This window comes from Mus musculus, chromosome 12 (assembly GCF_000001635.26).
Source record: "Mus musculus strain C57BL/6J chromosome 12, GRCm38.p6 C57BL/6J".
NCBI classification, from domain to species: domain Eukaryota; kingdom Metazoa; phylum Chordata; class Mammalia; order Rodentia; family Muridae; genus Mus; species Mus musculus.
In genome coordinates this window covers 16,190,654-16,262,742 of record NC_000078.6, presented here as the reverse complement: position 1 = coordinate 16,262,742, position 72,089 = coordinate 16,190,654, and the positions used below count along the sequence as shown (strand labels likewise).

Genomic DNA, 72,089 nt, shown 5'->3' with positions numbered 1-72,089 from the left:
TTTACCATATGCCAAAGAGAGGATGGTGCCCACTGCCTTACCTGGATGGTAGTCTGAGTTCAGGGAGATCAGAGGAGGGCACAGAGAGTGTTCACGTTTTTAGAGCTCTGGATGCTAGTGACTGTCTGTCTGTCTATCTATCTATCCATCCATGATCAATCATCTGCCTATAATCTATCTGTCTGTCATCTATCGTTTACCTACATGATCTCCCCCACCACGGTTCCTTCATTGCTGTTATTTCTTGTTTTTTGTTGTTCTTGCTCCTCCTCCTTTCCTCTCAATTACTTTTATCTTTATTTTTTCCCAATTCAACAGACTGAAGGCACAGATAGCACGGGTCACTTAGTACCTTGTAACTACTGGGACAAGGACTGTGGCAAGAAAGATCCCCCTCTCTCTTACAAACACACACACACACAAATAATATTTTCCTACTATCTATTCTGATCATGATTTCAGCTCTCTTGTTTCCTCTTAGATCTTTTCAACCTCCTTGCCCACCTAACTCCACAACTTCCTTCTCTCTCTCTTTTTAGAGAACAAATAGACCAATAAAAAACAAGGATAAAACCAAGAAAACAGTAAATAAGAGTGCGTGGTGCTACTTCTGCACAGGACCCAAGTTCTTCTATAAGCACCCTCATTGGGCAGGCCAGAATACATTGTTACACTAGGGATCTGCCTCTTTTGGTACTCATAACATATACCCTGCCCCTCCCCACAATTAATGAAATTTTTCAAACATAAAAGCAGAAGGTTAGGTACTCATTGTGAGACCCTATATCAAATTGTGCTTTGGGCAGGCTCTTGGCCCTGTGGCATCTGAGCTTGGAAAAGGATGGGTCTGGATGGATGGGAAAGATGAAGGGTAGAAAGGAGACTCATCAGTAGAGAAATGGGGACTGATAACATATAAGGCAAAAGAAGTACATGGAATCTAGGCAGTAACCAGGTAGATAAAGCATAGTTGGGAAGAAAAACTTGGAATCAAGACAGGAGGGAAAAATGAGACACCAGGTCGTTGAAGGAGGATGGTCCCCAAATGTTAGTGTCTATCACATGGTGAGCGTGAACTGCCCTAGACAGCTGGCTCTACTCGGGCAAGAGTGCCACTCATTTCTACCAGCAAAAGGCCAGTTTTGTCTTTTATCATCAGTACGGTTCTCTGGCTGGTGTATCTGACACCATGATAATTGTACATAAACACAGCCAGGACACTGATGTTACTAAGGTGACCACTGACTGCTCAGCTGGACTTTGTGCTGAAGCCCTGGATCCTTATGAATTCATAGGAACTGTAGATACTTGTTGGACAGCAGCCAGCACTTCAGAACTAACTCAAAGGCAAATGAATTGAAAGAATTCCACCTGCGTTTTGTCGGAGAGTCTTAAAATTATCCCTAATTAGCAGCAATCATTCTTCTTTTTTGAGGATGTGCATTCCTGGTTTAGCGAAGCCAGCTTCTCCTCCGTGAGAGAGAGTCATTGAAATGCAAGCAGTGTGCTGGATATCTGTGCCTCCTGCTCTGAAAGGAACCTCTCAGTTCCCGGGTGACCCTGTGCTAATGAGTCTCTGGCTGGTGAGTCATCTTCTAGCCAAGCCAGAGATATTATCAGTTTCATTAGAGTCCCTCCAGTCACCTCAGCTTGGCCTGAAGCTTCACAAGAAGGCCATTAGATCGACATTGACAGGACACACTCACCAGCCCACCCCACCCGAATCATTTAGTATTTGCAAACACGCCAGGCATTTGCTATGAAAATGCACTGTTCTGCATGCAAACACCCGTTGATCAGTTTCACTGGAAACGAGAGCATTGCATACTTGCTTGAGTGGAGATGCCACCAGAACAGATGTCTCTGCAAAGGCTATTTTAGAATGACCCCGACTGAGTCTCTTTTTTCTGCAGAGAAATAGTAGCCACCGTTTTAATGATTCCTTCCAGCTTGGAACTCTGCTAGGAGCAATCTCATTCATTCCCAGTCAGGTTGTTGGCTGCACAGCCCCAGGCAGGCTCTATGATGCTTGTTTGGATATGTTCTTACTGTTGGGGCTGCTCCCAGCTGAAAGCCTGAATGGTGTGAACACATGTGGGGAACAACATATGTCTCCCTTGCCAATCACCTAGATGAGACTCAGCCTCTCTCTTTCTTTAGTCAGCCAAGGAAGATTTCTGTTGGACCAAACAGATCCCTGGAACACAGCATCTAAGGCCCAAGACACAATTCTTCAGCTATTGGAAGGATTAGGTGTCTCCGTCTCTGGCTTTCTGGAACTCTTGGTTATAGAGATTTGGAGCAATGGCATACTCTGCATTGACTAGGTCATTCTTTTCTGGTCTCCACAGGGGACAAAGCAGAGGGAGGACCACAAACTGGTTCTGCAGACAGGCATGCAAGAGGCATTGTAAGGCTGGAGATGTGAGTTGTTTTAGGAGTAACACTTACTTGATTTAAAGATGGGTTCTATGTTTTCCAGAACATTCTCTCTTGCCTTCATGTTTATCATTGACTTGTCTCAGGCTGAATGGCAGGATGGGAACAATGGATCAAGTGATTTCCTTTGTGGTTTGCATGACAACATTGGCTTGTTTGTGTAGAGTGTACTTTCCTGTCATACTTCTTTCTCTTTAGAAAGACAAGAGTCCAGTTTAGGCTCTTCAGTCTTTTGGTTATAAGTCCTTGCAGGTGGGGTGGCATTCTGTAGAGCACAAATGGCATTCTGATGCATTTTGGGATTACATTTAGGGATGGATGCAGAGGCCCACTATGCTCTCTGCTCACATTCAGTGGATACAAAGCCACTCATTGTGTGCCCCTACTGTGCGTTCTTCTTACACTTAGTGATGGGTGCAGAGGCCCCACCCTCACTCTGGACTCTGCTCATACTTAATGATGGATGCAGTGGCCCCCACTGTGGGCTATGCTCACACTCAGCAATGTATATAGAGACACACACTGTGGGCTATGCTCACACTCAGCAATGAATGTAGAAACACACACTGTGGGCTTAGGCCCCCACCGTGGGCTATGCTCACACTCAGCGATGTATATAGAAACACACACTGTGGGCTGAGGCCCCCACCGTGGACTCTCCTTAGAGCTTATTTCAATGTTCCTGGCAATCCTATGAAGCAACTCCTGTTATCTGAACTTAAGTGCAAAGAATCAGTGTCAGAACTAAGTAACCAGCTTAAGGCTCCACAACCAGCATCAAAAGCACGTAGTTGCCACCAGAAACCTGATTCAGAATGAATGCACTGAGTTGTGCTCTTTCTCCAAATTTTCGCCCAACATCATCAAATACATCCAAGGGTGAGACCCAGCTTCTTTCAGTCAGGTCTTGACTGCTCAGCCAGCTGCAGTGTCCTGGGTACACCCTGACTCTGGCCTGTGTTTTGCCATGCAGTCTGGGAATGCATACCTTGCTTCTGAACACATAGCTGTCCTTGTACTCCCTTAGGACAGGTCCTGGAGTGCGGGGTAGGAAACAAGTGGTGGCTAAATTGGATTGACAAATGGTTCTGCTCCCCCCACCTCCTGCAGTGCTATGCAAAGGTTTTACCTCCACTTATTGCACAGAGTGGTAATTATAAGATCAGTTGTGAGATAAAGAATAAGGGAAGCCCCGCCTGCAGATGTCAAATCTCAAACGTAAAGAAGCACTTTGAAGCTACTTAGCCTTCTGCCTGGTGTCCCCTCTACTGTGCACAGGTTTACGATGGATGGTTGAATGCCTTCTGGGATGAAATTCTTGTCAAGTTTAGGACTTAAAAGGCAAATAGTAAATTTTACCCAAATTGACTTTTTCTGCTATCATCTTTCACCAGTTTCTCGATTGTGTGTGTGTATGTGTGTGTGAGTGTGTGTGTGTATGTGTGTGTGAATGTGTGTATGTGTGTTTGTGAATGTGTGTGTGTGTGAGTGTGAATGTGTGTGTGAAAGTGTGTGTGTGAGTGTGTGTGTGTGAATGTGTGTATGTGTGTTTGTGAATGTGTGTGTGTGTGAGTGTGTGTGTGCTCATGCACACATGTGCACATGGACTACTGTGTAGTTTAAAGAGGAGCCAGACATCACTGCAGACCTCTCCTACATGCAGTGCAGCTTTGACTTTGGATCCTACCTGACCCCAGCTGGAGTCTTGTTTTCTTGCACCCTAGATTCTGCTCCGCATTTGGTATCCGAAGGCTTCCCCCGCTTCAGCAGAAATGTGCAGGAGGGAAGGGGCGTGTTCAAAAGAAAGCAAGGGTGCATGTCTTATCTTTCATCAGGAGGAAAGGGGTGTGTGTTATCTTTCTGCAGAGAGAATAATGCTCTCCCAGACCAAAGAGTTCCCAGGCTCTTCATGCACAGTTCTAAACTTCAGAACATCTTTGAAAATGGAAAGTAACCCATACCTGACCTGAACATACTTAGCAGCAGACCCTGAGATGAACTTCAGCTGTTTGTAGTTTTTAATGCTTCTGTTTACTGCATAACGGTTAGGGTACACTTTTAGGCTTCAGCTTCAGACCCGTATGGACCTGTTATATAGTGTATGTCATATGTACTGTTACTTTTAAAAAAAAATCTGAAACTACTATGGGTTTTTGCTGTATGCCTGGGTGAAAACACTTTGAATAAGGGATAAAGGGCCCAAGACTGTATTTAACTCTAGCCAACTTTTTTGTAAAACCACCATATGCCAATGTGAGGATGGGAAAACAAATCAGAAACCACTGAATGCATGTTGTAGAAATTACTTAAAACCCTGACTTGGAGTTTCTATCCTGCCTTAGACTACTTATATTTCCAAATGAGATACACTCACAACCTTTATATTTGCAACAAACCTTAAGCAGCACAATGGCTGGGCAGCTGCCTACCCTCCATGCTGTTAGAATCTACTTTCTTATCGATAACCCTGAGTTATTGCTTACTATTTACTAGGTTCACCTGGGCTGCTCTTAGCTCCAATTAGACAGCCCTCAGGGCCAGGCTCTCTTGACTGTTACCTCATGGCCGCTTCTCTCTCCTCCTCCTGAACCTCCTTCCTTGTGCTCCTCCTCTCTCCCAAGCCCCTGAAACCTAAACCTCACCTCTGCCTCTTCTGCTCAGCTATTGGTTGTCGGCATCTTTATTTACCAATTAGAATTAACTTGGAGGTAAGGCCACTCAGAATCTTAGGTAGGTTCTCTCATCACTGGGGACCCCGGATTCACATTAGAATACAAGCAGCATTAGGCCAACCCACTACACATATAGGTTAACTTGTCAAGAATCACAAAAGCATTGTCAGGGAGATCTGAGAATAAATATGGACTTTTCATATTTCCAAGTATATCTCTTGTATGCCATTTGACAGGAACTTCCTAGTCATTTTAGGTAAGCCTCCATCTGAATATAGGTACTCCACAACATCTTCATAAACCACACAATAAGTTAAAGATCCATTTAATTGACTTAAATTAAATTGAATTAATTAATCTACAGAATGCCTGTAGCAGCTTGTTTTCTCACGCTAATTATGTTACCCAAAAACCTGATTTTGGTGTCCAGCATACAGGACTAAAGGAAGCCTGTCTCCCATTGGTTTTTGACTGGTCAATAAAGTTGCTGGAAGCCAATGGCTGGGCAGGGAGACAGAAGCAGGACTTTTAGGGAAGGAATCCAGGAAGGAGGAAGAGGGGACTCTACCATGAGGAGAGCATAGGAGACAGACCACACCAGAAAGGTGCAGGAGGGAGAGACAGCTGACATGTAAGTTCTGGGTGAAAGTGGTTCCAGAAGGGATGTCCAGCAGGGTCCAGGGCAGCAAAGATAAAATATAGATTTAATAAGTATTAACTTAGGGGATATCGGAGGGGAGTATAGTTAGCCACGTGGAGCTAGGAAGTGGCCCAGCCTTTGAGCTGTTTAAGGTACTTAAAATATAAGGCTATGTATGTGTGTCTTTCAGGAATCCAGAGCATTAGGTGGTAGCAAGAAGCTTGTGGGATGTTCAGAGCAACTAAACAAATTACCACTTCAAATGCCCAAGCTTAGCCTAGTTCATGTTAGCCATTCTCAGAATCCGATGGTAGCCCAACGTTAACAAAGCCTATTCCAGGATAAAGTCTGGTCGTTTTATGTTGCTGAGCAGTAGCTGTAAGTTATTGCTGCTATCCAGCCTTGTGAGAACGCAGCACTCCATGTATCACTAGCCCAGGAGAAGATCCTCATTCAATGTCAAGGTTCAGCCCTCTTTTGGCGTTATTTTAAAGTCAAAGTAAGTTCAGGATAAGTCAAGCATGATACAATGGAGAAAAGACTGGCCAATATCTTAGCTATTTCCTATTGCTGTAAAAAGGTTATGACCAAGGCAGTGTAGAAGAGTTTATTAGAGGTTTAGGGTTTCAGAGGGTGAGTCCATGGCCATCAGGGCAAGAGGAGCATGGTAACAGGCAGGTGTAGTTCTGGAGCAGTAGCTGAGAGAGTCTGTCTTTATTTGTAAGCATGAGGCAGAGAGAGAAGTAACTGGGAATGGCATTGGCTTTTGAAACCTCAAAGCCCACTTTGAGTGGCATACCTCTTTGAACAAAGCCATGCATCCTAATCCTTCCCAGACAGCTTCATCATTGGAGGACCAAACATTCTAATGATGTATTAGCCCACGAAGGTCATTCTCATTCACACCAACTCAATCAGCTTCCTTAAAGACAGGAGGGTGTGCTAGAATTTTTGTTACTTGAAGCGTAGTAGTGGGCCCAACACCTTGGCGTTATGGAGAGCTTTTTAAAGATGCTTGGGACACACCTTAAACCTGTAGAAGCAGACTGTGCCCTTTGCCAAAGCCACTCTCTTTTCAGTGACAACAGCACATCATGTTTGAAGATCTAGATGTTAGAATGAGAGAGACCATGTACCCACCTTAAATATTCCCAGGAAACTAGAACTGTTATTTTTTCACCAGGATCACACTGGAGGGTGAAGTCTCTTTGGGGGAGGGAGAACACAAGGATGAGGAGTGTAAGGGTGCGTGGGGGGAGGAAGAGGGTAAGAAAGAGGAGGAGGAATACAGTGGGTCCCAGTCCAAACTGATTACCAATCACCCATTGTCTCTAAGAAGAGACTGCATTGACCCAGCTACTGAATTTTCAGCTTAATGCTAGTTTATCAAAGTAAATCCTATAATTGTATTTTTACTTCTGCCACAAATTCAGATGACTGGCTTAGGAAATAAATACACCCAATAAATCTATGTTATTGTCTATGAATGATGTGGCTAGAGAGCTCAGGTACTCAAATTTGTACTGCTGGTACTGTGGACTAGATAAACCTTCCCATTGGGGGGGTGTTCTGTGCAATTTGGGCTGTTTAGCAGCCTGTGTCATGCCAAATGTCAGTAGCACCACCCAGGAAGATAAAAAAATGTTCTCCGCCATTTTGTAATACCTGGAGATTTCGGAAGAGCAGGAGGAATGGCACTCCCGTTATGAAACACTGCCACATAAGTGTGTTGAATCCATCCTGTGTTACCTTGTCAGCAGGTTCAAGCTGTGAATTCCTAGTGAGCTGACAAGTGACCCACATGCCTGGAGGTAGGGCTCTTCAGGGAGGATTACAGATGAGTGGACAGTAGAGACAATATCCAGATGTGGGAGCTTCTGTACTGAGAACAGTGCCTTTGAGAAGAGCAATATCAATACTCCTTACAAACTTCATTCAGGAAATCTTTGTGTGTATGTGTGTGTGTATTCATTTTTTAATTCTTTTAAAATTTTTTAAATTTAATATTGAGGAAAGTTTTATTGCTGTAAAACTATGTTTCCACTGACTTTAGAAGTCTTTGCTCTCTGGGTAGGTTATGCAGCATTACTTTAAAACTTATTTTTATTCTATTTTATTGTATGGATGTTGGATCCACTTATAATATATATGTACCATATACGTGTCTGATGCTCTCAGAGGTGAGAAAAGGGTATCATATCCCTTACAACTGAAGTTAAAGACAATTGTGAGCTATCATGTGGCTGCCAAGACTCAAAACAGGGTCTTCTAGATGAGCGCCTAGAGCTCTTGTCAGCTGAGCAGTCTCAACAGCTCCAGAGTTCTTTTTTTTTTTTTTTCCAATAAGAGACTCTTTGTTAGATGGCCTAGTCGGCTATCACTGGAAAGAGAGGCCCATTGGAATTGCAAACTTTATATGCCCCAGTACAGGGGAACGCCAGGGCCAAAAAGTGGGAGTGGGTGGGTAGAGGAGTGTGGGGGGGGGGTATGGGGGACTTTTGGGATAGCATTGGAAATGTAAATGAGGAAAATACCTAATTTAAAAAAAGAGACTCTTTGTTGAAACATATGATAGAGACTATCTAAGACTAAAATATAAACTTGGGATAAAACTTCCTATGAAGGGCAGGAGACATGGGTGCTTGTACCTTATGAGGTGGTAGCTGGGTTTTGCCTCCTTTATCAGTGTGGCTAATGAAGATTATGTATTTTTGACCATTCTCAAATGTCATATGGTGGGATACCTGGGAATAGAAATCTTTATCATCCTTCAAGGTGAACTGTAGCATGCAAGATATCATTACTTGGAGAAAGCATGTTTCTGGCACTTTAAGTGTTCTTGTAAAACCTCAGGGCCTGGACATATGTGGGTGAAGAGTGCTGTGCTTTGAACATGAAATTTCTCTTACAAGATAGTGGCACTGCTTTTGGAAGGTTGTGGAACTTTTACAGCAACTTGTAGGTCACAACCCTTTGGAGGTAGAATGGCCATTTCACAGGAGTCACATGTCAAATATCCTGCATATCAGATATTTGCATTATGATATGTAACAACAACAAATTTACAGTTATGAGGTAGCAACAAAATAATTTTATGGTTGGGAGTCACCACAGCATAAGCAACTGTATTAAAATGTCACAGCATTAGGAAGGTTGAGACCCACTACCCTAGGAGGTGGAGCTTCCCAGGAAAAATGGATTAATTAAGAGTTGGGTCTTAAGCTTTGGTAACCTGGCCCACATCCTGTCTCTTTCCTTCTTGTTTCATCAAGATTTGAAGCAGTAAGTCCCAAATGCATAGTCCTGACATCATAGTTGCCATGCCTTTTCTGCATGTGTCCTCTCAAACTATAAGTCAAAGCAAAAAATCACAAAACAATAACAACCACTCACCATCACAACAGCAACAACAACAGCAGCATCAGCAACAACAGCAGCATCAGCAACAACAGCAGCAACAGCAGCAGCAGTAGCAACAGCAGCAGCAGCAGCAGTAGCAGCAGCAAGAGCAACAGTAACAGCAACAGCAGCAGCAGCAACAATAGCCACAGCAACAACAAACCTGAAACAAAACAAGCCAACTAACTAAACAACCAAAACCCCAAACCCTTTCTCTCAAGTTGCTTCTTTTCATATATTTGGATAAAGCAATGAGAGAAGTAACAAACACGGAGAAATTATAACAGAAACTAGACATGAGCAGTGGGGCATCAGAGATAAATGTACTATGAGCACCAACAACTAGAGGGTAAAGAGATTTCATGACAAAATCACCAGGAGCCACCATGCACGTAGACCTGAAGAAATCAAGTCAAATATAAGTCTGATCGATCATCCTCTCTGACATTGGTGCCCCTCTCTCCTAGGTTTCTCTGCAAACAAGACTGGACTAATCAGAGCTGTATGTTCAAGAGTATGCAACCGGGAGCCTAGGGGCGATTAGGAAGAAACTCATACTATGAGTTCCATTGGGACTGACAATGTAATGAGAATAAATACAACTTTGTTTTACCTGTATGAGAAGCACATGGCTCACATACCACCAATTACCTGATTGGAGCTAAAATAGTGGGCGGGTGTTTGAGGGATTCTGTGACCCTCTCACCAGTTCTAACCCTTCTGTTTCCTTGACACTGTTAGGTGTGTATTGCTCTACATGGCAGGAACTTGCTTCTTGCTTGCTGATGTCACTGGCCTCACTGTCTATTGTGTACTGTTTCTCCTGCATCTTCATGTTATTCTCTTTATGCCATCATCCTTTTCCCTATGGCTACTTAGGCCAGATCCCAAGCTGCCCACTCTTGTCAGTCTGTCCCTTCAATGTGTGGCCTGTAGATGACCTATGGTAGCATTGAGTAAGTGAAATATTTGGGGTAGTTTTGTTTGGATTCTCTGAATGCATAGAAGTTGGGAGGGGGCACCTATTTAGAAGAGGAAAGAAGCAAAGTTTTCCCCTTCCTTTTTAAAATTGTGATTCATCCTCAGCCAGCAGAAGAGTTGTCTAATTAATATTACCATGTGAGAGTGTAGGCCCCATGGATTGTGAGTCCTTTCAAGGCCTTGATTACTATGGGGTGCTGGAAGATGCTCTTGGCAAGTTGTTCCAGAGACCCATAGACCTTTCTGCGTGGAAACGGTAGAAAGAGGATATGTAGTCATGAGCACCAAGCATTAGATAACATTTCAAAGTGAGGATTCTGCACAACTGTCAAGGCCTTATGAAAATTAAACACACAGAAACGTTGATAATATAAAACACTAAAATGTTAACTGTTTTCTGGAGTTTTCAGTGCAAGATCCACCAAGATCCCAAGATTCTGTTGGAAGGAAGTCTTTAGGAGATCTCGGCAGGGAGATTGGAAGCTCTGGCAGGAGGAGGAACAGCTTGACACATTTTCCTATGTGAACTTGGGATAGTTGCCTGTGTCTGTTTCTTCATTTGGGAAGTTGAGGTTCTCTGTTTCATGACTGATGTGATCATCAAAGAAGTCAATGCAAATATCAAGGTCATGTTTCATGGCCTCATATTTACTGGGAATATGTGCACCAGACTCTGCCATCTTCAGTTTTCAGTGGATAAATACCAAAATGGATAGTTTTGGACTCCTTCTAATTTATCTTCCAAATTATAATTCTGTTGGCTACCATTCTCATTTTTATCCAAATAATTTGGAGTAGTCTACAGTGTACTCTGGATTTGACTGATACCTAAGAATTATATATGAGCTACTCTCCAGGTTGTCTGAGAGCATAACAAACTGCTATCATTTTCCAGATAAGTTAAAAATCAGTGGAACATTGTAGATAACCCATTCATTCTAACATTTATTAACAGATACTTCTGGCAATCAGTGTGTGTCAGGTACTGTTTTACGCAACTGGGATCTATTAGTGAAGAAAAGAAAAAAATTCTTCTTGGTAAATCAGAATAACATATGCAATTGACTTATATGTTGAATGTATCATCATATCAAGAAGAAGTTGTAGACCTAGATGAGGCAGAAAAGAGATGGGTTATGGATGGTAAGAGGAAGAGGCAGATGCTATGGGAGTTGAATATCATGCTTGGGGTAGTATGGGAGGTCCACTCACTGCTCAAGAAGGATCAATACATGAACACTCAAGAAAACATTGCCTATAGAACAGCAGAGCAAAGGTCTTGGAAGAGGAGCATGTCTATTGTGGTTGGGTGGCAACAACACTCATGTAGGTGTAGCAGGATAACTGAAGAGAAGTATCTCAAACCCTAGAGGATACTCTCTTCTCCTGTGGTTATCATGAGCCCTGCGACTCATGGAGTCCAGCAAATACCAAAGAGCAAAATTCAGTTGTGTGGCATATTTATGGAGATCTTTATATATTAACCCATTTTCTGTCGTAGTAATTAAATATTTTTACTTTATAAAGAAAATCAGTTGATTTGTCTTACATTTTTGGATGTTAAGAGTTGAAGAGCAGACAGCCAATCTGTTTGACTGCTGGAAAGGGTCTTCTGGTTACACGAGAGCATGGCACATGGCTATGACAGAAGTGACTGTGAAAGTGAAATCCCATGGTGAGACAGGAAGCCAAAACTCTGGGAGGGGGCCAGGCTTGCACTTTTTATAACAACCTGTTCTTGGTAGAACTATCCAGATTCCCATGAGAGCTGCATTAGTCACTTGTGAGGGCAGTGTGCCCAGTGACTTAACTGCCTTTCACCAGATCCCATCTCTTAAATTTTCCATCCCCTTTCAATATCCTTGCACTGGGTCAGAGCTCCAAACCCACAAGCCCTTGGCACACTAGCCACACCTTCAAAATAACACTTTCCTTTGTCTCACCTTGAAAAATGAGTGGTTTTGTAGTCCCATTTCTCAGAAAAGCTCTACTGCCTCACTGAACTAATTTATAGCCACTATGACTCGCCAAGGTCTTTTTTTCCCCTCTTTATTTAGAAAGAATATTATAGAAAACATATTGGTCAAAGGATATGGAATTTCAGTTAAGAATAGTAAGTTCCAGGAGTCTTTTGTAGAAAACAGTGTTTGTAGTTAAAAACAATGCATTGTTATTAAGTAACCTCAAAAATTACTGAGACAGTAGACTTCAAATGTTCTCACCATAAGAAAAGTATGCGCAGAAATTACAGCACAAGTGGCTTGATTTGGCCATTTGTCAATGTGGCCATGTTTCAAAATATTGTTGTACACAATAAATACATGTAATTTTTATTTGTCGGCTAAAAGCATCTTTAAGTAATTACAGTAAAGATGGATTTGTCTGTGTTTCAGTGGATGCTCATTCCTCCCTCTAGGCCAGGTCAACCTCCATGATTCATTCTTTGCATCTGTTCACGACCACTGGCAATTTCGTAATTGGAACTGTAAGAAGGTTGCCTTCCTTTACGATTAGGGATGCCTCATCTTGCCTGATAATATTCAAATTCATCTCTCCGACTAAATGAAACAAACAAAGTGGAATATATACAGAAGGTAGTTTCCCAACAAACAATGCCACACAAGCATTATGGGTCATGGGAGACCTGAAAAGAGCATCTCCTTCATCCATCTAGGGATAAGGACTCTGAGACAGCTGGCTTGCCCAGTCATTTCATAACTAAACTGAAATCAGAGTCCAAGTCTCTTGCCACCCAGTCCAGAACATAATCCAAGATGCTCTAACTGAAGACTCACATGAACCCCTAGGATTCCACTGTTCTTCCTATAAGTCTTTCTCTTCTAGTTTCCCTCTAAATCAGGGTAGCTACTTTCTTCTACTTTCAAAATCAAGACACAAATTAGCTACTGTGTGAGGGATTCTATACACAAGCTTGGGGAAATCTTGGGTAAATAAGAAAGAGTCTCTATCTTCAAGACATGGATCCTAGGAGGGGGAAAAAGTGTTCACCATAAATATTAACACTGTGTTGTGGTAAGGATGATGCTAGGAACTGTGACATTTTACAGAGTCAGGACAGGCATGTTTTGCTGAAGGGGAAGGCTAGGGACGAGTGAGGCTAGTCACAGTCTGAGCCAGGCTTCCATCTACCAGTTCCAGCAATCAAGAGAGAGAATTGTTTACAAACTCACCTTGTCATTGAGAATTATCAGTGCCCTGGGCTACCACGTTGGTGGGAAATGTTCTGCCTGTCAGTAGGATGGAGTGTGGGTATTTTAGTTGACAGCACAAAGAAGGCCTCTCTGTTTTCCATGCAATCAGCATTTTGAGGTCTGAACAAGAGCCACACATTACTGTAAGTTGATCTTTCTCCTTGAAGTCACTCTTCATAAATTTTCTCAGAGTCCATGGTCACCTCTTTTAAATATAAGAGTTGAATATATGAGGTGTCTGCCTGGCTGGCACGACACCACCACTTGAATATGTAAGGCAGAACAGAACAAATGAGAGAATTTATCCAATGGAGCATTTACACCTCATATAAAACATAATACTATAACATACATGCCCCTGGATTGGACGTTAAGTAACACATTCCTAGGCTAAATTAAATATTATTTCCTCTGAGTTCCCATAGTATATGTAACTGCATCTAGTATTCAGTAATAACTCCCTCAGATTTTATTTAGAACTTACTATGGTAGTAAGTAATGTGGCAGATCCCAAGGACACCCAGGTTTAATGAGAAATTGAGATGGTCTTTTCATTAACATTATATATTATTATAATCCTAGTTACAACTTACTATAGAAAGTATAACAATCCCCAAGAATGTAAACATTTAAGCACAATGGAAGTTTATTTCTTGCGTACATTATGCCTAAGTGTGTCTCTAATTAACAGGAGACTCTCCCCAATCAGCAGTTCAAAGATTCAGTGACAAGATTGCAACTCCATCATATTTATAATAACAACTTGCTTAATTCAGGATGTCTGTGAACAGTTAAAAGGTGAATGGGAGGAGGATGTGTCTATGTTGGAAGTTCCTTGGCCTGGAAGTACTCATTTCATCTCTGCTCATATACAGTAATTATTTTTGGCTGCCATGGAGTATGGGAAATCTGGTCCTTGGCTAGGCGGCAGAGTTCAGCAGCCACTCTGTCCTTGGAAAAGGTAGAGCAAGGCATTTCATGATGAGCCTCCATCTCTGGTGCTATCTTGAGTTGGGTCTGGGTGAAGGTTGTAATCCAAGCTTCTAGTGTGGCCGAGTTCAGCTATGTGACTAAGTTCTGGCCAAAGAGATGAAGGAGGATGGGTTGTTGTATGGCCAATGTCAAGAAACAGTTTCTGGTCAGCTGTGGCTCCCTTTCGCCTTTCTTCTTTATCCCTTTTCTGCTCTGCTGGGAGTGACTCAGCCACCATCTTGAGCCCTGAGGTTAAGGGTCATATTCAAGACATCAGAGTAAACGCTTCTGATCCCGAGAGCTCTATCCAGGACTAGTGCTATAGTGACTATCAGCCTCAGGTTTGGTATGGGGGGCAAGGTGATTTAGCTTTCTTCCAGCTTATGTTGATAGGGGATTTGTTCGTTGTAACAATTCTATCTGCAGCTGTTCAGTGGGTGTTGACTGAAAAAGACTTTGAGTAGCATGGAGCTAATAACTGGAATTTTTGAAAGTGTCTATTTTTCCTGCTGTCTTCATGAGCGTGCTACAGTGTCAGGAAGGGGATACAGGCTCTACTGACATCTGTATCTAGTGACCAGGTTTGTGCCCTGCCTTCTAGCTAGGCTTGACTATCTGAGCTTTGAGGATACTCCCTAAGTTAGATCTGCTTACAGATTCCAGGCCGGACCTTAGGCAGGAGTTCTCAGAGCCCTAAAGCGGAGGCTCAAGCAATGTTTGACATATTTAGCATTAGAGTGCTAAGCCTTTGGCATTTCTCCAGTAATAAACCTGCCTCTATCAGAGCATGCTCCCTCTCTCCCTCTCTACCTCTCTCCCTCCCTCCCTCTCTCCCTCTCTCCCTCTCTCCCTCTCTCCCTCTCTCCCTCTCTCCCTCTCTCCCTCTCTCCCTCCCTCCCTCCCTCTCTCCCTCCCTCCCTCCCTTCCTCCCTCCCTCCCTCCCTCCCTCCCTCCCTTCCTCCCTCCCTCCCTCCCTCCCTCTCTCCCTCTCTCCCTCCCTCCCTCATTCCCTCCCATAAAATGGTTACATTGAACAGTTTTTGACTTTATGAGGCATAAAGTAGAAACTGAGCTTTGAAGTTTGAATGCCCACCCCACCCTTCCTAGACTGATGTAAGTGGCACCATGCTTTCATGATACTGGGCCATATTGCCCTTTTAACAACATAATTAGGCGGGGAAGCAAGTGATGCTGTAAGTGCACTGAGTACCCAAGCCATTGTGCCATGCATGCATTGCCAATGTGTGATATTTTCAATTTACAATGGGTTTCTCAGGCTATAAATCCATCAGCAGTTAAGGAGCATGGCACATAGACTTATGATTTGGCGTTAATATAAAATTGTTAAGTGAATTAACACATGTATTTTGTTCAAACTAGTAAAAACCATTTACTTAACAAACGTGTTAAATTCTTGACTTGTGTCAGATGATACAATACTATTTGAGTTCATTCCAAATGTAGAGAATATAGTATAAATTTTTGTATTTCATGGAGCCTTTAATAAGCAGTGTAGAGCGATGTAAAGATATAATGCATGTATGATCTGGTAGGTCTTTAGCTCACAAGTTACTGCCATTGGGTCAATATAAGAAGACACAGGGCTTGAGGTATAGCTTAGTGGTAGAGTGCTTACCTAGTGTGTATGAAGCTCAGGGCTCAATTCTTAACACTACAAAAATAAAGTAAGGAAGCAAATGAAAAGGAAATAATACAGAAAGGAAGGAAGGAAGGAAGGAAGGAAGGAAGGGAGGGAGGGAGGGAGGGAGGGAGGGAGGGAGGGAGGGAGGAAGAACATTAGCTTTGTCAATGAGGCAAACCTAGAATCACTTGGGAAGAGTCCCAGTGGGGCTTTGTTTACTGGGTTGGCCTGTGGGCATACCTATGCAGAATTATTACCTTAACTTAAGTAAGAAGACTCAACCCATGGCGGGCAGCCCTCCCTAGGCAGGGAGTCTTGTGCTATGTAAGAATGGGGAAACCAAGCTGAGCACAAGCTTCTTGTTCGTGTGCCCAACTGTGGTTGGGATGTGAGTAGCTACCTAATTGATTCAGCCTCTGAGAATCTTTCACCATCATGGACTGTGACTTGGAATTGTGAGATGATATAAACCCTTGCTTGTCTAAGTTGCTTGTTGCCAGGGTATTTTAACACAGCAACAGAAATGAAACTAGAGCAGATAGAAAGAAATTCTAAAAGAAGGAAAAGACACGTTGACTATTTAAATAAAGGATAAAATGCCTTATGTATAAGAGAATTCAAATCACCGATCTGAAGTTGGAAACTACCTAGACACTAAACAATAATGTCAGGATTACAAAGGCTTAAGGTTGAATCTAAACACACACACACACACATACACACACACACACACACACACACACACACACTCACACACACACACACACACTCACTCACACATACACACACACTCACACACACTCACACTCACACACACACACACACACACACACACACACACACACACACACACACACACACACACACACACACACACACACTTGGTTTCCCCATTCTTACATAGCACAAGACTCCCTGCCTAGGGAGTGCTGCCCCCCATGGGTTGAGTCTTCTTACTTAAGTTAAGGTAATAATTCTGCATAGGTATGCCCACAGGCCAACCCAGTAAACAAACCCCCACTGGGACTCTTCCCAGTTTCTACAGTGGATCTAGAAGGCTTCCTATCTGGATTTTGAACAGATACTCAAGGAGCTGGCAAGATTGGAGCTTCTGCTGATGGTCTTCCTAGACACGGTATGTATTAAATAACCATATAAACCCAGAATTCAGGATACATTAAGGCATACAGAGAAATTGTTAGGCAGAAATAAAAAAATCTGTCCTTTTTTTTCCTGACACTGTCCCTCTTGTACAATTAATTCCAGGTACCATCAAAACCACCCATATAGGTCACTGAACCACACTATTCAGAAACATAAGAAGGTCTGAGTGTTGAAAACTATTAACTACATTTTATCATTAATTGTTAGGCTTCCTTTTAAAATTCCCCTTCTAAGCTTTTATTGGGAAAATTCCCCCAAAGCTATAATTATGCTGAACAATGACAGACCTTATTTAATGAGGCAAAGAGCAGAAACTTTTGAGACTGCAAAATTTGCAACCAATTAAAATTAATGAAAAATAGTCCATCTCAGTCTCTGTATTCTTGTTTTCACATTCTTTTTATCTCAGACTTGCATTTAATCTGCAGAAGGTTCAATCATCACTTACCATAGAATTAGTGAAATAAGATTAATGGATAATTTCATAATTTTCCCAAGAGAAGTTTGTCTGTACCAATTAAGAATATTAATGAAAAAGAGAAAAATCACTGCCAAGAACCACGTGGATGCCAGGTTATCAAATTCATTATCAGTCATCTCAATGAAGTAGGAGCTGTGCTTTTATGTTTTACTGGTTGCTGAATTCTCGGAGGCAAGTTTTGATGTAGTCGATCAGTTTAGATATTACACTGGATGAACAACTCAATCCATGTCATATTTCACAAGCTAACTAGGTATTTTATTATGTGGTCTGTGTCAGAGTACAAATTTGCTTTTACCTTATGGATTTGTGCTGAGGAATGAACTTGGGTCTTTGTGCTTGGTAGACTACTGCTATCTAATGCCCCTCCCCATGATGGTTATTTTGGTTGATGTGTGCGTGTGTGCGTGTGTGTGTGTGTGTGTGTGTGTGTGTGTGTGTGTGTGTGAGAGAGAGAGAGAGAGAGAGAGAGAGAGAGAGAGAGAGAGAGAGAGAGAGAGAGAGAGAGAGAGAGAGATTGGACAGAGAACTACAGGCAATTGTGAGCTGCCTAAAATTGCTTCTGGAAACCAAACTGGGGTCCTCTGTGTGAACCAGAAGTGCTTTTAATCACTGAGCTACTTCCTTTGACTGTTGGCTTGACACAAGGTCAAATTGCCCAGGAAGGGGTCTTAGTGAAGAGTTGTCTAGATTGGGTTGCTAGTGAGCATTTCTGTGGGGGATTGCATAGTTGAAGTGGGAAGACCTTTGCACTGTGGTGGAGCATTCTCTCTAGCTAGTATGAATGGAAAAAAGAAGGAAGTGAGCTGAATGAGCTAAGCACAAGCATGCATGTATTAACTCTGCTCTCTGCTATTGACTGTGGGAATAATGGGACACACTGCTTCTCATTTCACCACCAAGGCTTCATCACAATAAGAGACTATAACCTGGGGTTAAAAAAACAAAACAAAATAAAACAAACAAACAAAAAACCTTTTTCCATTAATTTGCTTTTGTCAGATGACATTTCCTATAGCAAAGGGCACCAACCCTTCTCATTCCTTTAGTTATACAAGATCCAAACACAAAGGCCAACATTCATACCTTATAGTGGAAGGAGAATTTGGAAGAACAGACAGAGCAATAGCAAGTGAACAGGCTGTGTAGAGCACATAGGAACTGATAACAAAAGGGACTGAAGGACCATGGGGGCCCATGGCTGATGAACGCTCAAATCTATCAATCTTGTTTACTTGTGTTCATGGAAGAGTGATGGGCAGGAAACATACAAATGGTATAATGGCTTATATATAATGTATATAATGGTCTAGTTCATCAGGTTTGATTTTAGTGCTGACCTTTAATTCACTTTCATGGATCACCTACCCCAACCATCTACCATGCATATCCCTCTATTGTTATTTGTGTTGTATTTGGGTGTCTTTACTGGAAATAGTCATTCTAACTGTACCAAATCATCATAAAGCAGTGGTATTTCAGTTTCACTATCTCCTGTCCATCAGAAAAGTGCCTTGCAGCTCACATAGTTGGCTACCACTGCCTTGAATGAAATGGATCAAAATAGGAAAGGATGAATAATAGCAGCCAACTGGGGATCACTCATCTGCTGGGGACAGGAGGACAGCAGTGAAGTAATAGCTTGGAAATTTTCTGATATGTCTTTAGAGACAAACAGCAAGACTTGGTCATTTTGTTTACTTTATTAGAGACACATGTATAGAAACATTGCTTTAAAATCACAAATAAATTGCACTAACCCAGTTATACCTAACAAGGTACTTTGCTTTGAAAAACCTTAAGATATTGCCATGAACTTCTGTGACATGCCTGATATTTAGACCTAACTATTTTCCTTGCTAGTTATATTAAAATTTCCAATACAATCAAGAATTCACAATGCATTTACACTTCTTTAATCTTTACTCATCGATATTATTATTGTTGTCATTATTTTGTCCACCTGGTCTAAAACCATTTCTGCTCCATTTCCTTACATTTTCTTATAGACCCTGATAGCAATCCTTTGGATATCTTTTTCAAGGCCCTTTTGAAGCCATCCCCTTTAATTTAGCATAGTGCATTGAAAGGATACTGCTCAGTGTAGGCATGCTGAAGTGACGTCCTTAAGTTTGCTGCCTTTGCTTTCTCTCTCAGCCACTTCTTAGGAAGGTTTCCCTAGGCAGGAGCAAAGGCTTCACCAGTATCTTGTCTCCTAAGAAGTTTCCCCCATGGGCCCAGAGTGTTTGCATGCTTGCTTGCTTATTTATTTATTTATTTATGTATTTATGTATTTATTTATTTATTTATTTACTCTGCTTTCTCTGGGTGCTGCATGTATTGGGTATGTAACATCTCTTCAGCCCCTGATGGATTGAATATTGGCAAAGGCCATAGTCAATTAGTTCTGTTTGACTTATGACTCAAGTGTCTAAAGGAGAAAGCCACAAGCAGATAGAGAACAGATGATAGACAAATATGAAACACAAAGGAAGGACTGGGCGTCACTCACGCATGGTGTGGTTCTTCACTAGAAAGGGATGTGAGACCCTGCTGTCTTTCCTCACCAGAAACCCTATGCAGATCCAAGTGCTCTAGCTCTGAGGCCAGAGGCCTATCTTTGGGCAAAACACACTGTATACCTGTAAGTTCCTGAAAGTTTTTCCTCCTCAAAATGGAGAAAACACCTTGTAGGATCGAATCAAGGGGACCCATGGAAGTGATTTGAAATCTTCAAGTTGATGCTACCATTTAATATTCCATATTGTCTGGTTACTAAGAGAGATAAGACACAATGAGAAATAAAGTTCCAACTAACTTATAACAATTAAAAGTGATAACTAGTGGGGACTGGAAGCAAACTCTTAGAAAATGTCTAATATTTAGAAACAATTCCCATGAATGAATTTATATATGTATGTGTTTATATATGTGTGTGTGTGTATGCATAGGTATCTATCTATCTATCTATCTGTCTATCTATCTGTCTATCTATCTATCTATCTATCTATCTATCTATCTATCTATCTATCCATCCATCCATCCATCCACCCACCCACCCACCCACCCACCCACCTCTATCTATCTATCTATCTATCTATCTATCTATCTATCTATCTATCTATCTATCTATCTATCTATCTATTGATCTATCGATCTATCAATCTATCGATCTATCTATCTATACACATGCATATATATGTATATATAAGTGATTGGAAAACCTCAGGGAAAGTTCCCATTCATCCCATCCTTGCTCAGCTCAGTTGGTGCTCAGCAGTTATCACTCCAAGTCACTGTAAGAACACATTAATCCCCATAGAGACATGTGCACAGAGGTTCATAGATATTACCCTTATAGCTATAGATCTGCACTTGTTTTGTATGGGGGTCCCCTCCATTCTATCATGCAGCCACTCAGAGCTGAGCTCAGACACAGCCCTTTCAGTAAGAATACAGAGAACAGTGTAGACAAGAGGTCTGTGGGCCGTGCAGGGGTCCTAATGCTATCAAAGGTTAGTGATGACATTTATAACATTTGCTGCTGTCTGCCCTCTTCCACAATAAATCATTACTATGATTAATTAATTTTCTATTGTTTTAACAAGCAGAGTGGTTTCAATGTTGTAGCACAAGCTAATCACTGCCTTGATGGCCATAATCCTTTAAAGAAATACTGACAAAACAGTTTATAAGAGATTTTCTCTCATTATATGTAAGGTGCACAATACAGTCTTACTAAATCTGAGTGCAATATAATAAGAAATCTCTGTTTTCTATAACTGAGTCTTTACACCCATTTCCACCTCTCTGGAAATCATCATCCTATTCTCTCTTTCTGTGAATCTGACCATTTTAGGGTCCTATTTAAGAGGAGTCACGTTAATTCGTCCTTATGGCTTGCAAACGTATTCAGAGTTTACCCCTGTTACCTTCTGACTGAAGCAGAATGATAATTTACTTACTCTTCCACTGATGGACATGACACTATACCATTTATATCTGCTAAGATGGCTATTATCAAGAAACACAGAATACGTCATTGGTATGGTTTGGGGGCTGAATGTTCTTCAACCTATTGGGAGATGAGAGAAACTTGAAGAAGTGAGGCCAAGCGGGAGGGCCTCGACTCACTGGACCTTTGGAGGGAACAAAAGTTCTGATCCCAGACGACTTCCCCTCTCTTCCTGGCTGACGAGGCACACAGTTCTGCTATGTATTTCCTTCATCATATGCTGCCAAGGATCAAAGCATTAGGGATGTGTGATCACAGATTAGAAACTTAAGACCATGAGTCAGAGAAAAACCTTTCCTCTTAAATTAATTGCTTCAGGAATTTCATTATAGTGTTGGGAAACTGACTGACAACTGGCAAAGCTACAGAAAACTTGGTAAGTTTGTGCATTGTTGGTAAGAATATAAAATAATGAAGCCCGCATGGAAAGAACTATGGAGAGTATCAGTGTCTAGCAACCCCATTTCAGGATACACATCCGGGAAAGATAGAATAAAAATCGTGAAGAGATATTTGTATGATGTCTGCATTTCCATGGTCATTACAGTGTTACTCATAACAGTGGAGGTGATGATGGTCTTTAAACTGATGCTGAACACTCATTTCATCTTTCTTTGTAAGATCTAAAGTATCTCAAACCTGAGAGCAAGGGCCTGCACCTGCTTTGTATAACAAAGTGCTCCAACCTGTCTGTGCAGCTTTGCAGATTTGCCTCTCTCCGTTATGGCTAATTTAGTGAAAGACACTACAGTTACAGATGGAGGCTCATTGTAATTACCTCCCTTCACAATAGAATCCCCTTCTTCAAGCTCCCACAAGCTGGCCCCAGATGTTGAGGGATAATGTGTGACCTTCCCTCCTTTAGAAGTGGATTTCTCTCACTGCCACTGTTGCTTTTGTGGTATCCTTGTGTGGGAGCAGAACAACTTTAATTCAGAACAAATTTTGTTTCTGTTGGGTTAAAAAAAAAGCAACATTCTCACATGGAATGTGATAGGATCGTGTTAGGGAGGAAGCCTCTGCTCTGTGATGACCTACCTGACCTGCAGGAATCTCTACACTTGGGAACATTGACCGACAGAATTCCTGTCTGTCACAGCAACACAGATTTACCTACCACCTGCACTCTGTAACCCCCAAGAGCCAATGACCGGGAACGCAGTGTTAATGAGTCATAGGGTATGGAGCATGTCTGCTGAGCTTCCTGATTAATTACACATTGCTTGTAGTATAAGAATCGGTGAGCTGGGAACATGCCTGATTTTCATGCTCATTGGACAAATTGAAATTTATATAGGATAATATTATTAAACAAAAATGTAGTAAAATTTTAAATTTTCTTTCAGTCTAGATATTGTGTAATTTCACTAAGGTTTAATGCACTGGAAGGCTGGAGAGATGGCTCTGTCGTTAAGAGCACTGGCTACTCTTCTAGAAGACCTGGGCACTGTAGCCATGAAACTCAGATATACATACAAAAAATAATGTATAAATAATAATAATGGTGATCAGCTATGCAATATAAGGACATTTGTAGATACTGAACACTACAATTAGTATCATCATTATTGTTATTGAAAGACAGGGTATCATGTTGCCCTGGCTGGCCTTGAATGTGCTAGGTAGCCTAGAATGACCTTGAAATTCTGATTTTTTCCTTCCAAAATATTAGTCAAGGTGTTAGTTATCACACCCAATGTAAGAGGTGCTGTGGAATCAAACCTCTAGCGTTGTGCATGCTAAGCAAGAAAACTACATCTCTAGGTCTCAACATTTTTATTATTGACTTTTTCCTTTGAAGAGTTCAATATGCCCTGAAATTGGGAGATGTCCTTAGAAAAAAAGAGAGCATTTATTTTTTGCCTTCCTAGCAATGATATTGGAAAGTGAGATGGAGGGTCAATAATTAGGTGAACATTATAAACAGGCTATTTGCAGAAAACCCCCACCACAAAGGGTGGGGGAAGGTCCATCTCTTCCTTCCAGAGAAGCCAGGCAAAGGACATTTGGGGAATACTGAAATAAGCGTTGAGCTCCCTCATCACTTTGTATCTTCTTATGGAACAATAGTAGCCATAGAACAGCCTGTACAGTTGGGATGTCTGTGTGTGTGTTCTGAGAAAAGGGCAGGGAAGTTATCAAGGCTGAGAACTTGCTAAAATTATAATGCTGGTGCAGATGACCTGGAACATAGAGAGAACAGACTTGCTGCTTGTAACAAGCATTACTCAGCTGAAGACCAGTGATGGCTAGACATAGTTCTGTATATAAATGAAGTTTAAAAAAAATTCCCCCACTGTAAGACTTTTCTGAAGGTTCAAGAGAAAGTCTCAAGGTACCAGTTCACACTCATTTTGTCAATTCTATGACAAAATATTTAAATGGGAGAAAGCAAGATTGTGATGGACCAACTTGAAGCTCCTATCGTTGTCCAAATCCTTGTAGACTGATCGGCCGAGAGGCAGTGTCTTTCTGGGTATCTGCAAGAGAGAGGTCTCCATCACTACATGCTAGTCTATAGGACAGCACATACCAGTCATCCTTCTTCCACACCACTAGGAGAGAGTGTCTATTCATTATACTCTTAAGCAACATTGAAAGAGTAAAATCTTACCATTGATGCTGTGGTCTATTGCCTGGTCCAATATGCTTCGTCCACAGTCAAAATGAGTGAGTTATATAAAGCTGTGTCTATGAGGAGGAACAGGTCATATGGGCCAATTTCAGGTCTGTCTATCCAAACTATATGATAAGAATATTATGGACATTGAGAAATCAATATCTTCAATCTTTCTATCAGGTTCAGACTAATGATATTTTATAGATGAGGAAATTGCACTTCTCAAAGGTGAAGCGATTTGCAAACACAAGCAAGCGAAATGTGCCTGGGGTTCAAATTTAGACTGCAGCAGGAAATGTTTCTTCTACATCATCTTGCTATCTTGAGAAAATGAGCAATGACCCCAGAGCCTGGGAAGCTGCTCTCATTGCCTCTGCTCTCACAGGACAGTCATCCTTGTTCCCTTTGTGAGTACCTCAGTTGTTTCTTTAACAAGCTGATGTAAGTTCACTGGCCTTAAGTTTGGACCACTGATGCCACCTGAGTGAGGATGAGTCTTTCTAACTCCCACAAACCAAATCTTCAGGACTCAGGACTAGAGACCCTGCAATGGCCATCTTACAAATCATCCAGACATGCTTTGGCTTCAACATGAGGGATCATCCTCCACTTTTCTTGGTGAATAGGACCAATTGCTTGTTGCTTTGTAAATACCACAACAAAGCACAGAAAATCAACTCTAGCATTCACCAAATCTCTCATTTTCAAGATAGAGATTTGAGAGCTGAACAGATGGCTCTCAGTAAAAGTGCTTGCTGTGCGGGCACTAGGACATGGGCTCAATTCCATGAACCCAGCAAGGCGTGGTGGCACTCATTTGTAATAGCATCTCTAGAGAGGCAGTGGCGAGAAGATTCCTGGGGCTTGTGGCCACTTTCTTTATCACTGCTTCCTGAGCGCCAGTGTAGTGAGAGACACTGATTAGCACACAACTACAAACACCAGCACTCATGTGTGCATGTATGCATGTGTGCATGCATGCAACCGCACACACACATAAAACATCCTGTAGCTTTGAGAAGAGCTTTAATTATAAAGTATGCTTCAATTATAAAGGTACTCATTTAAAAATAGTCCAAAAACTAAGAGTAACATATAGAGAGGAATCCAAAGCACTGGGGCAATAAAGTCCTTGTTCCCGCTTATCAGCTGGAAGAAGCAGGCTTACTCCCTCCCAGCAGTGCCTGTTAGGCTGTCAAGTTTAGTAGACACTGATTACTCAGTATTAACTCTGTGTGTGGTACATTTGAGTAAGACCTGTGCAAGTCCAAGACCTTTGGCACCAAAATTGAATTACTCTGAAGAGCCTAAGAAGGAGTATGCTCTCTTTTATATTTGAAAATAATCTTCCTGGGTTGGGAAGATGACTTAGTATGTATGTCAGATGCTTGGTATGCAAGCATGACGACTGGAATTTATCCCAAAAACCCATGTAAAAGCCAAGTATAGTCTCATGTGCCAATAATCTCAGCACTGATGTGCTGAAACAGGTGAAGCCAGGAGACTTACTGGGCAGCCAGTCTAGGCAAAATGGTGAGGGTTAGTGGGACATTCAAACTTTGGAAATAAAATAAAGAGGGACTGATGAAGATGTTCTGCGGTCAAGAACAGGCTTCCAAGTATACCCAAACCAGCAAGTGGACTCACACATACACATAAGCACACATACATAACACACATGTAGAAGCACACACACACACATATGCAAACATGCATAACATACACACATGCATATGCTTGCACACATGTCTAACATACACACACACACACACACACACAGAAAGAGAGAGAGAGAGAGAGAGAGAGAGAGATATTTTCTACCACTGAGGTTGAATTCTATTAGTATAGAGGTTGAAAAGCCAAGTCAAACCAAAAGATCATGTGCTCCTTTAGACTGCAGCTCCTTTTAAAGCCCTGTTTACCTCTAGACGCTGCAGTAGATCTGTGAGACAGTCAGAAGTCTTAAGCCTGCTTTCCTGTTGGCTTGGGCACATCACACCAAGTCCCTGTATTAAGGATACATGTATGTTTCCAAAACTGATCTTAGGGGACAGAGGCGTGACATTCTGAGCTACAGTGAAAGGGTCCCTTTGCAAACTGGATTTCAGGGGATGTTACTTTTCCACAGGGATTAAAGTGCATGTCTTTGTCATCCTGTCTTTGTCATCTTCCTGCCAAGGCCTGTGTGACTGACAACAGGGAATATGAAGGTGCCTGGGGCCATTTACAGGCAGACAAGGAAGCAACTATGCTCATTGCCTGCCCCCATCACCACCACACTCTTTTTGTCTTTGCTTCCCTCCCTCCTCTGGACCCAGGCTTGCATTCCCCAAATAAAGTCTTAGGTTTTACTTTCCAGTTATATCAGGCAGACTATACAAGCTATTCACGTTCCCTCTTTGCTGCATTGTGGAGTGGAGATGAATTCCAAAACTGAGATGCAATACATTCAGCTCAGTGAGGACTGCGAAGGACCACTTCAGGAATGCCATGCTCATGGTCAGACTCAGGGGTAGGATTTAGCAGCTGTGATTTCAAGCCAAATGCTGTTTGTGTCATAATCAAGGTGATTAGCTTTGAGCATTACTGGATGGATAGATAGATAGATAGATAGATAGATAGATAGATAGATAGATAGATAGATAAACAAATAAATCTGACTCATAAAGCATGGATTAATGCTGCATTTGGGAGAAGCAAAAGGCAGCTTGCATACAGGGACACACACAAAAGAAATTCTACTGAGCATCAATCTTTACAGTTCTGGAGGAAGAAAGATGATGGAAATCACTCTGCAGACACAATGGGCATGTTCTTGTCAACATAACAGATGAGGACTAGACAAATTGGAACTGGAGAGTGCCCCTGTGAATATGTGGCTGATGGACCCTGGGAGAGGCAGCAGCCATATCTTTTAGGGTATGTTTCTGGAATCCCTGGATCCTAAATAATCCAGGCTGTGGTACTGACCCTGAGAAGTTGATGTCCATATAGGCAAGATGTTCCTATGACACAGCCTCATATAACCTACAAGTCAGATAGAAAAGGACACAGGGGCTTGCTTTGGAGTCATTCATTCACTCACTCACTGGTGCCAGTAGACGAGCCCGCAGCAATAGAAGTGTTCTGTGACTGCAGAACACCATGGATGTTGGAGTCACTATTCACTTGTGCCCATTGAGCTTCGGCAACAGGACAAGAGCTGAATAGTTTGTTTCACTTTTCATCAACTGATTTCAACCTGGATAGCTACAAATGACTAGTGGCTGTTTTCTGTAGCACCATGCTCACTGATGATAAAAATATTGGTGGGAAGAAGGTACTTTTGGGAAATTGCTTGATAAATAATTTTGAGGCAGAGTGGGTACTTGGCACATGTTCTTAAATGACACGAAGGAAAATAAACTGGTTTGCAAATGGTTTTAATAAATTAGGAACTAGATTTTGTAAGATATACACGGCGGGACTGGATAAGTGGTTTAGCAAACTAGTCGTCCCTATTATTCTACCAACATATACAGAATTCATCTCTGAAGAAGAACAACAACTTTTTGTTTGGGGAAGATATTTTCATTAAAGGACATGAATTAATGAAAAGTGTCCTGGCCATACAGTGAGTACAGGAGGATGAGAGCTGTTTGGCTTCTGTAACCTGACCCCATGAAAGAAACGTGTATGAGCATCACCTATAGAATATATAGATATCAAGGTCCTTTCAGCAAAATCTTGCTAGTGTATGCAATGGTGTCAGTGTTTGAAGGCTGATTATGGGATGGATCCCCGGGTATGGCAGTCTCTAGATGGTCAATCCTTTCGTCTCAGCTCCAAACCTTGTCTCTGTAACTCCTTCCATGGGTGTTTTGTTCCCAATTCTAAGAAGGGCCAAAGTGTCCACACTTTGGTCTTCATTCTTCTTCAGTTTCATGTGTTTTGCAAATTGTATCTTGTATCTTGGGTATTCTAAGTTTCTGGGCTAATATCCACTTATCAGTGAGTACATATCATGTGAGTTCTTTTGTGAATGTGTTACCTCACTCAGGATGATGCCCTCCAGGTCCATCCATTTGCCTAGGAATTTCATAAATCCATTCTTTTTAATAGCTGAGTAGTACTCCATTGTGTAAATGTACCACATTTCTGTATCCATTCCTAGCAAGCACGGAAGTGGATGCTCACATTCAGCTATTGGATGGATCACAGGGCCCCCAATGGAGGAGCTAAAGAAAGTACCCAAGGAGCTAAAGGGGTGTGCTACCCTATAGGTGGAACAACAATATGAACTAACCAGTACCCCCTGGAGCTCGTGTCTCTAGCTGCATATGTATCAGAAGATGGCCTAGTTGGCCATCAGTGGAAAGAGAGGCCCATTGGTCTTACAAACTTTATATGCCTCAGTACCGGGGAACACCAGGGTCAAGAAGTGGGAGTGGGTAGGGGTGGGGGAGGGAGGGTATGGAGGACTTTTGGGATAGCATTGGAAATGTAAATGAAGAAAATACCTAATTTTAAAAAATGAAAAAAAAAAAAAAGAATGTATAGATACATGGTTTGTCCCGCATCTGATGTGGATTCGTGGAGCTGAACTTGGGTCCCCTGCAATAGTAATACATGCTGGTAATCACAGAGCTGCCTCTTCAGACCCACAGGGAAGACTTTCCAAGGGGAAGTCTGAACTTGCTTTTTCCTGCAATTTGGGTCTGGAATGCCTTTTGAAGGCCATGTGTTAAATGTTTGATTGCCAGCCTGGGGCGCTATTGGGCAGTGGTAGAACCCCTAAGGCTTGAGACTTAATGGAAGTCATGAAGAATAAAGGGATGTCAGACCCAAGCCCCTTCCCCTTCCTCCTTTTTCTTTGATTCTCAGAAGCCTTGGAGTGGGAGCAGCTTTGAATCATCCTGTGCCCCCTGCTGTGGTGCTTGTCCCTTTCATAGATCCCCCCTCAATGGACCCAAACAGCCATAAACTCAAACGATGAGTCAATATAACTATTTTCCTCTTGATCAGTTATTGACTCTAGGTATTTGTGTCAGCAGTAGAAAGTTGACTAATCACAGAACATGGTGGACAACGATCAGAAGGAGACCTAGAGGTGCTTGAAGGTCAGAATGTTGCAAGGTGTGTGTGTGTGTGTGTGTGTGTGTGTGTGTGTGTGTGTGTGTGTGTGTGTGTTGTCATGGGAATGTGTTTCAGAGAGAACAATAGTGCACATGGAGGCCCTTTAATTAGGGATTACCTAGCTTCACTGTCTCAAGAATAGAAAGGAGACCCATGTACTTGAAGTTTTGGAGCAGCCAAGCAGTAAGTGCCTTCAGGGGAAACTGGAATACCCAAAGGCCAGCAGTGCTCATTCTTGTCGCTGGTGCTGGGGCAGGTGTTCTGATCACCAGGACGGTGTCTTTTCCACCAAGGTGAAACAGTAAAGCACATGCCACCTCCCCTTGGAAAACTCAGTCATGATGGCCTTCAACAACACGTTGTTAGGTAGCTGGTTATTGAGTAACAGACCTGAGGGATGCGGGAGTAGACGTTTCCTACGGAATCAACAATGTGGAGACCAGTGACTAGAACCATGGGACCTTAATTACTGAGTCATATTTCTGGCCCCCGGAGGGGACGGGACATCCTGAGCTGCCTGGAAGACCAGCAGCAGATGTTTATCTAACCTGGCTCCAGGAACCCCAAACCTCACAAGATTACTGGTGGTAATCTTTTCTGGTGGTTTTCTGATAAAGAAAAAACAAACAAACAAACAACCCCCCAAAAAACAAAAACAAACACAAATAACCACACACACACACATGGTTGCTCCCACCTGTATGAGCTAATCAAATCAGGACTGTCAATCACCTAGACACAAAAATGCTCCCTCAGGAAAAACTGCCTGCTCTAGAGTTGTTTAAAATGGTATAAATCCTACCTTAAATGGAGGAGACAGCTGTCTCTTTAGCCACTGTCCATGAGTGCATTTCACTGTTCTCTACACAGTCTGTCTCTTATGCTGTGTTCTGTGTGTCTCATCTGAATTCTCCATGCAGATGACAAGAATTCAGGAGCTAAGAGGAGTCCAGAGAGATCCTGGTGACAACACAGAAGATGAGATTTCCTAAAACCTGTGACAAAGAGTAAAAAAGGCTCCTTAGAAACACAAGTAATTCACAAGTGGAAGAAGCCAGCCAGCTCTTAGGCATGTACAGTGGGATCTAGGTCAACTAAGGTTTGTTCCTGCAGAAAGCAAGCCTCTGCACTCTGAGCTCATGTGACTTCTCATTGAGACATCTGATCTCGGAGCTTCCTGGCCAAAGGCACAGCACGCATGGCTGAACTCTATTAATTCTAGCTGGAAAACCCTGCAAGGATACAGGTTTGATTTTCTCCTGATCCACTATTGAAGTTTTGTTCAGTGTTTGAATGTACTCATCTGACATAGTTTTCCTTCCTTCCTTCTTTCCTTCCTTCCTTCCTTCCTTCCTTCCTTCCTTCCTTCCTTCCTTCCTTCCTTCCTTCCTTCTTCCTTCCTTCTCTCTCTCTCACTTTCTGTCTTTCTTCTTTTTTTTGTGGTGGTGGGGTATTAATCTAGGACCAGTGTCTCCTAGGTGACAATAGGAATGTCTCAAAGGAGAAGTGGCTAACGTAACTATTAATCACCCTAAAATGAAGCTAATTAGGGAATAATAAGTTAGAGTGGGAGAGGATGATGCTAGGGCCGAGAAAGGTGAGTTTTTTCCTATTTGATTCTGAAAGCTGGATGCTGAGACCTTCCATGGGAGGAAGAGCAGAGTGCTTTCTATTGTATAGAAGCAAGCTAGGATTTCAGAGATCAGGGAAAGCAGGCCAGGCTCCCAGAAAGCCTTCTTATTTCTGAAAGACAGGTGAGTCCAAGTCTGTAAACGCTGTAAGCTGTCGAGACCTTAAAAGCCCAGAACTTAATCTCTCTGATGTTTCTTTGTTCTTGTATCCACTTAGGATGCTGGTCCTGTGTGGAAGGTGCCTGGTGGCTGAAGGTACAGCCCCATAGGAAAATCACAAAGTCCTCATGTTAGAACCTACATAAAATAGAAAGGTACAGGGACCATGGGGGCTCTTGCTTCATAGTGAGCTTTCACCATTGCCCTAGGTTGGAGAGCACTAGCTAAAGCATGGGGGTGAAGACAAAAAGGGTATAGAAGTTTCCAGAAGAGGGTGCTGAAAGGACAGGGTGTTAAGCTCCCAGAGGGGCTTTGGAGCACCAAACAGGCTGTCATTGCAGATGGCTCAGTCTGAGGTGGATCAGAAGATGAGCTTGAGATGTAAATAGGCCATGTCTCAGAGAGTCTCGAATGCTACGTGGAGAAGTTTGCATATGGAACAATGAACTAATTTTAAACAGAGGAAAGACATAGTCAGATTTGGGTTTCCACAGATTGCCCTAGTTTCGTAGAAAGACTAGAGCAAAGGCACATTTTGTGGCAACCTTAAAGAAAGCATGTTCTAGGTCAACCATAGTAAACTGAAGAAGAAAAGGTGGCCATTTGTTATGTAGGGTGTGGAGACACAGAAATGCGGTAAAATTGGTAACATGGAGAAGGAGGTTCCACATGCTTGTCCGTGCCATCAAAAAAGTGGGTATCGTGTTGCTAAAAAGGGAGAACACATACTTTTGGTTAAATTGCAAAATGTCCTGTTTAGTATAAGTTTATGTCTGTGTTATTCAAACATTCCCCAAGCCATGCTTACAATATGTGGAACAGATTTCATTTCCTATTTTAAGGCAGAGCATGTAGAAATTGAAGCAGACCTTCAGAAGGTGAACAGGGATGTACGGAAAGGGAGAATTTGTATTTCTAGGTAATCTTTGAAAGGAGGTCAGACTGTGCTAAATGGTTCAAGAGGTAAGACTCACATTTAACTGGAACATCAATCTGAGTCATTATGTTCAGAGGTTAACATCATGAAGTCACTGAAAACAACTATTTTGAAGTATATAGAGTATTTCTGGGGAAGGATGCTGTTCAGCTTGATTCTCGAGGGAAGGTGGATGAGGGGTGACTGGTGTCATACCACTCACTGTTTTTGTTTAGTTAAAAAGAGGAGGAGCCTGTTCCTGACTTCTTGAGGCTACCAGGAGAGTATAGCTTTGAGACTGTACCCTGGACTGTCTTCAACCCGCCCCCTACCCCTGGATTCCATGAATGCTTCAAGAAGTACTTCACCTTGAGATGATGGGAGCTTATGACTTCAGATTTCTCTCAGCCCAGAAATGCTGCCATCCCTTCTGCTGTGAGCACCCTTGAGATTTGCTAAAAACTGAAATGGAAGTAGCTCTGTGTGAAGAACATCTCTAATGGGATTTGTTGTCATACAGAAAAATCTCACAATATTTGAGATGGTCTCTTGCCTTTTTGGATTTTGAATTTGACGCCTGTGACATCAGTGATGTAAAGAAAACAGTATGACATTATGTTTAGATTTTACTGATGTATAACTTATAATTAGCTGAGATAAAGTAGATGTACAAGTTGTTTGTGATGCCTTCTGGAAATCATGAAGGTTTGGTACAGCTGCAGAACACAACTGCCAAAGATATCAGCAACCCACTCTCAAGCAAGCTTCAATTTATTAAAAACAAATCTTTAAATATAGTATAAGAATATTCAACAGCCATCTCTTTGTGGCCATCAAGAATGTGCCTACTTCCTGTATGTTTCTATAATGTTTTTTCTATCTGTGTTCCTTCCCTCATAATTGTAGCGAATACAGTTGTTATTGCATGGCTCTGGAGAGGCTCATAGGTCTTTCTTGATAAAAGATCCCAAACTCAGGGGTACTACATATCCTATTGACCCTTTCAAAATTACTACCTTGTGCTTTACCTTGTGTAAATTAGTATTTAAACATCATATTCTGAATATAAAAATAATTTACCCCCACCCCAAATGTGGATGATCAATAATGAACATCATCAGTATTTAGTCATTGGATCAATAGAGGCCAAAATATGACAGCTAGCTCAAGGAAGTGCCTCAAACTCAGATGCTGTGGGGGATGTGAATCTTGGGGTGGGGGTGGAGGTGGGAGTCAGACTGAAAAGCAAGGTGTGAGCTTGTGGCTCTGCTGGGGAAGACATACCTTCTGCAAAACAGTTTTTCAGCAACAAACAAAAAGGAGTGAAGAGGCTGGGACACAGCACTGTGGTGGAACACTTGCCTAAGGTGCAGAGCCAAGCATTGAGAAGGAAGAATGGAAAACTCCTAGGGGTGGGTGGTCCACCTTCTCAGTTCAGATGGCACAGAAAGAAGGATGTTAACTCCCTGGGAGCAGCCTTTCTGTTTGTGTCATTCACTGATGTATCCCTGGCACTTAGAACTGCATCAGCCAAAAACATACACTCAATGCTTCTTGCTTCTTGCATGAATTATTGAAATAGTCAAATAAAACACTTCCATGGGTTTAATTCATCTTCTAGAAGAGCCATTTACAGCCAGCATTTTAGAAAGCATTACTTAATTCCTTTTCCCCTAACTTGAACTTCTTTTTCTGGCCTTTCCTATCTCCATTAAAATCATGAAACTATCCTGTCCTAACGAGTATGACTTCCTCCTATTGGTCCTGAAAAGTAATCAACAAATGCAAAACAACAACAACAACAACACCTAAGTAGAAAAACCTCACTTATAGACACTCTACATGGATTAACCCTGGTACGACACACAGTACTGTTATTGGAATGCTGAAGCCTTGGGTCTGTAGCAGTGGGACACTGAAATACTGATGATTCCAGTGGCCAGCAAGATAGCCCAGTAGGTAAAGGTGATTTCTGCCAGTTGTCCTTTGACCTCCATACACTTTCCAGAGAACATGTGAGCCAACATACCTATAAGCAAATGTGTACACACAAAACAAGCAAATACAATAATTTTTTAAAAAAAGATCAAACTTGAAACATGATCTAATTAAATAAATTACCTGGATTTGTAGGTATAGTGTAGATCTGGCTTCAATGTGTTGGCATATTATTATTATTAATTATTATTATTATATCAGACATTCATTTAGGGTGTCCTTTTCTAAGAGAGTCTGGCCAATAATATATCATCGACAACATCAAGGGATTTATTTAGATTTGATGGTGGTACTATAGTTATGATTTTTAGATCTTTGGCATTAGACAGACAGAGTATTACACTCAGGTGACATGCCCTGATGTGTCAGATTTTCCTTCTAAATAACCAATAAGGGGTATTAGAGTTAGGTTTATTAACTGTCCTTTCTACTAGGACGTGTTTAAAATTGTCTGTTTTCATAAAGTTAGTGTAAACACAGCACTGATGGTGACATTGAGAATTGTGTCTGTAGTCTAACCTAGTTTAGCTGCTGGTTCCTAAGAGAAATCCAACTGATAGAAGAATGCACAGGCGTCTAACTTCTGCCTTTGTAAGGGAATGAGACCAGAAAGTAAGTGTTTGTTCAAGCTTATGTCAGCTTCTGGTAGGTTGTGAGCATGGCCCAGGAAGCAGTCTGAGCGCCTAGCTTGGTGCTCCAAGGTGAAGGACTTGGATTTGGATTGAGAAGCAAAGGAAGAGCAGGACATCTCAGAAGTGGGAAGCAGATCCTGGGATTGTCCCCTGGGGCGGTGATCTAATGCACAGAACAGGCATCAGCTGGGCAAACGTGCCTCTGCCTTTGCAATCCGTCAGGTTTGAGGCATGCTGACTTTTGATACTGGATGAGGCTGTGGATGTTTAGATAGGAAGAACCCAGAAGATGTTGTGGAGACTTTGCAAGCTGGCTGTGACCCTCTGAGGCACATCAGCTGAGGAGGTGGGACGGGGGAGAAGGAACTAGGAATGTGGCTCAAGTACTTTTGGCTTCCACAGAAGGTTGATAGCAATTATATCCCCCCAACGTTGGTCAGATGAGACAGGCAGTTGAGGCAAAGGAAAAAAAAAAACCCTGAGCTATTCTCACACACAGAGAAATATTTAATAATCCCAGGTCTGTGTACACACTACTGAACTCATACTTGCTTAAAGATAAATAGATGCTACTTATCAACAACACAAGATTAAATCTCACATGTGCATAAACTGAGCCACAGCTGTACTTTGCGACTTTAGACCAGAACACAGCTGGCATTTTCCCACACTATTTCAATTCTAAAGGAACAAAACAAAGCAAAACACAGAGACAAAGCAGGAAAAGTGGACAGTAAACCACATGTTCGCATTGACTTTACACAAGCCAGCTTATAAAGAACCAAAGAAATAGACTGAAATAAACCCATGCTTGGCTGCATCTTCCCGTTGCACTTGCCCCTGAATACTTATGAAAGTATCCAAAATTATGTTTCCTGATATTCATCAAGACATTTAATATGGCCAATCTATATTTTCAGGTATGATTTTGTAACTCAAGAACAGCTCTGGGCGTCCATAAGGGTAGACTGAATTCTATGCTAGGTGGTCAGGATTCAATTAGTCAAAGCTTTTATTCCTCACTTTACTGGGAAACTATATCAGCCTCCTTGTAGGCTCTACAAACACAACAGAGTACTTGCTTTATATGCCAAGACACTGAGTAGTTTTAACTCCGGAGCTCAAGAAGGCTTACTTCTGAATGGTGAAGACTATAGATGTATAAGTTCTATATAACCAGATTGTCTTGGGAGCTCATGCCAGGCTCAGGGTCCCCTAAAAGAAGGTTATCTAGTAAATTCTAGGTGAACTGTCTTGGTTAAAAGGAGAAATTACGTGTGTACTTGGTCAGCAGTTGCTGAACTCCTTTGCTTTTTCATTACATTTCAGTCATCTGATCCTTGAGAAATTGTCATTGTGTTTCTTTCTCCCACCACCACAAGTAGAGACTAATATTAACTGCTGAAAAAAAATCTAGGTCCCAGGCTGAATGTGATTGGAAGTAACGTTTCCTTTCAAGTGAAAATAGAAGGTCAATTTGTTTCATGCTTTTCTTAAGCAAAAATACCCTCCTCTCCCAATACCAGGGAGCCAGTGGGTGTTTAGCAGCTCCTGTGGGCCCAGCCTGCAAAGCCATGCTGCAGATGGAGGGGACCAGCAGGCATCTCTGTTTAATGGTGTCAGAAAGGCTATAAGTTGTGGATATTATGTGTGGCAGACAGAATGGCTCCCTAAGGAGGCACCCATGCTTAGTCTTTGGAACTGTAAACATGTTTCATTGCATGGAAGGGGGAAGCTGACAAATGGGAGAAGTTTATAGACCTGACGATAGGAGGATTTCCCTGGATTACTGGGGTGGGCCTCCTCTAATCACATAGACCCTTAACAGCTAGACATTCTCAGCAGAGAAGATAGGCTGGAAGGAGAAATTGGAAATTCCAAACATGAGAAGAACTCCATCTCCTGCTGTGGGTTTGAAGACCACCTGAAGGGGGACATAGGGTGTGGGAGTACATAGGTGGGGACTGCCTGGAGTCAAGAGAGGATCCCAGCTGAGAGCCAGGAAGAGAAGGGAGCCTCAACCCTGCACATACAAATACTTAATTCTTGCAACATCTGACCAGCACAGAATTCTCCCCAGGAACCTGTAGATAAGAACCAGCTAGTGGGACCTTAGGTTTAGCCTTGTGAGATAAGGGAAGAGGAATCAGTATCCATTATCTGGATTTCTACAGAATTGGGCAGGCCGCACTGACACTGCCTAAATTATGTGTTAATTTGTTAAAAGGTCAGTAAAATAGAAATAACTAGACTATGCAGTCCTGAAAACAAAAAGAGGACCTAGAGGGTGGGGTCTACGAAGCAGAGACTCACTCCTTATTGAGACAAAATGTGCAGGAGGAAACATCAGAGAAACAGAAATGCTCAAAGAACTTTGGAAGCACTTGTAGAAAATGGAAGTTGTGGTGGCGGTGGTTACTGTGTGGTTATAAGTGTGGGTGTGTGCACAGGAAAGTGTCTGAAGCAAAGATTAAAAAATAGAGCCTCAGGATGGTCAAGATGGCTCAGAGGATAAAGTCATTGGTCTTCAAGCCCAAAGACCTGAGTTTGGTTCCCATGAAACCTAAAAGGTAGAAGGAAAGAACTGACCTCTTCAGGTTGTCATGTCCTCTGATCTCCATTGTGTGTATGCACGCATGCGCACACACACATGCATACATACACACATACATGTACACACACACACACATACACACACACACAACGACCAAGCAACCAACCAAATAAGTAAGAAGATACTTGAGGTTTGCTCTGTCAGGTGTTAACTTAAGAATCATCCTCCTATTTTTATTAAAGTTTAATTTAGGTTTTGTCAGGTTGTGTCTGGTGGTTCCTCTAATCTAGAGTGTGTACAGTCTTGACTTAAAAGAAGCCTTATTTTTATTTCATTTGTATGAACGTTTTGCCTTTGTGTATGTCTGTGTACCATGCGCATGTGTGCTTTCTGCCAGCAAAGGCCAGAAAGAGAGCTTCAGAACTCTTAGAACTGCAGTTACAGGTGGTTGTCAACCACCATGTGGGTCCTGGGAATCAAACCTGGGTCCTCTGCAAGAGCACAGAGTGCTCCTAACCTCAAACATCTCTTCCTCCCCTGGTCCTGACTTTGAAGATGAGAATTCCTTAGTGGTTCATTTGAATGCCTGTTCAGTTACTTACACTAGGCCGAAACTTCAACCTTCTCAGAGGGTCACCATGCCAGACCTCAGCGGGTCTCATCCAAAGTGTTTGAATCTCAGCCTTTGGACATAGATCTTCAGGGAAGCTTTCGACAGAAGCAGGGGCCTCCATTTGACAATCTGCCACTTCCCCAGGACCGACCCAGCAGTTTTCCCCAGGGTCGGCAGTGTCCCACTCTGCTCTCTGACTCCCCATGGTGACCATGACTGACATGCACACTTAGCTCTGCCTCTTGGGGACAGGGACAACCTGTCCCTCATGGGGAGGAAGTACAACGGCCTTCATGAACATCCACTCCGTCACAGACTAGAGCTGCGCAGTGACAGATGTTTGGACGCACCTCAGAAACAGTGTATCACTTTTCTGCTGAGGGGTCTAGTCTGGCTCCAGTCAACCTGCCAAGGTCAGAAGCTGATGTCAAATGTTTCTGAGTAGAATGATGGAATGATAACAGTTATATTTGAAAAAAAGTAGTAATGTTCATATGGAAGAGAAAGAAAGAGTAGAGGACTTACTGGAAAGATGTCTGCCCTGATGGCTAGAATTGAGGATGGGAGAGTGGCATCTCTTTGGGACTTGCATGTGCGTGCGTGCGTGCGTGTGTGTGTGTGTGTGTGTGTGTGTGTGTGTGTATGTGTGTGTGTGTGTGTGTGTGTGTGTGTGTGTGTGTGTGTGTGTGTGTGTGTGTGTGTAGAGGGGATATAGCTAGGGAAAACCCTGGAAGCTACTCCAGACTCCCTCTCTATCTCTCTTTCTTACCTCTTCACTCTGGGCACATTGTTGTGAGCATGACTAAACACCTAGGATGTTACAAAGGTAAACATTTGGACTAAACTCATCCAACTCTACAACAAAATCATTCACTTCTCATTAAAATGGAATATTCCAGAACAAATTCCATTAAGCCACTTTAATTCTTAATTTGTGCTCTCTGCACACTATCTGACCCGTTCTCAATATTTTCCACTTTAATTTTCATTAGAATCCATTATGCTTCTTGTAAGATTTTTTGCAATAAATATTTTATTTATTGATTTCTTTGGTTTCTAAAAAGTCCTGCTGGGTTACAACTTTTCCTACATGCGTCTTTATGTATGGGCTGATATTTCTATTAAGTTCAGTATTTCTGGTAACAAAAGCTGAACTCTGCCAATGGTTTGTTCTCTGTAAAATTACTCATGGATTTTTATCATTTGGGCTTTTTTCAGGACCTTTTCACATGTATGTATGTATGTATGTATTGCTGCTAATGTTATTATATACTGAATGAAAGACTGATAATTTATATTCCTGTCACACTCTATGGGAAACAATAGAGAGTAATTTGGGATTGCAGCATTGCCAAATCTCCCTGTCTGAAGCAGGATGCCTTCTTTATCTCGCAGGCTCATCCTTGCATTGTTTTCTCTTTAGGAGATGCTGCCCATCCTATAGTCTTCCCGGACAGTTTCTGGATTTTACTAATTGATTTCCAGCATGTAGAAAATCCCACTTTAGGTGCCATTTGCATTAATAACCTGCAGCTTTGACAAGTTTTTTATTCAATTACTTTTGGTTGATCTTTCACACACGGACTAGTTCCAAGATTCCACAGGAGTTATAAATAGGTATGTTTGGAACAACATAAGATTAGTCAAGGCCATCTGGCGTGATGACTGCCGGCTCTTAACAAGCACAGCAGGTCAGAATGTATTCAGAGTTGAAACTGGTGGAGCCAAAACATCCGCTCACTCAGAAACTGTGGATGGATTCTAAGAAGTAATTAAGAAAGAAAGTGAAAAGCGGCTTTCACTTGAGCTGTAAAGATGCTAGAACAGTGTTCCACAGGCAGAATCTCACTAGCATACTCTACAGCCATGGTGCGCTTACCCCTGATGATTAATGAAGAGAGTAATGGCTGCCAGAGCCTTGGACAGAGCTTTGCAGGTTTTTCCGATGTCTATTTTGTTAAATGGGTGGTATTTTCTAAGAATTTACTTTTGATAATGACCAGTGTGCCAGTTTGAGTCTTCATCTTTTGCCGGAAAAGATTTTCTGGGGTTGAGGTTAACTCTTTGAGTATGTTAGTTACTTCTTGACACATTTCTAAAATGGGTGAGCTTCTTTCACTTGGTAGAAAGCTCAGGGAAGGAACAGAAAAGGTGTCTGTTGGAGGTCACAGCTGTGTGGCCAAAGCCTTTGCTATGTTTGAGGCAAAACACAAATGGGGATGGGGCCAGGCAGTGCTGTGAGGAGCCCAAGCCACTATTAGAAAACACACTTTATATTCTTCTGTTTCCAAAACTATATCTCAGTGTGCTGCTGGTTGTACAGGTCTAGAAAATTCTGCTGTGCCTTTGCCTCTTAATCTTCCCAACCAGGATATTTGAATTTCAAATAATCAGAGTACACACTGCCCCTCCTCTACACACACAGTCAGCCTCCACATCCATGGACCCTCTGTTGACAGACTCAATCAGCTGCACACTATCTGGAAAAGAAAAACACAGCCATAGTGGGTACATATAGACATGTTCTTAGTCATCATTCCCCAAACAGTACAGCATACACACTACCTTCATTTATACTGCATTTGGGATCTCTGGTATTGTGACATGATTTAAGGTTTATTGGAGGGTGTGTATGAGTCCTATGCAAATACTCTGTAGATTTATGTAGGGGTCTTGGCCATATGCAGATATTGCCCTCTATAGGTACTAAAGATGTAGAGAATCTTATTCTTTAAACCTTATTTGTAAGGTCATGACCTCATTTAACCATAACTACAAAAACTGTATGTTAGCTATTGGCATGTATGCTTAACTAAATATGCATGGCAAAATAACTTGTACAAAAACTGCATATCTACCTTTATATTTTTTCAACACCTTTCTTTTCAAAAAGTCCTATCTGGCTTGTGATCTCTGTCCCATTTGGTCCCTGATCTAATATTATTGTGTCTCTGAATCTTTATCCACTGACATTCTTCCTTGTATCAAGCAACAAATTCTCCAAACTTAATGTGGATGTCTCCCACCCTGACTTGTAAGGAATCCAATGTGATAATAGTCAGAGGTATGATGTTTGAGATGGAATAGGTCACAAGAGTGGAGCTATCATTTATGAAATGAGCACTTGAAACACTGGGGCTAATAAACCATGATAGTTGCTCTCAATAAAACCTGCTCCAGGCCCATGAATATGTATCATCAAGAAGCCCCACTTTGAGACAGTCTGATGGACAATATTATCAACAGTCCTCACTGCATATCCCTTCCACATGTCCAGTTGGTTCTAGTCTTCAAAAAGGTTTTACAGTTACAAAGAATTCAAACATATATTGGTTTCATCTCTGAGTGAATTCACTAGTAAAAAGACAAACAATAATTTTCTTTTCTTTCTCCTTTCCAACAACTTCATTCCTGAAGCTGTGAGGGGAAATGCCCTCCTTTCTGCCTACATCGTCAAATGGTTCATGCCAACTGCTTGGGTAGTAGAAAAGTCATATGTTTAGTTGGACCTGAGGCAGCAATTCTTGGCACATTAGTCACAGCAGGCTAACTGCTGTAAAAAATAGCCCTCACTATCTAACATTTAGCATTGTCAAAGTCTCTGTGTTTCCCATGCCACAACAGCAAAAGGCAAAAGGCACTGGGACATGAGATCTTAAACTGAACAGTGGAGAGAGAGGTAAGAGAGGATGAAGATGGATGGAGGTGGAGATGGGTTCTCAAGGGGAGGGGTTTAATGAGCCCTGATAGAAATGGGATGCACATCATGTCTACTCATACATCGTGATGAGAAAGAATCCAAAGGGTCACAGAGGAAGTCTGCAAGACCTTGTATTTAAGTCACTGTGAAATAAGATTCTGAGAAGAGAAAAGACCTCCCAATAAAACCATAGTTTCCCAAACCCTTCACATTGTTTTGCTCCATGAAAAGGCTGTTTATTAGAATTATGGAAATCCTTTGATTCTAGTGTAGTTTTCGGTAATTTGCCGGTAGATTCAGGGTCATATTTGGGGTACATCACCCCGGTAGAATCTTCTAGAGTAGAGAAATGCTTTCTCAGAAGTGGAGCCATTCAGGCTTAACCAATGAGGGCAAAGTATGGGTCCTTTGAATGTAGCCTCTGGGCAAGATCATGCTCCAGTGATTGCCCTGGGTTGTTAAGAAGTTGTCTCTAACAGAACAGAAAAGATCACTGGTGGACTTGTAACTACTCACCTAGAAGAAGTAGATGAAGAGACTTTCAGCACTCCCCACCCCTACTTAGTAGACTAGTTAAAAGCTCCAAACACAAAGGAGTATTTTTAGCATCAGATCTGTAAAGCACATTGTACCCAAGATGGGATTTGAGTGAACTCCAACATAGAAAAGTCATTTTACAATCTGGAGCCGTGTCACATGGGGAAATGTGTTAAATAATACTTTCCTTTCCAAGAGGATTGGATAGCTTGTATAATGAGTTTCTTACCTCAAGATTTTTTCTTTTTGTTAAAAAAATTGTCTTCTGCTACAACCGTCACATTTCGACTATGGACAGCCAAAAGAGATCACATTCTTATGGCAGAGTCCTTTGTCTTTTGATCTTTCCTCTAACATTACTCTGTAATGAGTAAGTTTCTGCCAAGGTGTCCATATCAAGGCCATAGTCACCAGAGTTTAAGTATGTGAAAAGGCCCAGCAACACAGACTGCCTTGAGATGGTTGCTGTTTGTCTGGCATCCTTTGTTCTCACAGGTCTCTGGTAATAGGCCTGTAGAACCTAATATGCTTGCTTGAATATCCCATTCAAATAATCTGTCTAAAAGCAGGCCCTGGAATGTAATAGAATGCCAATCAAGGGCATCAGTCCTGTGGTCAGCCCCTGCACATCTGACATGAGCAAAGCTTTCCTTGGCTTCATGTTTCATCCTCCTCTAATCACCAGTGGAATCAACTCAGATGTACAGTTTAAGGATGAATGAATCTATTTTTTTTTCATGGTACTTCCCCCACCCCCAAATCAATGTTTATTGTTTTGAGATCCCAGTTGAAAGACATTAAAAATAAAATACACAACTTCGGGGGTGGGCAGAGGTTGCCATTGTATTCTGGAAACTAAAGCCATTCAAAGTTAAAGGCACTTGTTACTCAGGCATCTTGACACCCAGATAACTGCTCCTAACAGTGAATAGGCATCTTGGTAGTGTGGCTTCAGATAGGATTGGTATAAGAAGAAGAGACAAAGTGGAAGCCACATCTCTTCACCCTGTTTTAAAAACTGCATTGTCAAACTCCTTTGAGGTAAGTACAATGTATTTAATTAATCTTTTTGGTTTACTCTATAGAACTGCATAGTAGGATTCTATTGTCTAGAGGAAGCCTGGGGCTGGATCCAGTCTGGCTTGATAACTCACCTGTTTTGCTTTCATTGAACAATGCCCCTTCTCACCCCTGTAAATCTTGAATTCTGAATACAATCATGCATACTGTATGTCTGGGAGACCGATGGCATGACCTCATCATGGAAGCAATTTACAGGCACAATACAAATGCATGCCTGTATTCAGAAGTGTTTTTCTTATAACCATTGTAAACTAGTTCATTTTGTAAGGGGCCATTTCAAGACAAGGGCCTGCTCATTCCGGCAGTCACAGTTGCTCCGAATGCAAAAGATGGTCTGGCTTGTGGAGCCACTGTGAGGGTGACTCTAACTCAGTTGGGAGGGATTTGGTGTCTTTGAATAAGGCCTTTGCTGGCCCAGTGCGCACTTCTTCAGGTTTTGGAAGTCAGCAGATCAGAGAGACTTGGAGTCTGCAGCCAAGAGTGATATAGACCTGTACTGCTATTTTGAACTTGTTCCTATGAGTCAGATCCAAGGGTATCTTTATACCTTTGGTAACACTACCTCTCTGTGGGACCTGGAAAGGCAGTCTGTGTCCTGGTCAAGTGAGGCTTACTCCTGAGACCCAGTAGAAAACTCTACAATGGACGGAACAGTGAGCCACGTCCCCAGACACAGGTGCCTGACACCACGAGTCCTCAAGTTCATAATCCTGTGACTATCAGTCATGTAGACAATGTCCCAAGCTCCTGGTATTCTGACTAGATTCCACCCCCACGGTTAACCTGGCAATAGCCAGGTATGTTCCTCCCAACAGTTACCTGACCAGGGACCTATTGACAGTTGATAGCTAATGGGAAAGGGAGAGCCAGGTTTCTCTAAGGGTGCAGACGCTGGTGGGTTGAACATTCTCCACTGAAGGCTTTTCATTCAAGAGTATATGGTCAGCACATACTATGCTTGATTGATTAAAAAAAAAATGGAAGACAGGAGGTCGGGTGGGTAGGGAGGGGGAGCGGGGATAAATGTGGGAGGAGTGGGACTAGGAGATGTATGAAATCAAAATGCATTGTATAGAACTGCCAGAAAAGTAACAAAAAATGAGGAAACAATAAAGGAGTTGGCTCAAGAGAGGTTAAGAGCACATAGGGCTCTTGCAGAGTACTTGGGTTTGGGTTCATGACTACCTGTAACTCCAGCTATAGGGGGTTGATAGTCTCCTCTGGCTTCCAAGGGCACCTGAACTCATGTGTACAACCCACACATATTACTACAGTTTAAAAACAATAAAAATAAGTCTTAGCCGGGCCTGATGGTGCACGCCTTTAATCCCAGCACACGGGAGGCAGAGGCAGGTGGATTTCTGAATTCGAGGCCAGCCTGGTCTACAAAGTGAGTTCCAGGACAGCCAGGGCTACACAGAGAAACCCTGTCTCGAATAACAAAACAACATAAATAAGTCTTGAAATGGGAATAAAAATTATATATCGATTTTGTGAAAACTAAAAAAAAAAAAAATAAAATAAATGACTTGTAAGATCAGTGAACAGGCCATTCCTGGAGATTCTGTAACCTGACATGGAGGTAGACAGATAGGAAATGCACATTACTTTGTAAGCATGTAAGAGAACTCTCAAAAGACAGTAAACAATTGTAGTGGCATCCATTCTTTGTAGTAGTACAGATTAAGGAAACAATGTGTTCTTTATCCTCTGAACTGAAGAAAGTGTTGAAAAATATGTGTACACAGTCAGAAGTAGTTAATCAATGAGAATACACACTATTCAACCTCTTTAAAAATTAGTGTTATCTACTAAAGTTAAACACACAAAACAGTTTCAATAACCCTAGCCTGAGAGATGGACACATGAATGGGAAGCTGAGCACTAAGTCAGTACATTTTTGCAATTATGTTTGATAGACTAGGCAACTGGTACCCATGTGACTTCAATACCCATGTTTATGTGAGTGTGGGCATCTGATCAGAGTGAGCATGACAGTGAATTCGAGTCCCAGGGAGAGTGTTAGAATAGTGTAAGACAGTCTTTTCCATTCCCCGTGGACACACTGCAAAGTTTACTTACATGTAGATATTTGGATATTCATAAGCAGAAGGGCTGAAGGGAACATGGAGCAATAAAAGTGATAACTATACTTAGGATATGAAGAGATAATGAGCCCAGAAACATATTTCCCTTCTTCTCTTCAGCCCAAGCCAAGTTGGAACTGATTGCTCTTCCAGAGGTCCTGAGTTCAATTCCCAGTAACCACATGGTGGCTCACAACCATCTGTAAAGGGATTCGATGCCCTCTTCTAGTGTGTCTGTAAACCTCTACAATACACACACACACACACACACACACACACACACACACACACACACACACACACACATATATATATATACACACATATATATGTACATATATACATATATATACACACATGCATATATATATGTATATATAGTCTTGAAAAGGGAAAAAAGAAAAGAAAGAAGATAAAAGAAAAGGAAAGGAAAGAAAAGAAAAGAAAAGACAAAAGAAAAGGAAAGAAAAGAAAAGGAAAGGAAAGGAAAGGAAAGAAAAGAAAAGAAAAGAAAAGAAAAGAAAAGAAAAGAAAAGAAAAGAGAAAAGATGAGGCCAAGAAAGGCATTTTTTTTTTCTAATGGAAGGAGTTCTTTCTGCAGTGAACCAGTGGCTTTGAATGATGCCAAGTTTTAGCTTACTTCCTATCTGGGCTATGTTGTTGTTTTAGTGGATGCTCTGTTTTTTCTAGACTATTTGATTAGCTTGTCTTTCTCTTGATGGAAGAATAAATATGTGCTTTCTCTTTGTGAGGCCCAATCAGTGGTCTCATCCAGTCTCTGAGTCACTCTATTTATCCCTTGGGTTCTATTTCACTCCATCTTGAAGACATTCTCCTTGGAGCCTGCTAGCTCCCTGTTCTTACTTTGGTTTCCATCCAAGCTTACAGTGTGATCAACTTCCTGGTATTTGATTTACCAGAATTCCTGTTATCTTACCATTTCTCCCCTTCTATGGTTCACATGGGTTTTACCTTTGTTTTGGTGGTCTTATGAATCAAGGCACCAGGAATAGACTATCTTGGTGCTACATTGCTGAAGAGAATCCTCCCCTTCATATTACTTTGTTGATTACAGTTAATATGTGGCAATGGAAACAGTCATGAGAGCTTCTGAGGCCATTCCCTCTTTGCAGACAGACCTGCTGTGATTTGACCATGATGTCATCTTCTGAGTAAACTATTCCTCATGTAATGCAAGGTAGGTTGTAGCAAATTCTATTTTTCTACTCCATCCTCACCCTGGTTTGTTTATGTTATAAATTGATGACCTCCATTAACTGAAAGATGTGAGGTTCCTAAGTATCTATTTGAGGCTCAGAATTCATTTGATGTCTTTGGAAATCCAGCATATAGCTGACATAATCAAATATGCTTTGACCTGAGACATGAACTTTTAGTCTTAGGAACCATATCATCTAATCCTCACAACCCTGAGGCCCCCATTGTGTCTCTGTATTGGATTGTGCCATTGTCTTAGATCACAGACACCATGGATATTTTGACCTTTTACATTATCAATAGTGTGTATGCACGTTCATGTGTGTATGTGCATGTGTGTGCATGTGTGTGTGTGTGTGTACATTCAGTATATCTAACTTATTTTTTGAGACAGGGTCTTTCACTGAACCCAGAGTTCACCCATTCAACAGGAATATCTGGCCAACAAGCTCTAAAATTCTTTCTGAGCACACACTCCTATGGACTAAGATTATAGGTAGGGAATACCATGTTTAGCCTTTCTTACATGGGTGCTGGGGTTCAAACTCAAGTTCCCACATTGATGGGACTGGAGCTTTAGCTGCTGAACCATATCCCCAGACAAAATTGTTGTTATTATTATTATTATTATTATTATTATTGTTGTTGTTGTTGTTGTTGTTGTTATTTTTATAGTTAGCATGCAAAGTAACTGGCATTAGAACACACACACACACACACACACACACACACACACATACACACACACCAATTCTCTTTGTTCTTTCCCTATCAGATCAATTTATACAGTAGCTATTGGCCCCGATAGTTCCTTTTAAATTTCTGATCACTAGCCTTCACTTAGTTCCTTGACTATAAATCTCACCCACGATAGTGTTTTTGCAACTCAGGTTTACTTTCTTCCCATTGCAAGATGCTGTTGCAATGTTACCTGTATCCTTCTTGACAGACTTCTCCTTAAAAGCCTTCCTGACCATCCTTAAAAGGTGCTGGGCACTTTTGTTCCTCTGTAAAGATAATGCAGGCCCTCTACATGAAAGGAAGCATCTAGAATGGGGTATTTTATGATTATTATACAGATTGCATTCTCTGGGTCTCAGTTCACAATGGAACTAAATTTAGGACATCTTACGAAACTTGACAATGTAGATTGGTGATCTGCTCAAATGCAGGAAGTCAGAGGGAAAATCCTTCAGTCTTCCTGCATACCCGGGCATACCTTAAAACAGTAAGGATGGCTATAAGAAAGAGACACGAGGGCTCAATGTATCTATCGCCCATTGTTAGAAAATAGTAAAGAGTGCCATGATCAATAAGAAATGACTAAAACAGTTATTTTAATCTATAGCAAGATACACTGAACAGTAAGCAATCTTTCTAACTCAATGTGACCAAATAGGAAAATAAAATGAAGCAAAATGAACTGCTGGATTTTAGTTTAATAAAAAATTGGAAATTGTTTTGAGTGCTTTTTTTTTATTAAAAAAATTGAATTTGCATTTAAAAGTTAACATTCACATTTTTCTTTTTCTAAGCCAAAATAATTTACAAGTTAAAATTTGGAATACCTCTATGAGACCCCTCAGAGCTCCCAGGAGCTAAACCACCAACCAAAGAGTACACATGGAGGGATCCATAGCTCGAGATGCATATGTAGCAGGGGATGGCCTTATCTGGCTTCAATGGGAGGGGAGGCCCTTGGTCCTATGGGGACTTGATGCCCCAGTATAGGGGAATGCTAGGGCAGTGAGGTGGGAGTTGGGGGTAGCACGGTCATAGAAGCAGGGTGAGGGAGGATGGGATAGGGAGTTTGCAGAGGGGAAACCAGGGAGGGGGATAATATTTGAAATGTAAATAAATGAACTAACCAATAAAAATAGTGATAAAAATAATAGAGTTAAAGACTATTTAACCTGTGGACTAACTTACCGACTCAGAAACTAATATTAATGTCAATTTCCATGCTCAAAAACTTATAAGAAAACAAAATTTGCTCATGCTATATGATAGATCAAATTATAATATATTTTAAAATAGGTTAAAATTAGAAGTAATTATAATGTATTCAATTAGTGTCTTTTATACAGGGATGATTAAGTGAGATTTTTTTTTTAAAAAGGAAGATAGTTTTGAAAAAGTCTTTTATTCACTAGAAGGCACATAAAGGCAAGTCTCCGTGGTAGTGAGTGCCATTCCCAGACATTTGAAACGTGAAAGTGTAAGGTAGAAGAGAAAGACTGACAGTATTCAGGCACTTCTTAGGGCCACCATCAATCAAACACTCTTTCTTTGCCGTGATTGTCCACAAGGAACTGCCTGCATGGGCATGTGGTGGCTGACAGACTTACAGAAATACTGGGGCATTGACTGACACTAACAGTCTCCAAGAAGAAGAGATTCTGCCATGTCACCCCGCAAGACTCTGAATCTGAGGGAATGTACAGCAGCTGAGGTGCACACTTTTTTTTTTAAATAGATATTTTCTTTATTTACATTTCAAATGTTATCCCTTTTCCTGGTTCCCCCTCCGAAAACCTCCTATCCCCTCCTCCCTCCCACTGCTTACCAACCCATTCACTCCTGCTTCCTGGCCCTGGCATTCCCCTACACAGGGCATCGAGCCTTCACAGGACTAAGGGCCTCTCCTCCCATTGATGACCAACGAGGCTATCCTCTGCCACATATGCAGCTGGAGCCATGGGTCCCTCCATGTGTACATTTGGGTTGGTGATTTAGTCCCAGGGAGCTCTGGGGGTACTGGTTGGTTCATATTGTTGTTCCTCCTATAGGTCTGCAAACCCCTTCAGCTCCTTGGGTCCTTTCTCTAGATCCTCCAATGGGGACTCTGTACTCAGTCCAATGGCTGGCTGAGAGCATCCACTTCTGTATTTGTGCATACTTCTAACCTGGCTCCTTTTTGTTCTTCCTTCTGACAACTGAGTCATTCCCAAAGGTAGCTTAGGGTTCTTGTTCTTATATTCTAAAATAGCCTCCCACAGGCGTGATGCTGAAGATAGCAAACACTTGTGCCATTTTCCTTGGACGATCCTTTGAGCAACATTTTAAATCTACTTTTTTTTAAATGGTTTTCTTGGCAAGCAACGCTTCATATGATAGGTACTGTTCTCTCTGAATGGGCCTCAAGGGCCTCATCACACTACTGTGCTTTGTAGGGGACATCAGAATCAAGGTTACCAACTTCTAGAACTCAAAATAAGGCCCACAGAGCTTATCAGTCTCTCTGAATCTCCATTTTAAGACTCGTGGGTCAGACACTCATCACTGTTTACTGTCTCTGTCTTCTTGCCCTTTCCCCTGTCCAGACATTGACATTGGATCTCCTTCTCTAGGAGTCTTCTGCTGTCTTCTAGCAAATCATGATTAATATCTTCCCCAGTTTTCTTAGGTCTCAGATATTCTCATTACCTGCAATGTTGAGTGACTCATTTCCAAAGAAAGGGACTGATTAATTCAACTATTGGGATATTCACATTTTAATTTCATTACAGTGATGATTCCTATCATATGAAAATATGCAAAGAACATGTTCAGGTACCAATTCAAGAAATAATTTAATTACAATCTCTGTGACTTTTGCTTTTTCAACCCAGGCTGACCAAAATCTCTTTCCTGGGGTAGATCCTACTTATTTTTGGTGAATTTCATTAACTTTTGGGACTACACATGCATGGATATCTTTACCAGTAGGTTTTTTCTTTTCTTTTTTTTCTTTTTCTTTTTCCTTTTTCTTTCCTTTCTCTCTCTCTCTCTCTCTCTCTTTCTTTCTTTCTTTCTTTCTTTCTTTCTTTCTTTCTTTCTTTCTTTCTTTCTTTCTTTCTTTTGTTCTTTCTTTTCCTCCTCTTCCTCCTCCCTTCCTCCTCCTCCTCCTTTCTTTCTTTTTTTAAAATCTTCACTGAAAGTCAAAGTGCTTCACATGCCTGTTCATTCTTACATTATTTTTATTCGTATATTACTCTTTTAGTTTCTTTTTGGTTCTGAAGGATAATCTTTCAAGCATTTCCACTGATTGTCTTTAAATAGCATTTAAATGTGACTTCCCAAATTTCTGATGAGAAATCAGCTGGGGATCTCACCCGGAATCTGATAATGTTATTCATCACAACCCTCACTGATATTCTAGAACTTCTCTGTTGTGTGTTTTTAGTTTGACTACAGTGTGCTTGGGAGTGGCTGTTTTGAATTTCTTTATCTAGATATCATTGAGTTCCTTTGGAACTGTAGACCCATGATTCTGTGCATGAAGTTTGGAAGTTTCTGGCTACTATGCTCAGAAACTTTCCATGTTAACTCCTTTTGTGTGTGGGGAACTTTGATGATGAGGTGCAAGTCTCTGAGACTATGCATTTTCCTGTATTCTGTTTGGTCTTTACTATTTGGACAGAATAATTAACCTGACTACATTCTGTTGATTCCTGTTTTGGATCTGTGGTTGAGTTGTTATGATGACTTTATACTAGTTTCATGATAATACATTTTTAACTTCAGAATTTGTATTTGATTATTTTTATAATTTCTGTCTTTCTGTTGTTGGTCTATGTTTTGTGAGCCATTCTCATGCTTTTCTTTAATTCTCTGGGTTTTGATTAGTTCTCTGAACCTATTGACAAAAGGGAATGTAAAGTGCTTGCATGTTCAACTTACCATTTCAACTTCCTCAAGGACAATATCTATCTGACTTTAAAAAGGAGAATATACATGGGTCATATATTTGTTTCTTTGCATATATTGTAATTCTTGTTAAAAATAGAATATTTAAATTACACATAAACTCACATGCACACACACATACACATAAACACATGCACACATATATGCACATGTATCCACATTTGCACACACATATACACATATGTACACATACACACACGTATGCACATATACACATGCACACACATGTACACAAACACGCACACACGTGCATACACAAATATGCACATATATACATATACACATATATAAACACGTGCACACATGTATACATATGCATACATGTACATACACACATGTACAGAAACATGGATATGCACATTACACACATACACACATGCATACACATGCATACACATGTACACACACATGCATGCGTGCCCTCCCACACATACATGCACACATACATGATCATGCATGCACATGCACACACATACACACACTTACACATACACACTCATATGCATATGCGTATGTGTATCTGTATCTCTATATATCTGAAAAGCAAATGTCTCCCTCCCAGGATTTGTTGATACTGCTGTTGTGGTTACTCTGTGATTTTCCTGGACTAATTCTACAAAGTCTCTATCATTATGTGTGACCACTGAAATCTCTCTAGGTTAGCTTCATGGTCAGCTAATGATTATACGAGGATTGTGTTAAATGCCTTCCACTGAGTTACGGTCCCAGCTCTCTCTGAGGAGCTACACATGTTGCAGTTGCCTCCAGCATGTCAGCAGCTAGTTTAGATCACAGTGAGTCATCACTTCCTGCTTGTACAAGACCTCAGGGCCCACCCAATGTAAAAAAAAAAAACCAGCTCTTCTCATTTTCTCTCCTGGGTTCACATTACACAGCAGGACTGTTATCTCTGTTACAGGGATTCCGAAGAATGTGGGGAAGCCCATGACAAAATCTCATTCTCTAGCTTTTCGTTTAAAGTTGTTTTTTTTCTTTTTATTAGCTCCAATTAAAGCTCTTCCTTGGACAACTATATTTTGAAAAACAATTGCTATTGATTTTTAAAATAAAACATGACTGTTTACAGAGCTAAAACTTGCTGATGGGGCCAGAAAGTCAAGTCCTAAGAACAAGGCCTTTTAGAAAGGCCAAATAGTGAATCTTCTCTGTAAATGATTCACATAGAAACCTCCAAAGTCATCCTGGTCCTCCAGGACCTGCTGAGTTACCTGCTGCGTGTCTGGCTTCCCCAGACACTGTAGTTTCAGTGTTGTCTGCAAGGGCCCTGTGTGGCAGAGAGGAGCTGGGTAGGATGCCACTAACTGAGGGCTCTCTATGTTCCTCAGCTGCATTCTTTGGGGATATCTTTCTAGGTGTTTGTAATCCATTGGAGTTCTCCGAGTTCTGAAGAAGTTTGATATCCCTCACTACCTCCAAATTCTTACATGTGTTCTTTTGGATAATTTACAGCCATTTAGAGGTCTTTTCTTAACCGTCTGGACACGGGTTTCTTCTCTGACACGGTTAGTAATGTAAATGCTTTGCCTTTCACTTTTAGACCTGAAATGAACTCAAACCAGTTTCTCTGCATATGTGAGGTGGAAACCAGTCTCCTGCTTTTCCTTCCCAATTTTCCCATGCTATCTCTCTTCCTCTCTTCCCACCTCGATCTTTAAAGTCACTGGACTGTCTGTCTTTCCTGGAGTGGATCTAGTTCAGTGCATTGCTGTCAAGTGTTGCTCATTCCTGCTGCATAGTAAGCTTGGCTCTCTCCTCACACTGTCTACTTGTTGCTAACCGACATTTTTTTCCCTGTTTTCTCTTTGGGTAGTCAATGAATCTTCTCATTTTGTCACTGGGGCTTTCGTGCTCTCCGTAGAGAGTTTAACTAGCTGTTCCTACAGTCCTGTTGAGTTCAGCAAAAATCTTAACACTGTAGTTTTCACCTTCCTTTTAAGCTTTGGTCTTTTGAGAATCTTTCACAAAATTTGCTCTCTTTTAAAAAATATATCATTTAAAACATTTTTCATTCTTATTATTTTAATTGAGAGATTTTTCCCCCTCCGTGAATTTTTCCCCCTCATATTGCCAGGAATGAAGTCTTGTATTCACATTTGATTCTTTTGACTTCTGTTCCATTTCCCCATCACTTCATTACAAAAGCCTGCGAGCAGTGTCTGCCAGGGTGATAATTTATGCAAGCTAATGGTACACAGGAGAAGCAATACAAACCCTGCCTTCTACATCCTGAAATGCCACATGAAACTTTCAGCTCATTTACCAAGCCTTCCCAGCCTGTCATACATCTTGCTGCGTTCTTTGCCTATGTTGCCTTTACCTGTTACATGTCAGTCCTTCAGTGCTATATGTAGCAGGGAGGAGGAGAGAGGTGGGTGTTCCCACCACTGCCTGGCCTCTTGGAGCTGGGAGTGACTGCAAGTCCACCTGACTCCAAATCATGCTCTTTCCTCAGATCTGGGACCTCTGGGAAGGATGTTCTATTAGTCCAAACATAGTTCCCTGAAATGCATGCACTCCACTGAAGAACAACCCTGTCTGAGCGTCAGGGAGACAGACATGGGAATCAAAGTGGCCACAAGTTTTTGGGCAGGTAATTATTTCCTGTTTTTGTTTAGTCTTCCATTTAATGCACCAGACTTAACCACCTGCTAATGATATGTGGGAGGCATTTGTAGAATTCAGAGCTATGCATCTCAACTTTTATATAGTAGACACGCAGCCCACACATGAGCAAATAACTTGAAAACGGAGAGAAAATTTAAAATATGTGTGTCAAAAATTAACAATGACACCGACTTCAGTGACTTTTATGGTGACAGACAGGTTTTTCTGGTCATACCTAGAGAAGCCTGAGGTGCTTCTAGAGTGTTTCCAAAAGAAACAACTTTCTGTTTGTAAAATAATAATAATAATTAATAGTTAATAATAATAATAAGAGAAGCAGTGGACTGGCGAGACTTCTTGGTGGGTGAAGCTTGCTTGCTGCCAAGCTTGATGGTCTGAGGGCAATCCCTGGGTCCAACGTGGTGGAAGGAGAGAATTGGGTTCTACAAGTTGTCTTTTGACCTCCACATGTGCACTGTGGCATACATATGCGCCCACGGACACACTTAATCATATAGATACATAAATAGACACATAATTACTTCTTAAAAATAAAGGTTATGTACCACAAGTATTATACATATCATGGTGACTGAAGCTAACACTGAGGTAGTTAATACTTGAAAACTACCAGGAGAAGAAATCCTAGGTGTTTTTCATACAAACACCTAAAATAAGTATGCAAAGGAACGAATATGCTAATTAGTTTGATTATAGTAATCACCTCATAATACATACATATATCAAAACATTGTACCATAAATATATGATTTTCAATTATGCTATAATAAAGCTGGGAAAAATGAAACTCAATTTATCCTGCATTATCCTCTTGTGCAAGCTAATTTGATAAGCCAGTGTAGAACCAAAAATAAGGAAGAGGTCAAAGGGAGAAATGCTGCTTTTATTAACTTGGAAAGATCAGTTGAGGAGACCAGATATGTAATGTCTCAGTTGGACCGATCTGATCAGATGGATGAAAACAGTGGAAACGTTATTATCACCATTCTAGGTTCACATTACTTTCTGATTCAAAGAACAGCTTAATTTTTTATACAGTATCAATATATGAAATTAATCATACAGATTGATGCTATGAAATAATGGTTTTCTGCTCAAACATTCATTTTCCTGCATTTGGCAGTGCTTCTCCGTGTCCCTCCCTACCTCTTCCATCCCCGTGACACTCACCTTCTCTCCTCTTGTGTCCACACTGTTGCTAAAATAAAAGAATGAATCATCCTCATGGTGCCAGAATGGAAAACTCATGTGGATTTTCCAAGTATTAAAAAAAAAAAAAAAAAAAAACAACACTCTAAGTAAATGGTCAGCACACGGTGGGGCTTAATGGAATGCTTTTTGATGAGTTGGAGGCCTTGCTTAATCATCTCTAATGGAAAGATGAAGGCTCTGCTCTACGCCACTGCCAATGATTGCATCTGCTGGGGATTTGATGACACACCGCTTGCTTCCCATTCTCAACTTATCTTTATTCAAAAACAGAAACCCCCAAACAAAATCCTTGCCAACCACCTCTAACTCACGCTTGTATATTATATCTGAGGAGCTGTTATATGTGGGTCAAGGTGAGGAAGAATAAGCTGCCCTCAGTTTCCATGGACACAAAGCCTTCTGCAGATGGTAGCCAGGCCCAGCATCTCTCTTATCTAATGACCCTACTTGCAAATTGCATGATTTCTTGCTATTATTTTTATGAGTTTCTTGGGCTAGGGGAATATGAAAATGGTGAGCAGGAGAGTGGGAAAGGATTTTAATTACTTTAATGGGGAAGTGGGTTAATTACGGCTCAAGAAACCACAACTTAAAGCCATATGAGCATCTTATCTGATGAGACTATATCCCCTGTACAGCTCTGAATTTCATTTATCTGATCCGTGGTGTGGCAGACAAACACTGCTGTTTTTTCCTGGGTATTAAATCATGTATGTAGGACACTGAAAGCTGAAATGGTTCGTGTAGAGTACGGCAGATGGTATATGCTGGCAAGACCATCATGTAGAAGCAATCCTATTACTCAGTGAGTTTAGGGTCAGCCTGTTGCATGACAACATCCTGTCTCACAAAACTGAGAGAGAAAGAAAAAGAGAAAGACTAAGGAACCTAGTTTTATGTCAACTTGACATGATCTAGAATCATTTGGAAGAAAGAACCTCACTTGAAAAAAAAAATGTTGCTACCAGATTGGCAATTTTGTGGGGCATTTTATTGATTCATGTGGCTGGATTCTGCTTCACTCTGTGTAGTGGCACCCCGGGTTGGTTAGTCCTGGGTGGCATAAGAAAGGCTAAGCAAGCCACGAGAAGCAAGCCATGAAGCAGCATTCCTCTGTGGCCTCTGCTTCAGTTTCTGCCTCTAGGATCCTTCTAGTTTCTGCCTTAAACTCCTGGCCTGACTTTCATGGAAGATAGAATAGAACCATAAGTGCTGAAATAAACCCTTTTTCTCCTCCTGTTGATTTTGTTCATGGTGTTTTTTTTTTTCATCAATAGAAAGACAGAAAGGGAGGAGGGAAGAGTAGAGGAAAAGAGGAAGGAAGGAGGAGAGGGAGAAGGTATAGGAAGAGGAAGAGAGGGAGGAGGCAAGAACAAACTTCTGGAAATTAGTCTTCCATGCAATAGGATCGAGAGATAAAAACATGAGACAGGGTTCTCTGACTGGGTTAGTGCCTTTGTTGGAATGCTTTATGAAATTCCTTTGGTTGTGCTACCCTGACTAATAAGAAAGTCCTTTCCAGACACCAAACCTACTGACAAAGGACCTTAGACTTTGCAATGCCTTGGTCTAGAACTGTAATCGATACATTGCACAGCCAGAGGGAGTTCATCCTCTCAGCTGGCACAGACCAAGGCAGTTTGGGGTATCTAGGAAGAACAGACTGCAAGATGAATTCCCATGAAGTTTACTTGCTTCTTTTGTGATAAACTCATATTTCAGAGGATACAAATCTTCTATTTATAGTACAACTACCACGGGTGACTTCTCATTCATTTAAACATATCTTGAAATAGTTGCTTGCATTTCATCAATGCCATCTCCGATGCTCAAAATATCTCAGAATGTCTACATACACAGGTCGTTCTGTAGACAAATCCCTCAGGAGCATGAGATGCCCTTGCTAGCTCTGCAGACAATATTGTCCTTGCATTTGCAATGGCCAGGAGCCTGATTTGCAGTTCTGGGTTAAATCTCTGGTGTCCTCTTATTGTATTGACTTGAGCCAATGGCAGCATGCTTGCCGTCTTCAGGCACTGCAGTTTCCCAAGTCTTCCATGGAACATACTGTAACGGGGTTTGAACATCTATCTTCATGGCCTCATTGTGTGGTTAACTACTTTTAAACCTTAAAACAATCCACCGTGGCAAGATTTCCAAGCTTCGCTGGTCATATGTCTGCTTTTTTCTCTTCAATGTTACTCCCCTGAAGTTCAAATAGAAATGAATGATTATATTATTTGCTGAACTTGGCATATTAGTAGTCTCTAGAACATTAACCATCCAGCTGGCCTCTTTATTTATCCTTTTCATTTGAGACAGATGGACATGTGTTAAAAAGATTTTTTTTCTTTATCAGCTATAAATTACCTGGTCTTGAATGAAGCATGTCATCTCCCAGTGTCTGCTTTCTCATCATCAAACAAACAAAATACCTCAAGACAACGTCTGTTCACCACAGTGCCTGCATCCTCCCTGCTTAGCCCATAGCTTGGCTCCGACCCTTGGCGTTTCTGGTGACTAGCACTGGCCATAGGGCTCACTATCAGAGAATAAATGTGATGAGAAGTGACATGTGGCTGAATTCATTATTTGTCTGCTGCTGTGATAAAGCACCATTACCAAAAGCAGCTTGGGAAAGAAAGAATGTATTGTGAGTCATGCTTCTAGAGGGATACGAGTACACTATGGTGGGGAGACATGACAGCAGACAGTAGGCATTTGCTCCAGTGGAAATCTGAGCATCCATCTCTTCAATTGTGAACACAAGCAGAGAGAGTGAGCTAGAAGGAGAGTGAAACTATGTACTCTCAAAGCCCAATCCCACTGGCACACTTCCTTCCCGAAGTCTGTATCACCTCTCCAAAGAGCACAACAAACTGGTGAGCAAGTGTTCAAGTGCCTGAGTCTATGGGTGGCATTCACATGTAAACCACCACAGTGGCATCTGCATAAAAATCCTAAGGAGGCAATGCTGTATTTTTCACATCTATTTCTTTTTTTTTCTTTTCCATTTTTTATTAGGTATTTAGCTCATTTACATTTCCAATGCTATACCAAAAGTCCCCCATAGCCACTCACCCCCACTCCCCTACCCACCCACTCCCCCTTTTTGGCCCTGGCGTTCCCCTGTACTGGGGCATATAAAGTTTGCGTGTCCAATGGGCCTCTCTTTGCAGTGATGGCCGACTAGGCCATCTTTTGATACATATGCAGCTAGAGTCAAGAGCTCTGGGTTACTGGTTAGTTCATAATGTTGTTCCACCTATAGGGTTGCAGATCCCTTTAGCTCCTTGGCTACTTTCTCTAGCTCCTCCATTGGGGGCCGTGTGATCCATCCAATAGCTGACTGTGATCATCCACTTCTGTGTTTGCTAGGCCCCGGCATAGTCTCACAAGAGACAGCTACATCTGGGTCCTTTCGATAAAATCTTGCTAGTGTATGCAATGGTGTCAGCGTTTGGATGCTGATTATGGGGTGGATGGATACCTCCATTGTTGGTGGGATTGCAAGCTTGTACAACCACTCTGGAAATCAGTCTGGCGGTTCCTCAGAAAATTGGACATAGTACTACCGGAGGATCCAGCAATACCTCTCCTGGGCATATATCCAGAAGATGCCCCAACTGGTAAGAAGGACACATGCTCCACTATGTTCATAGCAGCCTTATTTATAATAGCCAGAAGCTGGAAAGAACCCAGATGCCCCTCAACAGAGGAATGGATATTTCTTTAGGCCAGCTGGCTGCTAAGAGCCACGAGGTCTCAGACTTGTGGGGGCCTGAGCATAGAAGAGGTCCTGACCTTTGCATTACCACATAAAACAAATCAAAACAAAGCACACAAACCCCAGGGCACCTTATGTTTTCTATACATGAAGATAACCACTTACCTTCTACTCTATTATAACACGTAAAGAAAGGCTGAAGCCAATCAACCGTAGGCTGATACGAGAGTAAAGGCAAACCTTCTATTGGGCCTGCTGCTTCATACATCTCCCTGATATCAGCTACTAGGGTTAGGGGAAGTGGGGCTTAGGAATCAGGGAAGGAGAACAAGTGATCAGATTGTCAGGGAAAGAACTTTAAGGCCAGCATATCACACTGGCCAGTAGAGCCTGATGAGAAACTTTGAAGGAGTCCTCTGCATCTTCTTGGGCTTTCATAACAAAGCAATCGACAGGAGTCTTCTCACACTGCTGAAGGCTGCCAGGATAGCATCAAGGGGGTGGCAGGCTTGACTCCTGCTGAGTGCAACAAGATTTGTTTCCAGTCTTCCCTCTTAGCTAGGAGATCTTCATCAAGCTAGATGCCCAGTGGCAGCTCCCCTTATATAGGTTTGTCTTCAAATTCTTCCTTTTTATAAGGACACCTAACCACACTGTGATAGAACTTACCTAATAACCTCTATTTTAACTTTATAAAGATCTTGTCTCCAAATAAGGTCATGTTCTGGTAGATAGGATGTCAATATATTAATTTTGAGTGGCAGAATTCAATCCATAAAGAGAACTTTTAGGGGAAATTATATTGTCAAAGAAACAATCACCCCATAGATATTTAAGAAGTAGGAAAAAAGTCCATTTAATATTATAAGACAACTCTTGGATATTAATATTCAAGGAAAGTAAGGAAAGCCCTCTAATCCCCAACACTCCTGTGACTGTCCTTGATAGTGGGACAGGCCTAGAGAAGGTTCTATGCTAAGTGTAAGGATAGAAACCACAAAGTACACATGGCCTTAGCCCTGAGCTCTGTTTATCAGCCAATAGAATTCATTCTTATTGCAAAGGTCAGAGGTCACAAGTTCTACCATGTTGAAATGTGTAAGAAAAGTAAGCCAGGAGGCCAGTCTGTGGAACTTTATCACCCAGGGCTTGTAAAGATGTACTGTCTCAAGTTTCATTCTTTACATCCCATGGATTGGGTGCCCCCACCCCCACCCCAGCATGTGAGACCTGCAGGGGTGTGAGTTGGGGGCAGGATCTGGTCCTAGATACAAACACAGGTTCTTTGAATAACCGCAGATGCTCTTTATCACACAGCCATCTTTCTCTGGCCTCAAGTTTTGAGTTATGATTTTACTAATTCTCATTCATACTCACCCCACACCCTCTTTCCAATATTGAAAACTGAGCCAGAGCCTAGAACATTCTAGCTAAGCACTCTCCCACTAAGCTAAATCCCTAGCACTTTGAATTGTAATTTGGAAGAAAAATAAAGGGATATTGTGGTTGGTGGCTGAAATGTGGGATTTGCTACAGTAGCTATCAGTTTCCTAGTGACTAATTTCATGTAGGGTTAAGGCTTGTTTAAGACTTAAGATCCTGCACAGAGTCCATTGGGCTGCAATACACTTGAAAACAAAAAACTGAGGCCAGTTGTTTGTTGTACCAGAAGTGACCTAGCTGCTTTGCATTTTATTTATCCTTAAATATGAATAAATTACAGTGATGCTCCGGGTCCTAATAACTGCTTGCATCCACTACTGATATTTTTCCTGGAGCTGAAAATTCAACATGGCCCAAAGAAACACAGAATTGTGGGGGTTTCAGATCAAAAAGCTGTCAGGCCTTGTATCACTCTTACGTAGCAGAAGGATGCAGGTCTGTGGTGGATGAATAAATTTTCTAGCTTTCAGTATCAGTCAATGATATATACTGTGCTTTAACATGTCTTTTATTTAAAAAACTGTGTCCGCAACTATTTAAAATGAAACCTGTAAAGGTTCGGATACTTTTCTGTGCATTGCTGATCTTGGTCAGTCTAGTCTTGCAGTCACTGGAAATCATATCCACATACATAGCCATCTACCTGTTGTGTGGTCCTGAGAAATCACAGCCTGAACATGAACCTGAGGTATCTGGCTTGTTAGTTTGACATAAAAATAGGAGGTGAAAAAGTTTAGCAAGTGATGACTAAGTCATGGAGGGGGTTCACATCTGATCATCTACCCCAAATGCAAAAACACATCCCTAAGAATGCATTTCTCCCAGACAGAGAGCTTTCTGTGCTAACTGCCATTCTCACAATGGAGATCATTTAAGAAGAGGAGAATTTGTGCTGTATGGGCCCTGCTTTGTGTGGAGTGTGCAGCAGAGACTCAAAAGATTATTAGACATCTATATAGTGGAAAACTGGTATGCTGATAAAGGAAATATTCTCTGAACATTTGTCCTTTGTTGTAACTGGAGGGCTAATCTTAGACATTTTTCATAAGTAACTAGTTGTCAATAACTCCACACCAAAATAGAAGCAGAAGAATTTATATCTTTGGAAATAGGAAAATTGTGAGTATGATATGACTCTGAACCACCAGGAATTCAGCAATTCAGTTGCAGCAACTTTCAGTTAGTAAAGCTCAAACTAATTTGAGTAACTCCACCAACACAATGGAATATAAATTTTCCTTGCCAGCTAGGGTGAGCAATGAGGTCACAAAACCATAGGGACTCTATTATACAGTTCACACAAACTCATTTTCCAAATTCACAGTCTTGTTTAGATCTTGGAAAAGCCTATGAAATAAAAATTAACTCTTGCTCTCGTTTTACATATGATGATTATTTTGAACTCATGGGTTCCAAATGAGTAGTCCAAAGATTTCTGCTTACCTAGTGAGTTCTGGAGTTGGGATGGAGCTCAGAATTGATTCCAACTACATATTTCCACATGTATAAGGATGATTTCAAAGGGCTGGAGAAATGACTCAGTGGTTAAGAGTACTTGCTAGAACCTACGTTCTGTCCCTAGCACCTACATGGGGCAGCTTACGCCTACCCACCATTCCTGGTTCAGAGGCTCCAAAGCACTCTATTTGCCTCCATGGGCACTATGTTCACATGAAAACCCTACCTTTCACACTTACCTCTAAATAAAATTACTTAAAATGTAAACACCCTCTATTTTAATAAACAGGAAAATTATTTTTTTAATTAGGTATTTTCTTCGTTTACATTTCCAGTGCTATCCCAAAAGTCCCCCATGCCCCCCCCCAGCTCCCCTACCCACTCACTCCCATTTCTTGGCCCTGGCGTTCCCCTGTACTGAGGCATATAAAGTTTGCAAGACCAATGGGCCTCTCTTTCCACTGATGGCCGACCAGGTCATCTTCTGATACATATGCAGCTAGAGACACGAGCTCCGGGGGGTACTGGGTAGTTCATATTGTTGTTCCACCTATAGGGTTGCAGATCCCTTTAGCTTAAACAGGAAAATTCTATGAAGAGTCAGATATGAGTGGCAGATGAAACACTCAACTGTAGGTAAACCTCTATTTAGGAAATGATCCAGGAACAGGAATGAACCAAGATACAAGAAACCATAAGACAAATATTGGCTTATTAGGAGGAGAATCTGATGAAGAGCATGTAATTGCTCACAAGGCAGTTATGGACCAAATGCATCATGTGTAGCTCTGCGGACTGGCCCAGGATAAATGACCTGGAACTATTCCATGAATAGTTCCCAATAAATCACCTGTCTGCAACCTCCATTTTCATTACCATCACATTTGAATTTAGAACTGGACACTTTTAAGACAATTTCTCTTCCCTCTGAGTCTGTCCTCCCTTGTGATCCTCATCACAGTGGAACTGTGCTTAGTGGAAACCTCTCAGTAACATTAAATTTTCCAAAAAAAAAAAAAAAACAACCAAACCCCTGGATTATTGAATGAAAAGTTATATCTGATTTTTCTCTTTGATATAATGATTTCATTTTGGTTCTTTTGAGATCTGGTTTTGAAGTTTCCCTTAATGAGTAATATGCTTAAACTGCCACCAACAATCTTTAACAGTGTGTGTTGCTCACAAACTCATTAACATAACGTATTATAAAATATTTTTCATCCTTACCACATTATAATGCCTATTTGCATATTTTCTTATCATTGCCATGAAAGAAATGAGAAGACTGGAAATGTTGCCACAGTTATTTTAGTCTGTCTCCCTAAGGGCCCATGTATTGAATGAAGGCTTACTGTCCAGCAGTGGTACTGATGGGAGATGGTGGGACCTTTACAATGTGGGGACTCCTGGAAGGCAGTTAGACAACTGGACGTAAGCCCTTGAAGGGGATATTGGCCCTAGCCCAGCCACTGCCCTTTTTGCTCCTGGCTCCCTTTCATAGAGGTAAAGAGGAGGGGTGGTATGTTGTTCCAGACTATGGGAAATGGATGCAGACAAAGGTACTAAATAAAACCTTTAACTTCACACAGCTGAAGAATTCCAGTGGGCCCTGAATTCTATGTCAGCAGATTCCAAGGAATCAGTTCAAAGGGGCTGTTGGCTTTACTCTGAACACATATCCCATGCCAAGGTCACCCTGGCACGAGATCCCTTGCAAGAACATGTGTGTAGGCCTAAGCTTTTAATGAATCTGTCTTCCTTTCTATTCTGCCTCCTCACAGCTCTGGAGAGCTCAGTCTCTGGCTCTTTCTGACATGCTCATTCTCTAGGAGTCCATAGACTGCAGCACCTATTATCCTTAAGGATCACACTAAAAGAGCAGACCATCGCCCACATCGGTCCTGAAGCCACTCATGCAATGCAAACAAGTTCTCTTCTCCTGCTCACAGCTTTCTGTTTCTCCATCCCTTTCAATTCTCAGTCCACACAAGTTCCATCTGGAATGAATGACGCTGAAGGAGCCGGGTATGATCTTTATACAGGGGAGTTTCTGCCCTATCTGTTTTAAGATCTCCCACATGCCTAGCATGGATAATGACCGAAGTAAATCCTCCAAAGCATGTGCAATTAAAGAGCTGCCCAGTAAATGCTAAAGCAATTATTCCCTTCCACCGTTGTAATAGTTCATTATTAAATAAACAGAAGAACATAAGTATACATTGGAATAACTAAAATAATTCAATGAGAATTCCCATAGCAATAGAGATAAAATTTAACCAAAACTTTGCCCATGTGTGGTAGTTTGAATAGAAATGGCCCCCGTAGGGTCAAATATTTGAATGTTTGGCCACCAGGGAGTGACACTACTTGAGAGAGATTAAGAGATGTGGCCTTGTTGGAGTAGGTGCAGCCTTGGAGGAAGTATGTCAGTGGAAGTGGGCTTTGAGGTTTTAAAAGTCTATGCCCAGTGTCCTTTTCCCTTCCTGCTACTGGCAGATCCAGATGTAGAACTCTCATCAACTTCTCCAGCATATGTTTTCCTATATGTTATGATGCTTCCTGCCATTATGGTAATGAACTAAACCTCTGAAACTGTAAGCAGGTCCCAATGAAATGTTTTCCATTATAAAAGTTGCCATGCTCAATACTCCAGTCTAAGGGGTTGCTAGAGTGGTGAGGCAGGAATGGATGGGTGGGTGGGAGAGCACCCTCATAGAGGCAAAGAGGAGGAGTGATTGGTATGGGGGGGGATGGGGAAGGAACACTGGGGAGGCAGACAACATTTGAAATGTAAATAAATAAAATAACCAATAAAAATAAGGTTACCATGGTCATGGTGTGTCTTCACAGCAACACTAAGTAAGACACCAGGCAAGGCTAACCTCGACCTTCAAAACAGTTCTGCCAACAGTGGGAAGAAAAGCAACCAAAGACATAGAGAATTGAATTCCAAGTTAACTGTAGTGACCATGAGACAGATCTGTATAATGGAGGAACAAATGGATAACCACCTACAAAGTGTTGTAAACCACTTTACAGTTTACAACAAAATCGGTTGCAGGTGGATCTGATATAGTACACAGAAAGAGAAAAGCATACATTAGGAAAAACAGAATTAGAACTGAATATTGAATTGAAAAGGGCTTCACAAGTAAAAAGATTACATACATTGCTAATTTTTCTCCATAAAAGGCAAAAAAAAGTGAAAACATATTTCATGGACATCATATACAAGGTGTCCTTAATAGAATGAATTCTACACATTGGTAAAAGTTACTAAGCCTGTAGATTATTGAGAAGCTTAAATGAGAGATTGATTTATAGAATAAATATGTGTGTGAATGGCTCTCAAAATAGAAACATGCTTATTTTTCTTGACAAGAAATGCAAATGCACATTTTGATAAGGGGCTAGAAGTCAAGACCAGGCTATTTCCTCATCCAGGTTAAGATCAAATATGGCAAAGATCAAAACATTGGATAATGTGCCATGTTAATGAATGTGGAAGCAAAATCAAAGGAAAATCATAATATCAAAGCAGAAAGTGGTTTTATCTTTCAACTTGATATCCATTTTTCTTAGGGATTTTATCTTACTAAGAGATTTCCGCAGAACACAGCCTCATGCATGGCTCTTAATTGCAGCATTGTTATTTTGGAACTATAAAAGATTAAAAATAAGTTAAATGCCCATCAACAGAGAATGAGTTACTACTAACCACCAGCCAAACATCATTAATATGCAAATGCAATAAATAATAAGCCCTTCACATGACAGTTTTGGAAACATCGTTAAGTTAAATTATGAGTAATTTTTGAGAGAGAGAAGCCTGGAGGAAGCTAACAGGTTTCTTAGTTTCATTTGAGCAAACCCTAGAGAACATATAAATTCATGCTGGACTAGATCATTTCTCATCAGTATGGCACAATCCCTCACAAATGCCACATAAGGAAAGAGAAGTTCCTCTTGCTTCACAGTGTGAGGATACAGTGTATCATGATGGAGAAATCATGGCAACAAAGTGGCTGCAGCTGCAGAGGCAGGAGCGTGCCAGGCCTGGTCCTGTTGCATGCAGTCAGAAAACAGCATGAGATAAATGCTTGTGCTCAGAGCACTTTGTCTTATCCATCAAGGGTCCTCACTCCTGGGAGGGTACCACTCACTTTTAAGGTGGCTCTTTTTTACTCAAGTAAACCTTTCCGAAAACATCTACCTAGACACACCCAAAGGCATGTTTCCGTGGTGATTCTAAATCCAGTATAATTAAATGTTGACAATTAAGACTAATCACACATACAGAAGGAAAAAAAAATGATTCAAAAGAAAGCCCTACTGAAACCCTCCATTTAAGGGGAAAGTAAGTGGAAGATCAAAAATGTTCTGAAGTCTCGTCAGATTTAACCATTAATGGAGAGAGAATTTCACATCCAAGTTAACTGACAGTAACTTCTCCTCAAACCAAGGAAGCCAGGCTTTTAAATGAGTGATGGGAATTCACAAGTTAGGTGTGCTCCTCACCCTGGATGAACTCACAGCTGATGAACAAGGACAGAAACTTACAGGTACGGGGAAGCAGAATGACAGGTCTAAAGTCAGGGATCTGGAGGCTTACCCGTGAGTCAGAATTCTGGAAAGGGGTACAGAGACTGATGCTTTAGTTGTATGGTAGAAGAAGGCAGAAATCTGTCTTTATGAAGAGAAGATGAAGATATGCTCTTGAGAGAAGAATTGGTGTGGCAAATGGCTCAGAATGAACAAGCGAATGACCACATACACAGGTAGCACGGTCCTTTGAGGCCATAGTGATATCTGTGACAGACAAGTTCCACCACTTTGTCCTGGGAGAGAGGATCAGACCAACTCACGTTAGCAAGTACCATGCTGTTGTAGGAAAAAGTAAGAAAGAGGGCTGTGTCACTGGATGGAGCAAATGGACACAGTACAACTTTATCAGCCAGTGCATGATTCTCTGAGGAGAGGGCATTTGGTTAGGGCTCTGATCTGAAAAACTCTGTCCATAAAGACTGAGTGGGAGGGCATATGAGCTACTTCCCTTTTGCTGTGATAAAGCATCAATACCAAGGTAACTTGCCGATGATGATTTGGGGGCTTATGGCTCCAACAGGTTGGAGCCAGAAATGGCAGAGTGGTATGTGGCGCCATTAGAAGTTGAGGGCTCACACTTTGAGCCTCAAGCACAGGGTTTGTAAACAAGGAGTAAGCATGGCTTTTGAAAGCTCGAAGCTCTTTCTCCAGTGACATACTTCCACTGGCAGGACCACATTTTTTTTTTAAGCTTCCTCAAACAGAGCCACCAACCAAGTATTCAAATGTCCAGTAATATAGAGGGTATCTCATTTAAGCCACCACATTGCATTTCCTGGTTCCTATCGTCTCTTGGCCATATCATAATGCAAGCCACATTTAGTATAACTCAGAAGTCTTTCAATCACAGTAGTTTAAAGTTTGACATCCAACGTCTCTTTTGAGATGTGAAACAATTTCTTTACTGGCGCCTCCACATTAATCCAAAGAGCAAATTCAAAACTCAACACATGATGGAACCTAAAATGCATTACTGTTCCAAACGGGAGGAGTTGAGCACAGGGGAGAGATACTGAACTAGAGTAAGACCCGAGATTCAGCAAGGCATAGGCTAAACCCTGAAGATCCCTATCTCATGACAAGGACTTAAATGAGTCTTCCCCACCCCCACCCCAAGCTTTGCTCCCTCCAGTATACATGCTTCTCTCTACACTGTCTGTGTGTATCTCATTGGTAGATACCCCAGGGCCCTGGCATCTTAAGCACCTCAGGTCTCCACTACAGCTCTGGCTTCATTTCCAAAACTTCATGTAAAGGCCTCTCAGGGTCTCTACACAAGGACTCTGCTGCCGTATTGCTGGCCTCAGTGGCTCTCTGCAAGCCCAGAGGAAGATTCCATTCCTGCATTACTCATGTATCCTTCAGAACTCTACACCCAGCAGCACACAGGTAACATTGCCGAGCTCTCCTGCCAGCTGGAGATGGAGCCTCCCCATCTTGAATCACATCAGCAGCATCTTTTGTTTGCTCTTCCTTTCTGTGAACAGACAGTTTTGGGGGCTTTTTTCTTTTATAAGTTGGAAACATAGCTAGAGCTCTGAGAATACACTTCCCTTTATTATCTGGATTAGACCTCTACATTACCCCCTATCTCCTTCAGAAGCATTGGTTGAAACATTAAGTTTCCTAGTATTTTTTTTCTCTTTGAACTGTAGACTTTATACTTATTTTTATCTCATTTGTTAATTTTTATTATATAATGATTTCTAATAACCATGTGTTAAATTTGACATTACGCTGTCTTAAAATCTCCTTTACCAAAGAAATTAGTTCATTACTTTCTAATTTAGCCCCAGGCGAGTTCTTAAGACACAGGCAGAAAACAGTCACATTCTTTGCAAAAATATCACAAGAATGGCTCCTAGTCCAGATGTTATTATTGTTCTCTTCTAAAGCTTCTTCAGCTGGGCCTCCACAGTCCACATAGCTTTCATCACTAATATCTTCAAAGCTCATACAAGGAGGGTCTGTTAAGCTCTGTGTTTTAGGGGTTTATCTCTATGAAGAGATGCCATGACCAGGGCAACTCTTAAAAAGGAAAACATTAAATTTGCATTTCAGAGGTTCAGTCCATTATTATCATGGCAGGAAGAATGCAGACAGACATCTTACTGGAGCTGAGAGTTCTACATCCTTATCTATAGGCAACAGGAAAGACTATGTGCCACACTGGGTATAGGTTGAGCATATATAACTTCAAAGCCCACTCCCAGTGTCACATTTCCTCTAACAAGGCCACACTTACTCGAACATGGCCATACCTCCTAATAATGCCACTCCATATGGCCAAACATTCAAACACATGAATCTATGGGAGCCATATCTATTCAAACCACCTCACTCTGCTTATAGAGTTCAGCCTCTTTTATAAAGCCCCAAAGTCTATTACATTCATCCAATTAAAAAAGTTATACCTGTGACAGATATAACGTATTCATAGTACCAATATTGGTATTGGTTACTTTTCTGTTTCTGTGATAAAACATCATGATCAAAACAATATAGAGAAGGAAGAGTTTATTTGGGTTATGGTTCCAGAGGATTAGAATCTATGATGAGAAAGGCAGCAGGTGGCAAGCATTTGGCTGAATTGCAAGCATGGGGTTCACATTGTACACTACAAGCATAAACACATAGAGCAAATGGGAAGTAATACATGGCATTTGAAACCTAAAAGCACACCCCTCCGCTCCCCAGTAATATACATCCTCCAGCAAGGCCACACACATCCTAATCCTTCTGAAACTGTTCCACCACTGGGAGATCAAGTATTCAAATGCTAGAGTATTTAGGAGCATCCCATTTGAACTACCACAGAGGGTAGCAATAAACCAGAAAGAGCAAAAGTGGCTTAAATCTGATTAATTCAAGGGTAGGTAGGAGACACTAGCTTATTTTCAAGGGATTAGGAACATTTTTCTCAGGTGAGACTTTTTAAAGTAGTATGGTATGACTGAATTGTCCCCTATGTTGTTCACAAGATGAAGGTCTTGGAGGCTGTGAAACCTTCAGGAAGTGGTATATAGATGGAAGAAGTGGATTGTTAGAGGTGGACCATAAGGTTCATAGCCTGATCTTGCCTTCCAGTCACCAACTGTCTGCATTCTGGAGAACAGCTGTAACCAGCTGCCTCATGCTCTCATGAGTACAAACTGAGCTATTGGAGTCACCATAACTTCCATCCCACAGTGGAACATTACCCAAAATACATCCTTCCCCTCATATGTGTTCTCCTCAACCATGAGAAAAGGAGCAGATATAATAGACTGAAGCCAAATTGTACAATACAATGGTAAGGGGCTTGAGTTTGGTTTTCAGGGTCATGAAAAACCATTGAAAAGAGAGGGAAGATGGGATCTGATTTGTGATTTTGGAATATCTGCCATGCAAGTGGCTGGTAGAACAGGGCTTGGAACAGGGGTGCACTAAAGAAACTCTTCAGTGACCAAGTAGTTGGTGGTGATAGGTTACCCAGGTATAGCAAGGATGGAGAAAAGAACAAACTTCAGGATTAGAATCTGCAGGCTTTGGCTGGACCATGGGGAACCCTAGACAGCTCTCACTTAGGTTTTTGTTTTGCACCTGGGTATCTAGTATCTTCTGCCGTGGGAAAGAGTTTAGAAAGTGGTTTGGGACAAAGGCAAGAGGCTGGATCATTATGTTAATCTTTGATTAACTCCATGGGATTAAAAATTATCTGAATGGAGAATAAATAAAAGAATAAATAAAAGAATGGGGAAAGAGTATATAATTGTGGCAATAATAAAACAAACAAACAAAACAGAAAAAGAAAGAAATCTGACCTTTGTTTTGTAATAAAACATAATAAACATTTGCTTTGGATGCTTAATCTTCATTGCGATTCTGAAGTGACATTTATGTTTTTGTTCTTATAGATAAAGGAGTGAGGCACAGGGAATTTATTAATATGGTCCAGGGCCTTATGACCTAAGCCGTATGGTACACATTACTCATGCTTTCTCTTTCTAGTTCTTTCTTCCTCCCTTCCTTGTCCATTTCACCATCTGCCATTATAATTGATCTATCTTGCATCCGTATGTCTGTAACATAAGCCACATGTGTAATTAAACAACCACATTTAAGGAGTGAAAAGTAGTGGGGACTAGTGACACAAAGTGTAATGACAAAGGACTCTAGAGGCTGAGCTAGATCCTGAGGCCAGCCTTTGTTAAGGGTTGGTCTGTGACTATGTACTGTAAAGCTAAATATTGGCCCTGGTTGCCTCAGGATGAGGACATCCTCATAGACACTAAATGATGCTTTGAATAAAGATGCCTGCAGCCTGTAACTAGGCAAATGAGAGATGAGTAGAGCTTCAGTTTTCAGGCTTGAGTTCTGAAGGAGAGATGAATAAGAGAGAGCAGAAAGGTGAAGATAGAAGAAGATGCCAAGGGGTAGGTGAAGCTGAGAATATTGTCACGAGGGCGAGCTTGAGTAAGAGCAGCCCAGGCAGAACATGGCAAGTTATAACACAGAGTTGTTGACAGGAAGTAGACAACTAGCTTAGAGGGTTGATATCTGCCCAGCTCTAGTGCTTTAAGGCTTATTATAAAAATGAAGGTTTTGTGTCTCTTCTTTGAGAACGGAATGATCAAAGGTAAGGTAGAAAGCTCCCTTTTAATTTTTACTACAACAAGCCTTATCTACACAGTGAGGTGCCCTGGGGCAGGAATTAATCTAAGGCTCTATCTAAATACATTGAAAATGTTTTCAACATGTAATTGATAAGAAAAACGCTTTAAGTTACAACAAGATCAACATTTTAGGTTATTCTCCTATGAGATCTTCAATCTCTAGAGTGAAGCCAGCACTCAGAGTACATCTCAGCTCACCAGCCGTATTTTGCACATTCGGGATGATGAGGGCTTTGTGGCTGTCACTCTGTCCAGCACGGGGGTAACATCTGCCCTTCTCACCTATCCAGCAGTGAATGGGATGTCTGGAGGCTAGGACTGTTGCTTATAAAAATATTACAAAAGCCCACTGGACTGTAGCAGAAACTCCAAAGAATGGAGACAGGGTGAAGAGAGAAAAGAGGTTGAACTCAATTGAAAGCATTTTCTAGGCTCTTACCCTTCTCACCCGCAGACACTCCATGTCTCTCCTTTCCTCTCCTTCTTTTCCTAGAGAAAGGATGAACGTGATAAATGGTAGGTGGCCATTTACTATTCTTAAACACTGTCTCCCTGAGTACCTCAAGCCGTCCAACTTCAGGTCTCTCTATGCTGAAGCACATCATTTGTCCTCAGGACATGGTTAAACATACACGGTGTCTTCTTGAGTGATGACATTAGTATAAGGCATGCAAATGCTTAACACCTTCAGAATTTAGGAGCTCTTTTCAAAGCTTCTAATATCTCCAAGGAGCAAGTCCCATGTCTCCAAATGTCTCTGAACACAATAGAAGATTGCTCTCTCTCTAACATGAATAATATTTCTGCTTACATGCAGGTCAGAGTCAGACAAACAGCTCTTGTGTCGACAGTCTATTTCAGACTTGGCTGTCATGACAACCGTGGGATTTGGCCCAGGTGTCCTGACATAGAGACAGCAAGTTTGTAGGCTGAGGAGTGGCACTTAGGCAGTGCCCTGTATGATTCAGCTTAATCTCCTCTGCAGGGTGTCTGACCTGACTGGCTGTGGAAAGTTCCAGTTCCCTGTGATCCTGAATTTATGATTTGGATGGGGAAAGGCGTGGAGAGCATGGCTGGGGTTGCTAATAGGCCAGACTTCCCTGTGATGGCCCAGGGAAGAGATTCTGCGGAAGAGTGTGTGTGTGTGTGTGGGGGGGGGGGGTGTCATCCAAGA

General features: G+C 41.5%; 2 long non-coding RNA genes across 6 annotated transcripts; one reads left to right on the top strand and one right to left on the bottom strand.

Moving 5' to 3' along the window:
* Positions 1–23,378: 23,378 nt before the first annotated feature.
* Gm48606 lies at positions 23,379–30,487 on the bottom strand. The gene is made up of 2 exons (XR_003950290.1): positions 30,155–30,487; positions 23,379–24,097 (listed from the first exon to the last, which is right to left on the bottom strand). It is a non-coding gene; the product is annotated as a predicted gene, 48606 (long non-coding RNA).
* Gm36372 lies at positions 30,299–57,676 on the top strand. Of its 5 annotated transcripts, none has more exons than XR_381302.4 (4): positions 30,299–30,598; positions 46,338–46,460; positions 53,643–53,780; positions 57,387–57,676. It is a non-coding gene; the product is annotated as a predicted gene, 36372 (long non-coding RNA). The 5 variants fall into 5 exon arrangements; XR_381301.4 differs by lacking the exon at positions 30,299–30,598 and adding an exon at positions 41,458–41,534 and having other exon boundaries at positions 57,387–57,675; XR_872509.3 differs by lacking the exons at positions 30,299–30,598; positions 46,338–46,460 and adding exons at positions 52,385–52,476; positions 52,640–52,692 and having other exon boundaries at positions 57,387–57,674.
* Positions 57,677–72,089: the final 14,413 nt, after the last annotated feature.